Raw genomic sequence first — 72,089 nt, forward strand, 5'->3', positions numbered from 1 at the left:
ACAATTCCAAATAGAATATTATTGGAGATGAAGAAAAGCATGGTACTTCACAGAGTATGTATTATAAGAAACAAAGTTAAATGGATTCTTAGTTCTGATTCTTATAAGCAAGCAATGTAGCTGAGAAGTTATAGTTTCTTTAAGTTGACTTAGTTTCTTATGCCTCAGTTATCTGTAAAATGGAGACAACTTAATTTATAAATAACGTAGTAAATACGGTGTGTTTATCACAGTGACTGTCATGCACTCAATGTGTTTTTTTGTTTGTTTGTTTGTTTGTTTACTTTTTGGCAAATAGCTTCATAAAGCAATTGTAAATGATAGACATTTTATGAAATACTATCACAGCTCTTAAAACCCCTTCTCTGAGATTGCTTACCCTGATCACCATACTCACTCTTATTACCTCCCAGTGTCATGGTACTCTATGTTTCTCAACCACAAATTTAGTTCTTTGATAAGTATATACATGAATTAAAACTAAACAATCAAACTTCAATGGTAGAAAAAATATAAGTAGAATATTAAATTATAATAAATATTAGGACACAAATGTTTGTCATATGAATTCTGACTATATTCAGCTATTAAAATATATGCACATGAATATGTGGATGCATTCATATAATGGAAAATATACTTGAATATACAGGCTTCCTGAAACTCAGATATTTATCACTTAAAATGTAAAGATTTTTTAGACACTTAATTTCTGCATCATAATTTAACATAAATATGTTAAAGAAATTCCTAAATACTAAGTAGAATTTTTAAAAGTTTTAATTTGTTATATATGATAGCAGAATGCATTATAATTCATATTACATATATAGAGTACATTTTTTATATCTCTGACTGTATTCAAAGTGGAGTCACACCATTCATGTGTAATTTTACTAAATTATACATGTATTTAGGGTAATGATGTCCATCTCATTCGACCATCTTTCCTACCCCCATTCCCCATTCTTTCCCCTCCCTTCCCTTTTCCCCTTTGACCTATCTAGAGTTCATCTAATGCTCTCACACCCCCACCACCACATTATGAATCAGCATCCTTAAATCCGAGAAAACATTCTGCATTTGTTTGATTTTTTTTTTTTGGGGGNGACCTTACTTGCTTTGCTTTAAGTTTTTTTTTTTTTTGGGGGGGGGGGGGGTTGACTAACTTCACTTAGAATTATATTCTCCAACTCCATCCATTTACCTGCAAATGCCATGATTTTATTCTCTTTTAATGCTAAATAATATGCCATTGTGTATATATACCATATTTTCTTAATCTGTTCATCTACTGAAGGGCATCTAGATTGGTTCCGCAGTTTAGCTGTTTTGAATTACGCGGCTATAAACATTGATGTGGCTGCGTCCCTGTAGTATGCTGTTTTTAAGTCCTTTTGTAATGACTCATTCATTCTATTTCAACAATAAGAATACAGGACAAAAGTCCCCCAAGTTTCATGAATTAAAAAAAAAAAATCCACCTCAGGCAATAAATGCCATGGTTTCTGTTTACAGATAATGTGTCCATCTTTGTGTTTCTGTCCATGACTATGGGGAAAACCTAGAGTTATAACAAACTTGAATAATGAATTTTGTTGGACGAACACACTTGCCTTGGCTTTCCCAGAATTAAAGTACAGGATTGTTTGCTATCTGCAGAGAATTTCTTACATATATCATTCACAATAAAGTAAGAAGTAGTCAGAAAGTATAGTGTTGATGATTGATCTGGCAAAGACTGATTATTGTTTCATAAACAGTACCTCATGTCAAATATCTCAACCACTATACTACCCTTTTGGGCTGTAAGAGCCTAGGATTCAGTCTGTTCCCCCTACTCCAACACATTGCAAATAATGCATTCAATAAGATTTTAACTATAGCAAAATCTCCAATGAAAACTCCATATGTACCAATAAGAACAATTTGATAAGATTTTTGTAAACTTCATCTCATTCATAAGAGTGTCATAAGAGCATAAATTTAAACCTGGGGAAAATCAGAATCCTACTATTAGAAGAAAAAATATATGTTTTCTAGATCTTTTTCTGGCACTGAACATATTTATTTTTCCACTTTGAATTTATTTTTTATAATGTATTGGTACATTATAATTACACATGGCAGTGGGATTCATTGTTACATATTTGTATTTGTATTATAATAATATAATTTGGTCAATGTCATTCCCCAGTATTTCCCATTCCCCTCCCCATCCTCCTTTCTCCTGGTCCTTTTCCTCTACTGATATCCCTTCAATTTTCACCAGACCCCCACAACTTGCTTTTTCTTTTCCCCCCTCTAGCTTTGACATATGAGAGAAAACATATGACCATTGACTTTCTGAGTTTGGCTTATTTCGCTTAACATTACGTTCTAAATTTTCATCCATTTTTTCTACAAATGATATAATTTTATTTTTTTAATGGCTGAAGAAAACTGCAGTGTCTATATATACACTATATTTTCTTTATTCATTCATTCATTGAACTTAGGCTGATTCCATAGTTTGGCTATTATGAATTATGCTTCTATAGCATTGATATACATGTATTGCTATAATATGCTGATTTTAATTCTTTAATTAAATAGATAAAGCAAAACATTTATCAGAATATTCTATGTTTACCAGATATGTAGAGGAATGGTAGACTTTCTAAATCTTTCTCAAGGAATCTCAAGGAATATACATGGGTCATAAAGTGTTTCTATTCCTTGTCTTTTGAGGAATCACCACACTGATTTCCCTATTGGTTGTACTACATTACAGTTCCATCAATAGTATAAAAGTGTTCCTATTTTCTCTACATCCTCTCCAGCTTTTATTTTTACTTGTATTCTTGATGACTGCCATTCTGACTGGTATGAGATGAAATCTCAGTGTAGTTTTGATTTGCATTTCCCTAATTGCTCTTGATGTTGAACATTTTTTCATATATTTGCTGGCCATTTGTATTTATTCTCTAGAGAAGTTACCTGTTTAGTTCATTTTCCCATTTATTAATTGGGTTATTTGGGAGGGGGCTTTGGTGGTAAGTTTTCTGAGCACTTTATATATTCCAGATATTATTCTCTGTCAGAAGACTGGTTAGCAAAGATTTTCTTCTATTCTGTAGGCTCTCTTCAGAGGCTTAATTGTTTCCTTGGCTATGCAGAAGCTTTTTAATTTGATTCCATACATTCATTAATTCTTGTAGTTATTTTGCATTTTTAACATTACATCATAAGCATTTCTTCATAAAACTATTCTTCATGAATATTTTTCAATTGATTTTATGTGCCAAATCAATTCCCTGCTAAACATATACATTCTTACTCTTTTTTAAGCAGGACAAAAATCTTTGCAAATATATATGTACTTATTTATACATTTATTTCAAAATGATTCTCGTAGGGTGGATCTCTGGGTTTAGGATTACTTGAAAAAATAGTGTGAAGTGTTTTGTGACACCCAAATTATACAGCCAACACTTCTTGTAAAGTGTTGTACCCGTTTGTCAGTAGCAACTCATAAGTATACCAGATCCGAGACTTCCTTCTTCTCATTTAATTATTATATAATTTATTTTTCATATAAACTAGGATCTCAGTTGAGTATGGACTTCTGTTTGAGGTGAAACATTTAACATTTTTAGTAACTTTTCTTGCATGTATTAATTTTTCTCATTAACCTCTGTCCATTTAGCTGTTGGTATTTTGATTTTATTTTCTTACTTAAATGAGTGAGATGTTTATATAAAATGGACTTTAATAATTTAATCTTTCCTGTACCTTTTCCTGCCTTATGTTTTCTCCTGCATTAATCAACAGATTAATTTTACAAAGAAAAATAGGACAAATTCTTCCTTTATTTCTTTGAAAGTTTTAGAAATTCTACCATTCCTCTACATTTCTGGTAAACATAGTATGTTTTGACAAATGTTTTCCTTTACCTTAAAAAAAAAATTTGGAAATATGATATGAAGTGGGTATCTTCTTTTTCAAGTAAAATGCAAAACAGTTTTCCCAGCAACATTGATTTAATTACATTTTACCTAGCCATTGTTTCATGATGCTTGCTTTGTCATATATTATGGTCTTATTTGTAATTGGATCTCTTTATTGGCCTTTTAAAAGCGGGATTTGCTCTATACAAAATAAAGATGACTGGACATGGCCCTAGATGTTGATGAAATGCTTCGACATGGCATCTTCTCCATGGCAGGTTGTTAACATTTGAATGTTTTATAGAAGTGAATTCTTTAAAAAGATGCTAGTGAGTATATTGGAAACCTTTTAAAATGGCTGTAATTAGCTATTCTGGGAGAATGTTATGGGTTTTGATGGGCCCCTCAGTGGCAGTTCTAGTGGCCTAGCCTATTGACTGACAAAAGATTGTAGGGGAATATTTAATGTTGTTTTAATTAACAACTCCTAAAAGAAAATGTCAATTATCTTCCATTAGCCTGAGGCCTTATCTTTCCAAAAATTTCCCTTATCCCATTTAAAATGATACATAGAAAATTATGTCTTTAATTCCCCCATGGCTATCCATCATCTTTTGGAAGACAGACCAGTGTTTAGTTTTTATATGCAGAGTTAATGATGATTTTAAGACCTAAAAAAAAAAAAAAAAAAAAAAAAAAAAAAAAAAANTTTAATCCCCAGTACCACCACCACCAAAAAAAAAAAAAAAAAAAAAAAAGAAAGAAAGAAATTAAACTGCATTCAAAATATATCTACCTGGAAATGATAGAGACTTAATTTTGGCTGTCTGTTTCTCAGAAGGTGAAACAGGAAGGTATGGCAATCACAGAACATAATTAAACGGGTATAAATTTGTTGCATGCATAAAGAAATTATGAATTGAGTTATCATCAAGGAAAACTGACAGATACTAAATGATCTTTTAGACAGAGAATATTAGATTTAAAAGTGGGGACAGATGAGGTTCTAGATGCTATTCTACATACATGGGATTTGGGATGAAACAAACCTCTGGTGTCATAGTACCATTTACCATATGTGGCTTTAGGCAAATAAGTTAAGGGGTATTTCAGGTACAGATATTGTTACTTCTGAATTTGTCTTAAGCTAACATCTCTGCTTGTATTAAAGGGACAAGCAAGCAGAAAGTTGAAATAGTTTCTAAATCCAAGAGGTTTAAACTTTAATACAGCATTTATAAACATACTCTTCTGTTTTCTCATAGTCATATGTCAGAGGAAATAACACTGATTGAGAGAAAGATGCCACCTGAAGAGCTCTCAGGTAACTGGTATAGTGAAGTCTCCCAGATTCAATGATTACCTGTCTTGGCCCATGATATCATCATGGACCATCGTCTTCCTCATGCTTGTTGTAAACTATTGAAACTCTAGATACTTAGGACCTAGCAGAGATTCCACAAGATTTTCTGTTACTTAAAAAGTCAGAGAGAGGTAGATGCTTTGGATAAAAGACAAAAAGACACTATGCTTTAAAAGAACTCAGTAGCATAAGAAAAATAGGAGCTTTTTAAAATTTCCTCTGGGAAAATGAGCAATTAGAGAGCAGAACAGAAATTATCTGATCCATTTGTAAATATGCAAATAATCTGTATTCCTCTAATAATAGCTTATACTATGTACATATTTTATATAATCACCAATTCTATCTCAAGAACTGATGAAATAACTTTATATATTCACACACTTATATATTAGAACAAACCTACAAATAAGTAGATACTGTTTTTTTAAATTTTTCTTTACTAATGAGATATTTGAAGAATGCAGTAATTAAGTAATTTTCCCAAAGTGAGACCTGAATTAGATCTCAGCAGTCTCGTTCCAGTACCTGCTCTTAACCCAGGCCCTTCCTACCTGTCTGTATTCAAGCAGGCATAGCTCTTGAGGGAGTAGGTCTCTAGGTATAAAGGAACAAACAGGATGATATTAGGCTGTCATCCTGTCCAAACCTCTCTAAACTTTTCTCTACAGTGAATCTACCCTTAGCAAAAAGAAAAAATGACATATCTTCTTCGGCAGTTCCAAAGGAGACACCACCACTGTCCAGTTGGGTATTTCACACTTGTCATTTCACCATAGCATGGCATCTCTGGCCTTCCTGAACATTTTCTATCATGAATTTGCTCCTAGAATTTGCAGGAACTAGTCTCTTTTTTCTAAGTTTTTCATTGTATGCTTCTTATTCCTAGGTGGTTAGGGTCTACCTTCCCTGCCATTATAGCCAGTGATCCTCAACAGGACCCAAATAGCTTCTCCCTCCCTCCCTGAACCCCCTTCCCTTGTCCTATCCCTCCTTTCTTACTGCAAATAGCTTTCTGGTACCAGCACTGATAAAAGCAATGACTTCCATATCATACCTACTGCTAGAAGGCTTCACCTGGGCTATGAAGCAGAGGAGAGACCTGCAGGGCAAACAAAGAAGAGGAAAGGGGCAAGGGGCCCAGAAAAGAGTTCAGGAGAGGGGATGGAGGATGCAGCCTGCAGAGGGAAAATGTATTATCAAATCCGCTGAAGAAATGCTCTCCAGACAGTTTTCATATATAGCATATAGGATATAGTTTCCTTCTTTCTGGAAGGAAAAAAATAAATGGTAGGAACTGGAAATAAGAATTTGATGGGGGAAAAAGAAATGTGAGGAGCATTCAGCACACCAAATAGCTTTTTTATTTTGAAATTTTAATTTGCCTGATTTTACACAATTAAGTTTAAGCTCACATCTTTGTTTCTGTTTTTTTTTAATCACTTTCTTGAGGTATTAGACATATAAAGAGCTGAACATATTTGATGTATACAAGTTAATCCATGTAGAGAAAAACATAAACCTATCACCAGAATCCATGCCATATACATGTCCCCTCCCAAAGTGTCCTCCCTCCTGCATTATTATTATTATTATTATTATTATTATTATTATTATTTGAAAAGAACACTTAACGTAAGTTCATCCTCTTAGCATTTTTTTTTTTTTTTAGTTGACAATGCAGTGTTAACCAGGGTACTATGCTGCACAGTTGATCTCTGGGACTTATTCATCTTGCATCACTGAAACTATTTTTTTTTTCCTTCCCTGCATGAAGCTTATTTTGTCACAAGGCAAGATAGAAAGGTTAGTATTCTGAAAGTGTCTTTGAACCTTTTCTCCCCTGATGCAGGCTTAATGAGGTGCTGGATACAAGGGAATGACCCTAAAGTATCAGCTTCATTATGTCCTGCCTCATCCCAAGCCCTGACAGCCACCTCTCTCCTCCAGTCTTAGTGAGGTGAAAGACACTGAGCTTTTTATACAGCTCCATGATTAGGAGTTTGATAGGTTAAAGAATTTACTTCTAAAGCTTTTTGGTAAATGCCTTTAAAAAATCTGCTGTGTACAATACCATAGTGCAGATTGCTCTTCAACTGCTGCTTTCATTTTAACAGGTAAAGAAGTTTTGAGTGACAGAGAAATTATGCCCCCACCGTTATTAGGTATTTGCTGAGAAACTCAGAGACCAGTGACACTATGAGTATGTACACATGTGAACGTGGTCTCTGTGTTGTACTGGTAATCAGGTCCTCATGATATAGAAAAAACATTATGAGGAAATGGAAGTTTATATGTAGTGATGGTAAAATAATCATCATAACGATGTGTATTATAATACAATTGTGGGAGAAGTACAGTACTAGACACATTAGTAGCCACTGCTATGTTTTTAGTGCTTATTGAATGCCAGGCCCCAGAGTAGGCTTTTTTTTTTTTTTTTCAGGTATTACTTTGTTTAATTAAAACACCATGGAATTGAGAGTCAGAAAATTTAAGTAACTTGCCTTACTTCATTCTGTCTTTTAATTAGCAAGCCAAGGATTTGCATTAGATATGTCAGATACCCAAATCTACTTCCTCCTCAACTCTACATGACTCACACAAAAGGCTCATTAGCATAATAAAGAAAGGAGGAAGGACTCACCAATATTCAGAGAATGTCTTCAAATGCCCTAGCTGCTAGCTGGGTGAAATGCACTCACTCCTTGTCCAAACCTGTGAGAGCCTATTGTCCCCTCCTGACATACTGCTGTTGGAGTGTTGGAAGAAGTCCATCCTGGCATGGTCCATGGATACACTTCTAAAATAATGTGGCCAGCAAACATATTCCACCATTGAAAAACATAATGATTTTCTGTTTAGTGAAAAAAAAAAACAAAAAACACATACTACCAAAAAGAATACTTGCCTCACTTCTCCCAGCATGGATCCCAGGCCTCAGTGGGGAGCAGTGTTTAATTTCACATGGAAAAAATGAAAGGTTCAAACTCCAATGATTTAAGTTTCTCATTCTCATTCCACAAGGTGGGAGACAAGAATTAAAGGAGTACCTGCCCACAGTAGCAGCTTTCTCCTGCACTAGACTCTCCCAGGTTGTCAACAGGCACCAGTGATTAAGGGGATGCCTCAGAGTAATGATTTAATTTAGCTATTTGCAACATTTTATATCATTTAAATATAAAACTTCAGGATGATTTTTTTTCCAATAGTTTTTCAGTATTCACTTAGCACTCTAGAAAATGTGTACTCTATCAAGCATTATTCACATATCTATGTATGTAAATAGACACACACACGAGCTCTTTCTTACCAAATTCTCACCTGCAACCATATTAAAAATTAAGCTCAAGCGGATTTTTTTAACTTTATTTTGCTATATTTTATCTACTGGCTTTTCAGAGCAGGTTCCTGGAGGGTAAGGATGGGAGGAAAGCTCGTCACATTCTCGCTTGTCAGACACCTTCAAAAAGACTTGTATATAAAAAGTGGCAGCTATTCATTTGAAGAAGCTTATGACTGTGTACCAAAGTAGACACACTTTCCATATTTATTTCTTAAAGATGAACGAGACCAGCAATTTCCCTTCTCAAAGTCATCCTGTAAGAAGGCATAAATATTTGACTTACTGAGTCTTTGTGACTGTGGTCCAAGAAGGGACTATAAAATCAAGGATCTAGAATAGCATTTGTGTGAATAATTTGTGGTAGAAAATTAATTTAACCCAGGAAATCATTTAAAAGTTTTTGGATTTAAGACACACATAGTTCCACAATTTGGAGTATCATTAGTGCTTCAACTTCATCTCCCGTCCCATTACCTGGATTCCTGTTAATCTTTCCTCTAGACTAGAAGATTTCCCTCTAGTAAAGAAATTAGGAGCAACAAGAAATACAATAAAGGCTAAAATATTTAAATTACCTCTATGAATGTATCATGGGTATAGTGGTTTGGCCCCAAAGGGTACTTAGATAAATTCAACCGACAGTAAATTAGTTATACTCTGACTAGTAGAAGTCGGTATTCATCAGAACAAGTATGAGGGATAGGCTACCCTGAAAAACAATCCCTCTAGATTAATTCATTCAGTAACCAACTTAATTATGGTGGTTTATTTTTACCACTTATAAATTGTAAAACATACATTGAACCTTGATCCTGGTTGTCACCTTCTCTAAAAATGAGAAAATTAGTTACAAAACATAATTACCAATGTAATTGACTTGGGGAAGATTCAAGGAACATACTCTTGTCAATCAACATATAAAAATAAATCTTTTGACAGTCAGGACAGAAAGTCATATCATTTCAATTCCTTAAGCCCAGGTCCCAAATTATAGAGAGGTTTCTTTTAATTTTTTTCTCCAAAGGTTGACACTTGAAATAAATGATCATTAACACAGAATACTTCAATGAACAACAGTAAAACCAGCTTTGATTTAACAATTTTCTAAATGGTTGATTTAAAAAAAAATCACAAGTGCCAAATTTTTCAATTGCACATACATAATTTCATGGGAAGCCTTGTGCAGAGGTCAACAGCAGTGGGTTTTGCAGTCACCCACAGGCTGGCTCTGCATCTGCTCCATGTAAAGGGATTTATACAAGCACTTCTGAGAGAGTTCTCAGGGACCATGCTGTGGGTAAAAGGTAAGGGGTGAATAAGGTGTGTTCTAGTTTTTGAGTAAGCTACAGTAAGAAAAAAACGTTTTAAATAAATATCTTAACAACAATATCAATGTAACACTTTACAATTAATACCAGTCACTTAAAGATGGTCAGTTATATGCTATCATATAAATTTGTTTATTTTCATAGCCTATTTATGATATATATATTAAGAAGTTCTTTTTTTTTTTGTTTGTTTTTTTTTTTTTTTTGTTTTTTTGGTTCTTGGTATTGAATCCAGGGCCTTGCTCATGCTAGGCAAGCACTCTAACACCATGTTATACCTCCAGCAATTTTTATTTTTTTTTGAGACATAGGGTCTCACTATATTGCTGATATAGTCTTGTAGTTATGATGCTCCTGCCTTGGTCTCCCAAATAACTGGAATTATAAGAATGTGCCCCTGCTCCCACCTCATATATCAGTTTAAGAACTAAAGCTCTGTAGACTCTGAGTGGTAGTCTGAAGGACTACCATATAATGGATTCAAGTCTTGAGAACAGGTCATCAAACTCTGGGTCTCAGGCTTTTTCTAGTAAATTACTTGACTCTTTCTTTCTATGGTTCTAGTCATGTCATCACAGTATAGCAATCTTCTGACAATTCACTGTGTCACTGTTGGGTCCATTGGTCCTAGTGGTTCATTGTTAACCTGAAAGCTATACTGATCACATTGGTGTGTTTAAAATAATCCCAAAGTAATAGCATGAATAGTGATTGAGGAAGAGCACGGACATGGAAGCCATGTTGGTCAGCTTTCTACTACTCTTCCAAATATCTGAGATAAGTTCACTTATATAGTGAAACAGTTATTTGGGCTCATAGTTTTGGAGATGCCAGTCCATGATCTGCAGACCTACTGCTTTTTGTGGGGGACAGCAAATCATAGCTGGAGCAAATGTTGGAGGCAATGGTTCACCTCATGGCTTGAATAAATGGAGAAAGAGAGAGAGGCCAGGAGCCCACAATCCCCTTTGAGGTCACCTTCCAAATGGCAGAAGGCCTCACACTAAGCTTTACCACCTCCCAATAACCCCATAGATCAGGGACCAAGCCTTTAACACAAGGACCTTTAGAAGAAACTTATAGCAGAGACGTATTCCCCACTATCCCAGCTCTGCCACTGTTCTGAAACATCTGGTTCCCAGTGTATGATCATTCACCCCAAGGTGCCGTGAGATTGAAGAAAGGCAGGCAGATCCCAGATTGTACACTGTACAATTGACTGCAGACTTGCTGACAGATGTAATGATCCCAAGAAGCCTTAAGACTAAGTGGATCCCCACAATTTGTATCAAAACAAGGACCCTAAATGTTCAGAACTAAAGTGATTCATCTAAGATAGAATATATACATGTTTTGCCTCAAACTCATAGCAATGAGTTTAGGCATATTCCTGGCACTGAAGGTCAGATTGCCAAGCTCTTCCTATTACACTAATGACTATTGATAGTAGGTGGGTAGCTATGTAGTGAAACTGACCAGGGTTAATCAGGGGTGATCATGTTGGTTACAACTAGGAGTGGCTGCAGTTGGGGGCAAGCTGTATCCTTCCTCCTACCTGCTTACCACGGGCTGCGGGTATTTTTCTTAACCTGTTTCTCAATTTTCATATATTAGTAGCACTATAGTACTATCCAATGCCTTATGAGAATTAGATGACTTACTTAACGGAAATTCCTTAGTATAGTATATGACACACTGTAGACATTTTTTAAACACTCAATACTCTTTGGTAGCATGTAAGCAAAGTTCTTGCCTCCCCTGCCCCTAAAGTGTCTCTTTTCTTTTCATTTTAACTTTTTAATTTATTTTCAATAAAACTAAGAGAGTAAATATAATTTATAATAGTTATGCCCTCATTTCTGAGAATTCAAGGACAAATCATCCCTATTTCAACGTTGGTTCACTTGAGGAAAGAGGTTGTTTTCTGATAATTCTTTTCATCTATTGGCATCTATTTTTGGTCTTGCATGGGTTTTCAAAAGAAATTATGAAATGGAATTCAATATAACTATAGACTGTAGCACATACATGTTGTAATTCAGGTTTTAATCTAGACTATACCCATGTTTTTACTTCATTCTGTGGACAGCATCTTCAGCAATTTCCATTTCACTTTCCATATTTCAGTGCTTCAATTTTCTTGTAGTGTTTTCTCAACTAAAAAAGCACTCATTTCTCACTGCACCTAGGGCATAAAGAAACAGATTATAATTTAGGTTGGCTATAGTGTGTTCTCAGTTATAAATCCACTTATATCTTAATTTATATCTTAATAATTAAGAAACAAACTTTTCCCATCTGTCCTCACACTGCCTTCCCCTATGGAGCACAGAAACGACAGATTATACATCTTAAATGTCTTTCAATATACAACACCCTAGTTAAAAACTATCATGGCAATTTACTGTGTACAGAAGAAAGTGCAAACTCTTTGTCTCAGAGTCATTTGTGCTTTTATTTATTTATTTAGTACTGAGAATTGAACCCAGGGGTGCTTAACCACTGAACCTCATCCACAGACCTTTTTAAAATATTTTATTAGAGACAGGGTCTCCTTGAGTTGTTACATGCCTTGCTAAGTTGCTGAGGCTGGTTTTGACTTCTCGATCTTCATGCCTCAGCCACCCACGCCACTGGGATTACAGGCATGGGCCCCCACACCCCTCTTCATTTGTGCCTTTAGATTAGTTTCTTCTCAGCCTGTGGTGGCCCTTTCTTTATCTCTTTTCTTTTAAATGCTCTCCATCGTTAAAAAAAAAAATAGCACATAAATTTCCATTCTTGATATAGCTCAATGAATTGGAAGACTTTTCTGTTGCAGCACCATTTAAGAATGTACCTGCAATCAGTTGCTGAAAACATTTCTAGGACTTAGTTGCCATGTTGAAAGTTAGAATTAATATTATAAAGTATTCATAATTATAGTTAAGACCCAATAAGATAGTAATAGGTAAAAATAATGGATAGTGTCAGATGTGTGATAGTTGATTAATACTTCTGATTTCTCCATCATAAATTACTAATGCAACTAATTTGATACATATATTTCTGGCCTATTATACACTTTATGAGTTTTTTTTTTTATACATTATGTTGCACATTTTCAAAGAGACTGCAACCTCTGTGATACCTGGAATCATCTCTTATGCATGTTTGCATTCCTCAACTTTCCCAGCAAAGGACTCTACATATAATAAAGGAAGAGTTTCAAGATCAAACTTAGAGGCCATTTTCCCCAACCACCATGACTGTGAAATCTACAAAGCAGAAAATACGGTGTAGTCCCTTATAGGAGAGGTTCAGGGACTGGAAACAGTGGTCTTTTATGAGCCTATGTGTAAAAAAACGGATAAATTTTAAGCCTTAAAATTTTGGAAGCTATCCAGGACAGTGGCCTGTACAATGTCACCTTGTATAAGCTAGATTGGCATTCTGAACTGTCACATTGTCCCACCCCTCAAATAAAGACAGGTAAAATGCTTAAGAGCCATTTATTTATAACTATCTTCAGTTTTGTACATTCATTTATCATTCTACCAAAATATTGTCCTGAATACCTAGTATTTTCTAAATGTTTCCCCAATATTGTGAATACATGCATGAGTCTTGCCTAAAAGGATCTTGTTATTTTTATTTATTTTTTATAGTTATGCATGACAATAGAATCTATTTTGATATATTTATACAAGGATAGAATATATCTTATTCTAATTAGGATCCTAGTCTTGTGGATATTCATGATATTGAGATTCACTGTGGTTTATTCATATATATACACAGCAAAGTTATGTCAGAATCATTTCACTATCTTTCCTATTCCTAACCCCATTCCCTCCCTTCATTCCCCTTTATCTAATCCACTGAACTTCTATTCTTCCCCTCTTATTTTATTTACTTTTTGGTACAATTATTAATAATAGTTGGATTAATTATACCATATTCATATGTACACATAATATAATTTGCTCAAGCTCCTTCCCTGGTACTTTCTTCTCCATGTTCTACTTGCTCTCCTTTACTGTTCTATCTTTTATTATTATTATTATTGCTGCTGCTGTTGTTATATACATTAGTACATTATTATGACATATATCAGTGGGATTCATTGTGGTATATTTGTACTTAGACATAGTATAAATAACTTACATTCAATAAGAAATATGCATTATTACTGGCTACAGTAGTATCTATAATCCCAGCAGCTCTGGAGGCTGAGGCAGGGGGATGATGAGTTCAAAGCCAGCCACAGCAACTTAGGGAGGCCATAAGCAACTCAGTGAGATGTTTTCTCTAAATAAAATATTAAAAAATCTGTGGATATGGCTCAGTGGTTAAGAGCCCCTGGTTTCAATTCCTGGTACCAAAAAAATAAGAAAAAAAGAAGGAAATTATTAAAATTATAGGTTACCATGGTGATGATAAGGGGAAAAATATTAATCCTAAAGCACTAGTTAACTAATACTGAACATGTTGATGACCATTTTGCATGATTTAAGAACATACACCATTGTTCTCTTTGAAAGTTTTCTATATGCACATGCAAGTGTGCATGCATATAAATGAACAATTTTATCTGTTTCATGCTTTGAATTTACTGGCCTTAACTGGAAGTAAATATAATGGATTAAGCAGGTAAGATAGATATTTAAAATATCATTTACTACTAAAGAAAAGGAAAGATATATATATATATATATATATATATATATAGCAGAAATAAAATTAATAAAGAGAAAAAGAGATGGAAATGTGAAAGCAGAGGAAGAGAAGCTACAGGCTGTTGTTAAGTATGCACACCCAAGAGCAGTTACCCTCCTCCCTAGACAGTTCTCAGAGCTCAGCTTCTCCCTGATGCTCCAGCTTCTTCTCTGGTCTTGGATTCCATGCTTTGTTTGGGCTTCCAAAGAACTGAGCTTATTGGCTTCATGTGCAGATCTGGCTCCCTGCCCCACCAGACTTCTTAGTAAGTACTTTACAACTAGAGATACGTTTCAGAGTTACATGAAGGCAGTAAGGATGGAGAGTCAAGAACACAGAACAAAAATACAAAGCCAAAAGCTACCAATTCCTCTCTGCCCTTTACATTACATTTTAAGATTTACCTCATTTTAATTAAATAACACACTTTGAATAACCAGAGATTTCTCTGAGGACAAGTCGAAGCCAGAATTCTATCTTCTAGTTAGCCTTTTTTTCTAAGCTGTTCTGAGCAGAAAATTCACTTGAAGTTCTTGTTCACTAGGGTCCTAATGGATCATGTTTTTCTGGTGGAAAGTCTTAAGAACCTATATTTTAATAAGTGTCCCTGTTACTGTTTCTAATCAAGCACATTTGGGCCACAGACTAGAAAGCCTCATACTTCACCTTACTTTCCTTCCAGTTTTAATATAATACCAATGTCAGAAATGATCAGAATTCTCCATGAATGACCTAGATGGGAGCAATTCTGAATATCTTGTGAGCAGTGTTACATACCTCAAAAGTTGCAGGAGCCTTTAGTATATATTACTTTAAGAACATGTGAAGTCAAAAAATGTTGAAGGTCAGGGACCTGTGAAGGTAACTAGTCTTGACTGTTAGCTTTGTAAACAGGACAGCCAGAGGGACAAAATGTGCTGTCCTGGCTCATGAAGTTGGCAGGGCCAGCACTAGAAGTGAGCTTTATTGACTGCAGTCTTTTACTTTTCCACATGATTGTCTTACACAGACCTCCATATTTTTTGGTCAGGGTCAATTCGCTTCCTCCTTTGCTCTGAAATGCTATTATGATTCAACCGCATGCCAAACAGCAGCTGCTTTTTCTAAACAGCATTTGAATGCAACACTGAATCCTAAGGAGGAAATCTTTTCACTGTGGTTTGAAGTCTTTTCTACACTCTCTCCACCTACATATATTTACATCTCCAGCATTCTTAACTGAATTACAGTCAAATGCTTCATTACAGAGGCTCAGCCAGGAGGACATGCCCTAGGGAGTTTATTCACAGATGAATGTATTATTCACAAGCTTGATCTGATCATACAAAATTTGCACTATAACCACACGCCCTGAGGACATTCTTTCATAAACCTAAATGATTATACTTAAAAGAATACTGTAGGATTTAAAAAAAATGTACATGACTTGGAAGGGGGTGGAACTATTGGCACTTCACAGGTAGAAAGCTCACATAGAGACCTATTCTGAGCTCCACCTCAACACACACACAAACATATACCTTGCTTCTTTTAGGAAACTCTTTCCTTTTCTTTAAGGATTCCTCTTTGACAATCTTGAAGGGAGGAAGAAATGATGAATTAAGTAGAGTTGATGAATTATTTTAATGATGGTTTCTATGACAAGGAGACAAATACTTTGTGTTTTAAGCAAGGAAGCATTGAGCAAATAATTTATCTACATGGTAAGTGTGGTTTAAAAATATGAAGAAAATCCTATAGATCTTTGATTACCATCAGGTAGAGGAAACATTTGTATATTAGTATTCCACCTGCAGATTAAAGTTGTTCTGCTTCCAATGAGGGTTAACATTTTCATAGCATGAAATACTCTAGCATTCCTGGACCCAAAGAACTAAACCTAAACTTGTAGTTTTGCATTCTGTACATGTAGGACTCCCTAGGTTCCTTCTGGAGTAGGTTATATGTAACCTCTCCTAAAATATGTAAATAGAATCCTTGATTTATTTTTCTTGCTGTTCTTGCCTATGAAGTGTTCCCTGTACTCATCCTGTAAGTCCTACCCTGGCTCTAACTGAACAGCTTAAACTGACAGACCCACTGCACTAATGTAACATTTTTTCATTGAGTATTGGTCAGCAGAATGCTGTGCAATTGATACTTCTGCTGCTTCCAACTCCAGCTTTGCAGAGAGAAACCCATCTATTATTAAAAACCCTATTAGTAGTGGTAAGATTGCACAGCTCTCTCTCTCACTATAGCTGCTGAGTGTTATCTAATTGGTTTTTATTACTTTGAAAACCCTGGGAGTGTGGAGCTCAAATGCACATTTGCTAACAGTTGTGTTCTTTCCTGTTGTACTCATTGGAGATGCTTTTAGATCATTTAGATTTTGTAAGCAGGAAAGAGGGGAAAATATTAGCGAGCATTCTGGAGTACCTGGAAAAAGAGTACAAACACAGTCCAACTCCGTTGGGACTCAATTACATGAATACTCATCATATGTGTAGCTTTTCCCATTATTATCTGAGTACAGTGTAGCAGACCATAGGCTTACTTCCAGAATGGTGTGGCAAACCAATGGCTCATGTGAATGCTATTATTAATTTCTATAAGTTTGATTTTACTTGCATTTTTTAAATAAGTCATAAACCGAGTTTTCTAATACTTTTTTTTTCATCTAAATGGAGCAATATTATGATGGGCTCTCCTGCCATGTGGCATATTTTTCTATGTATTTACATGTGTGATATTAGAAAAGAGGCTTCCTTTTCCCAGTCTCAGTGATTATTGTCACCTTCCTATTCACTTCCCTGTTAGATATGCTACAGTTTTTGCTTGAAAACATCAGTAGGATTAGTTAAGTTGTTATTTGAGGTGGGAGTAGCAACAGCATCAGGAGCGTTTATATTTCTTCTGGTGATTTTATATTTAAAGGGCTTTTTTTTTGTTATTGTTCCTTAAATACTTTGTGCCAGAGTAACATTCCAAACCACCTATTTTCCTGTAGCCTTCTACTTTAGGTCCTTCTTCCTTGACTTCAGAAACTATACTTCCATTTTATGCTTCCTCCTCATTGAAATGGCTTTCTCTAAAATATCCAATGCCTCATATTCAGCACTCAGTTTTTTTTTAAATCTCTACCTTGCTTTTAAAGATGTGCTCCTTAGTAAGCAATAATAATAACACTCTTGAATTCCTACTGTGCACCAGTTGCTGCTCTAATTATTTTGAAACTATACTTAAATCATTGAAGTAATTCATCAACTCAATGAATTCTTGTAATATCCCATAAAGAGAAGACTTTGATATTCTCCAATTTACAAACAAGGATATTGAGCCAGAAAGAGGTGAAGTCACTTGTCCTAAATTTTGCACTTACTGGGAAAGCAGGAACCCTGTCCTGGATGAACTCAACGGTCCTTGCTCTCAGCTTTCGGTAGTACTCAGGGTTGCCTCTCAGAATTCCCTGTCTCTCATCCTTGCCCCCAGTACCTCTCAGTCCAGACTCAACTGAGCAAAATCAATAGAGTGTCAGTAGGTGCCAGCTCATGGTCTCCTTCACAGTCTTCTCTTGTCCCCTTGCCCAGGAATTGTACTCAGGAGAGACCAATGAAAGGTAAAATTATGCTGTGGCTCCTGAGATCTAGGAGCTCTTTCCTAGGTGGGGGGAAAGCTGTGATGGGAATACTGGGGAGCAGCCCTGTCAGTCCTGCCCCATTTTCTAATTATTATTAAATTCACTAGGATCCTCTCAATGCACCAGTCTCATCACCATAAATTTATTCAATTGCTCCCTTTTCTTTGACCTCCAAATCTAATCAGTTACTAAATGTTACTGATCTCCCCCTTTAAAATTCATCTTCACAGCCGTAACTCTACTGAGCCTCTAATCACTTCACCTCTGAATGGGAGTGCCTGGGCTTCAGCAGCCTTTGTTCCCACAGGATTTGTCCATTCCTAACTAGTTGTCCCTGATCCTAATCATCTTCTCTGATCATCTAATCATTTTCTGTGATCCGGGTCAAATGGTAACTCCTCACTAAAGCACTTTTGGATCATTCCACAGTTGGATCTCCTTATCCCTGATCCTTTTGGGACCAGTCAAATATTATCACATGATTGTCATTTCACAACACTTCAAATTCCTCATGGCCTAAGTCATTACTTTTTTTTCTTTTTTGTTATATAAAACATTGAGTAAGGTCTGGTAGACAGTAATCACTCAGTCTCCCCAAGAATAAGTGTATGCTTGGACATTAGAATAAATGAATGGATGAATAAATAAATGAAAGAATAATGACACTGCAGGGCCATTCAATTACCTACCTCACCAAGGCCAAATTCCTCAGTAGGTCACAGAAACCCACTGTGCCTCCTTCCATTAAGTTTGTCTGCAACACCTGCTGGTTTGGCCCTGATTTACCTAAGCAGATGAACTGGACTATTCTCTTCACATAACATCCCTCCCTTCCCCCGACTCCTTACAAGGAGTTCAAGTCATTCTCTTGTCTTGGAGCATCGTTTTCCACATTTCTTCATCAGTTCTTTCTGTACAAAATCTTCCCAATTATCCCCACTTCCACAACTCACTTTTCCCTTATTCACATAAATAATGAGAGACAGATGAGGATCTTTCAATTTCATGAAAGTTTTTTTTTTTTTTTTTTTTTTAAAGTGGACATATTCACCAGAGTTGATGTGACCTATGTAGCACATTGGATGTCAGTTTTCCAATGTCAAAGATCACAGTCTTGACTCTAATAGGTGGCCTTGGTCAAAGCATTTTCTATCATGAGCCTCAGTGCTTTTATTTGATAAAGGAAGAGTGAAACTATTAGCCACTTCACAAATTTGTTGTTATAATTAAATGAATCTCACCAAATAAAAGGCAATACAGTCAAATATCTTGAAACTATTTTTTCCACCATAAATTATTACCAAAATGTGTCATCATAAATGCTAATAACTACCTTCTCAAGACCACAAAACAAAGGGCAAATCAAAGAAACAACCAGCACATCATCACTACACTACTTAAGTCTGTACTTTTCATGTTTCTGAAACCTTTCTTTCATTCAGATTTAGGTCTTAGCTCTATTAACCTTCACATCAAGTATCCCTTAGTTTGTCACTAAATACGTATCTATGGAGAATCTTCATGATCTGTACAACATTACAATAAACCTAGATGGGCTAAACCATCATCCTCCATTCATGGTTGAATAAATTGAGGCTCAAATAAGTCAACTAACTTTTAAATGGCAATAGGCTAGTGAACTTGAAACTTGGACTAGGAAAGTCATTTCACATAGAAGTTCACACTAATTTATGGCACCAGGGTGCCTCTGTGACAAGGTCATGATTTGTTTTTACTGGAAATCCCATTTTACAGTGAAGGAATCAACCTCACAGGTGGCTCCTATGATATGAAAGGAGACAAAGGATACATGCCAATCTGGGTTTCTCATGTGATGCACTGTCCTGTTGGGGTCAGCAGGTTGGCTTCTTGCCACCCTGGGATGATGCCTTTTATAATGAGAAAGTTAAAGAGATAATTATGGAAATTAATTCCTGAACTGCTGTGGCCTGTGCACTCTACCAAGCAGAACTTTGAATATCAAGGGCAGTGCTGCAATGCAGAACAGAAGCAGGAAAACCTTACCTTTGCGGTCACTTAGAGATATATTGAAATATCTTCATACAACCCTATATAGTCTAATTTAGTGTGTGCATGCGTGTGTGTGTGTGTGTGTGTGCATGTGTGTGCATGTGTGTGTGTGTATGTGTGTTTGTGTGTCAATGTCAGGATATGATTGCATGTGTCTGATCATTTCTGGTTTTCTGTCACCTGATGCATACAGATGGCCCATTAGCCAATTAACTTATTGGACTAAATAAGATAAATCAAACTAAATGACATCAACTTGCTCTATAAGGATTGAAATAAATTAAGATAAGTGTGTTTTGAATGCCAGTCAAATTGACTGGATTAAAGAAGAGGAAGAAATGAACAGAGAATACAGAATCTAATCCCTAATCTGCTCATTTTTTCTCATTCCCAGAAAATGCCTAATCTACTTTTGCAGATAGATTAGAAAATACCCCAGCTTGCAAAATTTAGCACCACCCCCACTCAAAATCAATGACAAGCTCAAGGAATGAAGAAATTCAAGATCAGTACTGAGAAATGCATTTCCTGGGTTTTTAAATATTCTTTGGTCATAATCTGATTCCTTTTCAACCGGTTCAGATGTATTCTAGCCTTGTGCTACAGTTGATGTGAAGAGCAATAAGTATATTCCAAACGGATTCTGAGAAATCACTTCAGAAATAGTCTTCCTGGAATTCTGTGGTGGTTTAGAGGAAAATGTCCACAATATCCATGTATCACTAAACATGGAAAGAGAATGGACCACATATTTCTATTTTCTAATACTGCCAAGGTGCATACCTCCTATAATTTTCAGAGACCCACACTATAATTCATTCTCTGTCCTATGATCTGCCTCTTTTCTCTCTCTCATTAGATTTAATTCAGTAATAACACCCTACAAGCCGTTCAAGCAGAAATACCCTGGCTGATTGCAACTTTCATCAGCTAGTCCATGAATAGTGCTGTAATATGTATGCATGTGTGTATATATATGTGTCTACCTGCAAGAGAAAAGGAATGCTGCCCTCGTCAGTAGCCACATTTTTCTTTGTCTGCCTATTCCCCTCTCCCTACTTTGTGTCCATGGAAGTTCAAATCTCATCCCTCTATATAGTGATCAGTAGATGAATACTCCTTCCTTAACACTTTACAATATGACATTCTATTTCTGCCTCTTATTTTTTGTATTTTTTTTTAACTAACCACTGTACTAAACAGGAACTATAACCCATTCTTCTGAAACACTGAATGTTTCTTGTCCATGCTGTGATTTTACAACTGAGATTTTATACTATTTTTTTTCTCTGCATTTCAAAATTGATCTTGCTTTTTGTCCATGTTACTTTTTGAGTTTCCCACTTACCCCTCAATTTGTTTCCTGTATATGATTATCTCTTACTTACCCCCAAGTGAATTTCTGAACATGGTTCCATTTTGCTTCCCTTGTCTCTTGTGTGGCAGGTATATGTCAATTTCCATTTCCTCTGGGAGAGATATGAGGAGTAGCAGTTGCTGAATGGTATGTGCATTTTAGTTTAGAAGATGTATCTTTATCCCTCCACTGCCTTGTTTCATATCTTTATGCATGAGCAGCATCACACAAGATGAGCTAAAGCTGAGCAGACTGAAACTGCACAATGCACATTCCATAAAAAAAAAAAAAACAAAAAAACATGGTTTGTGTTCCCAAATGAATATGCAGCATTGATTTGCATGGTAGCAAAGTTAAAGGGTCTAAGAAGGCTGAGAGTTTGTAATTTTAATAATTTTCTCTTATGCAAGCGCCTAAAGAACTGTAGGTTTATTTTCCAAAGAATGAAATGGAAGCCATAGTGTTTTCTGACTTCATATGGAGGGACATGACTAAGATTCCACATGCACATTTTGAAGAAAGAGCAAAGCAAGTCACTGAATCTGGAAGATGGTGGCAAAGTCACATGGGACAAAGTCACATGGGACAGTGCCACCCATGAGACACCAGTTTCACTTGTTTCAATCTAAGTCTTGTGTATTGCCCCTGGCTATGCTTATAACTCTTCCCATTTTCTCTTTTCCAATATTAAATTAATTTGTTTTCTTTTTGTAGTTAGAAATGATTTTACAAACTTGGTGAAAGAAGAGAAGGATAAATAGAAGAAGGACAATTTATAAGAAGCAAAGTTATAGGGGTGAGGTTGTAGCTTAATGGTAGAGCACTTGCCCAGAATATGTGAGGTGCTGGGTTTGATTCTCAGTACCGCATAAAAATAAATAAATCCATAACTCAAAATGTGTATATTAAAAAAAGGCAAGGTTATAGGATATACTACCTGTATATTTACTAATGTTTATTCATTGTATAAATATAGGACATCATATACTTTTACACTAAATTTACATATATATGAACTGCATACATATATGTACATATTATATAAGCATATAATATATATACAGATATATATATATATGTATATATAATATATATACATATATATATATATACACACACACACACACACACACACACACAAACTGTTTTTGTTAACTTTTCATCACTGTTACACAATACCTGAGAAAAACAGAAAACAAGGCCAGGATTTTCAAAGACAGGCAACCAGCATAAGAGACAGACACCAGCATAAGATATGATCCCCAAGGGCACACCCAAAAGGATCTACTCTCTTAAATTAGGTTTCATCATTTATAGTTTCTACCAGTCCATCACCTCCCCATACTCTGTTCCCCTATAAATAGATTAATCCACTTACAATCGCAGAGCCCTCATGATCTAGTCACTTCCCAAAGAGCTCACTTCTGAACACTGATGCATTGGTGACCAAGGCGTTAACTTGTCAGCCTTTAGGGGACATTACAGATCAAAACCATTACAACACATATATAGATATATAAGGAGGGATAAAGAAAAGAATATGACAATAATCATGGATTGTTTTTCCTTAATGGGAGAAAGTAATTACATGGATACAAAATATATAATATTTAATAATCTTAATAAAGAATATTAGAATGAAAAATATATACTTAACTTAAAATATATACTTAAAATATATACTCAAAGCATACTTATTAGTGTGCTTTTTAGAAAATGTAAACAAAGAAAATAAGGGTGAAAGGAAGGGAAAGAGAAACTAATATTTATTAAGCATCTAGTATGTAGTGAAATACAGAGTTGGCTGCATTCATGTAGAACGGTTAATTTAATCCTCTCAAAAGCCCTAATGATAAGTGGTGCTAGTTCCATTTTTATAGCTGTAAAAAATGGCCCTTAGATAAATTGTATCCTTTACACTGTAAAGGTCGATCACTCTGGAGAATAGTGAAGAGCAGCTTTGACTTCAGATGACTTCAAAAATAGAGGTAATTTTTCCAATATTTATTTGAAGAAGATTTTTTTTTTTATTCAGGATTAAGTGTTTCCTATATTGGTTAGGTTACTCTTGTGGGTAAGAATAATGCCATGTAGGATATGGGATCCTCTCTTCTCAACCTAAGAAATTAATGTAAATTTCTGCTTGTCCACAACAGTGCTTGAGTGACTTAGTGATTTTATTTTTCTTGGCTGAGTAGTTTCGACTATGGCCCTGCCTGGTCACCCAAGGTACTTGTTTTAGTGATCCTTTTCATTGCTGTGACCAAAAGATCTGACAATAACAACTTCAGAGGAGAAAAAGTTTATGTGGATGCTCACAGTTTCAGTCTGTAGATGGCTGGCTCCATTGCTCTGGGACCGAGGTGTGGTAGAGTATGATGGCAGAAGATTATGGCAGAGGACAGCAGCTCAGGACATGGCCACCAGGAAGCAGAGAGAAAGAAACTAAGCTCGGTTCACAAAATATATATTCCAAAGGCATGCCCCCCAAAACCCACCTACTCCAGCCACACCTTACCTGCCTATAGTCACCAATCCGTTAATTCCTATCAGAGTATTAACAGTCTAATAAGGTTAAGGTTCTCATAACCCAAATATTTCACCTCTAAACTTTCTTGCAGTCTCATACATAAGCATTTAGGGGGCATATAATATTAAAACCATGAGGGTTAATAAATAATATTATAAACTCTCAGCTGAACCCAGGGAGAAGGAGCCCAGACCTGGATCCCAAACCTCAAACTACTCTGTCTGGTTCTTCCACAGGTCCATTACTTCTTCTAGAGTTTAGAGTCAATGACCTCTCTAGACTGTGGCCTGTGCATCCTAAGATTCCTTGCTCAGAGTCCCAGACACATTCCCTAGGTCTACATTGGCCTCTTCTTGCCTTTCCTTGAAAATCCTGGCCTAGGGAAGTTTGCAGGGGCAGTCACTGAGTGTGAACATGAGGATAAGGTCCCTCACAAATGTTCGCATAGAACTGAGCCAGGGTGGGATAGGGAGAGAGGCATGAGCAAGTTCCTGAAATTCAGAACTCTAAGGTGTTGAGGATGTTAAATGGATGTGCAGTATTCTAAGAGAGTATGCTGGTATTATTTTGATAAGTAGTTCACAGGCTTCCACCTACAGTATTGCCCTAGGCCTCACATGTAATAGAAACTAGCCTAGATACCACACTACTCTGATGATATTTTACTAAGGGGAAAAGGCACATCCTGTTACTCTCAACTTTAATTATAGATTGAAACATAATCTGAGGATACTTGTTTCTCTAATTCCCTCTAACCCAAAGTACAAGTAGCTATTTGATTCTGACCTCTCAGAACCAGGGTTCTGTGAACACCAGCACCCGCATATATTCCCTCCCACACACAGATATCGCAAGCAGCTTATATTTTCTCCCTGGATTCCATAAAAATGAACCTTTTATCGGTGACAGTTTAGAATCATGAAAATTAAATACAATAGTTGACACAAGAGCATACTGACTTATATGGTAGTTTCATAATAAATGGTAATTTTCTTTCTGCCACCTCCTTCCTGCCTGACCAATCCTTTAATATCAGCTAGGAAAGATGAACTTCCCATACTATGGTGAATTGCTGGTTTTCCTCCCCACTGTGTTCAAGTCGTGCAGCATATGTATATACCATATTCTACCATGCAATAAATTGAAGGTGCTAATAAGCATTCTGTTTTTTTTTTTTTTTTTGTTTTTTTTTTAAATCAAGTTCCCCACACCAATTAAGCTAAAACTCAAGCTCAACTCAAGAGCTGCTGTTAGGCCCACCATGCCTTTCCTTATCCTTATCCATGGTGTCATTGTTTAGTCCCCACTCCCATGTGCTCACTTTCCCTGAAGTGTCGTCACTTCGTCACTTCATCTCTGTCACTGGGCTTTTAGTCAGATGAATGTAAAACACTTAGCCAAGAAACCTGGCCTGAGTTGGTAGAAAATGTCAGTGCCCATTTGCTTAAAAAATACAAATAAAGTCATTTTCCTGTTTATCTCTAGCTTTCCACTGACAATGGCAGTTGCTGATTTCCATATACTGTCATTAAGTGTTGCTTCACTTCAAACCCATGGCTTTTCTCACAGGTGAACACAGAACTGAGACCTGGGAGAACAGCTTTCTTTTCCTGCCTATGGCTCAACTAGAGGTGCACTGACTTGTCCTACCACAGAAAATTTTCTATTTTTTATTCACTGCTTCTTTCATGCTCTTAGCATATTGAGAAGACTTAGATTTGGAATTGAAGCTCTTCTTTCTTTTTTTTTCTCTCCATTATATCAGTATGCAGGGTGCGTGTGATACACACTTTGGTACATTTCAGATTTACATATGCTGCAGCTTTGTACAGGGTAGTGTGGGAAGAAAAGTATGCCCTGTAGTCCTGGCTGTGCTTGGAAACTAAGAATGATGGAAGCAGAGTATATCCAGAAGCAACTATTCCGGAAATACTATTATTAGGGACGATTCTCTGTTTATTTCTTAAGCAGCCTGTGCATTAACAAGTTTGAGTGTTAGGATAGCTTAATGAGGTGCTAATGAGCAAAGAAGAACTGAGCCCTGTGCTAAGTCGCCCATACTGCATTGTTTACAAGGGGTCAGATGCTTTTTGCATGTTTCTATATGAGCAAAATAATTACAGTGTTTTCTAATCTCATTTCAAATGTCATCCAGGCAACCTGTTTTCAGCTTTCACACATGTGCGCCTGCGTACATGTACGTGTCTGCCCGTGATTTAAGTTTGTACAGGCAGAATGGACTCGAAATGGATTATATAAAATGGAAGGAAGCTGATCCCCTCATCTCTATTCATTTCTCCTAGAGTTAACTGCTGACTTATTGACAATGAGTTTGTGCGCAGCTTGAGTCAGTCATATATTTCATTTGGAGCCGACAGGTAACAATCTACCTATTGGCATCCTGCTGGTATCACATGTGACACACTTGTGATAGCTGCTGCATGCTAGACATGTTCAAGATGAACATCTGTGGGAGGGTTTTTCCCAAAAAAAACGATTAAATGACTTTATATACAGGAACCAGGCCTTGCTTGAAACCCAGGAGAAGAAAGAATCTTGGGTGATTTAAACAGCATCAAGAGAGCAGCTTTGCACACAAAGAACAAGGCAGTGACACAGAATTAATTCCTATCCCACTTACAAAACCAAAAATGTTCATAAAGAATGGACTTTGCACAATTAGGAAAATGCTTCAATGCAAATACCCCCGAAAGATATGTTGATTCATCCCAGTCATTGCAATTCATTTCCTAGGTGAATTTAATAAAGATTCTACAACATATTTATTGCCTACTGTGCTTTATGAGGACTTATTTTGTACTTGGATCTGTGTGATAATACTTCCAGATGCACTAAAGTAACATTTTAGGTAAGCTGAGAATTATTTTTTTAAAACTATGGTAGTTCCTTGGGTTGATATGTTTACAGTTTTTTTTTACAACACATTCAGTTCTGTTCTTTCAATAAAACTGTCATAAGATATCATACAAATACTGCAGTGGCTCGGAGGGAGTAATCCTATCTAATTTGGAATAGAGAAACACTGTTAGGAAGAAGTTATCGTGAAAGTTTGCCTAGAAAGATAAAAATCATTTCCTCAGGTAGAATTGAAAGCTGTGTTTTATTGGTATCAATAACAACGGAGAAGTCATCAAGACTAAGAAAATTCTGGGTCATTTTCTAAAAGGAGCGTGTAGTTTTATTTAGCTGGAATTTTGGACATGCTGTTTCAATTCTATGTCATGTTGGGTCTTAAGTGTCAGGTAGAGTAATTAGGATGTAATTGAAAGTAGTGAGTGGCTAATGATGGTTTTTAAGCATAGAATAATAAGATGATAGCCGTATTCTAGAAGATTAATATGTCAGCAGTGTATAAGAAGTAAGAAAAGCAAGTCTTTCATTCAGGTGAGGCAACATGTGTCTCATTATACTGATACTACGGTGAGAAGAAATCTCTTTAACAGATAAATTCCCCAGGCTGTTGTGGCATCCTGAATGTGGCGATGTAGGGAGAGGGGAGCATCCCAGAAGATTAGCAGCTGAACAGTTGCAATCGAAGCCTGAAATAATGATAGCAAATTGAACAGCAAGAGACATTCAGAGGAGATCATGCACCAGAGGAAGGAGCAATAGCTTAGGGTGTTTGAGGAAAGAATGCTGCACCAAGCTTCATTTTTGCCAAGGGCATAAATCACCTGGATGGGAGCATGTGGATGTGTTGGGTTATAAATAAAGATTTCATGCCTATTTTCAAAGAAATAATATTTAAATGGAGAAAATAATCACATCACTAAGGAAGACTTGGGAAGAATGGGGGTGTATGACAGGCTTTGGGGGGGACACACATGTGGGAAATATAGAAAATTGGGCCTGAAGCTGCCATAGAGGAAGGATTCTAGTATGAAAACAAATCATGTCAAGGATCTGGCTTAGAGCCCCAGGCCTGTCAAAATGAGCCAAACACCCCACACAGACAGACAAACAGAATTCTTCAAAGGCAAAGGAAGTAACAAATTGTAAAGAGAGATTAGGGAGAATGGAAGCACACCACCTCACCACCGAAACAATTAGATGAACTCCTCAGAGGATCTTGGGAACTTTGGAGAAGTGGATATTGAAGTAGAGATGGATGTTAAGTGATAAGGAATGAACAATGGAAGCACAGTGGGCAAATGTTTGTGGGTGTGGGATGTGATCTTCAGAGTGGACAGGAGATTGGAGGAGGCTGAGGTTATGGGGCTGGGGAAAGGAGGAGGTGTGTGTGTGTGTGTGTGTGTGTGTGTGTCTTGGTTGCTTCATCTTTATCTATTTTAGTACCTCCTTAGTTTGTTGGGATAAGGAAGAATTGAATGTGTGTGTGAAAATAGACATAGCAAATGGAGAGGGGGAGATTGAAAATGGGCGGGAGAGGTTGTGGGAGAGGGAGGCAGAGAGAAAGAGGCTTTGATGGATCAAGATTCCTCAAAAAACTGAAAGGGTTAATCAGATCTAAAAAGAAAACTTATTTTTCATTTATGAGTAAAGAGGGGCTGTAAATAAAGAAGAGGGTCCAGGTGGAGAGGGAATTTACTGCTCCTTTCCTCAGAACAGCTTTTGACCTACAACAGAGAACATGAAGACAAGAGGTCCCCAAGAAAAAGGGGAGGGGAAGGAAGAAAAGGAGAAGAGAGAGAGAGACTGGAGTACCAAGCACACCTCTCCTGTCCGTTGATTTTGCCTGGGACCAGATGTGCTCAGAAATCTCTCAGACTGTGTTCTTAATTCAGCCAGGGAAATCAATGTGCCATATCATATTGACAGCCCTGAACAGAACAGGATTATTCCTGTCACTTCAGCTGCCATAGTGTTAGAACCACAGAGGGCCTCCCCTCAGTCCAACCACAGAAAACATAATTACAACTCAAAGTGAACGAACTTCAGTGTTTCATTTCAAAAAGAGAACAAACGTATCTGCTCCAGTGAAACAGCATAAGACATACAAACATTTATTCAGAAAGCATTAAGAGGAGGATGTGAAGCACAAGGGTAGTCGGAGGGAGACCACTCCTTCAATCCTCCTTCACTCTTTACAGAAACAATCTTTTATGACACAGAGGCCATGGCTTTACTGCTGTTGAGTTTTGAGCTAATTGAAATGGGAATTTTCTCCATTTCTGCCTTAGGTAAAAATGGAAACTGTTAAGGGCAGGAATGTCTATGTCTTAATTCATAGATTTTAGTTGCAAATGTATGCCATCAAAATAAAACTGGTTTTGACATTTCTGAGGAAAACTGGTATATTATTTAGTTTCTCTGGAGAAACAGAAAGAAAGGAAATAGATAGACATGAAAGGAGGGATTTATTATGGAAATTGACTCACACAGTTCTGGAGGCTGAAGAGTCCCACAAGAGGCTCTCTGCAAGATGGCAAGCTAAGGAAACTGGGGTGTGACTAGGTCTAAGGCCAAAGGCCTGAAAATCTTGGGTCATCTTGTATAAGTCTTAGAGTCTGAAGGTCAGAGAACTTGAAGTTCTTGAATCTGAGGGTGGGAGAAGATAAATGATCCTGCTCCAAAAGAGGGACTATATTCTCTTTTTCAATCTATCTGCTCCATTAATTGATCCGATGATGACCACCCACATTGAGTAAATCTTCTTTATTCATCCTATTGATTCAAATTTTAAACTCTTTTGGAAAAATCATGAAAAATAAATCCAGAAGTAATACTTTATTAGCTCTCTGGAGATCCCTTAGCTTGGTAAGTTGGCATACATGTAACTATCACAACTGCAGAGAGCACCATTGACTTCTCACAGCTAGCATGGTCTCAAGAAGTATGGCCTGCTCTGTAGTTAGTACAGGAAATCTTCATAAACATTATTTACCTCAACAGTGCTTGACCCAGGCCTGTGCAAACAGCCTTTTGCTGAACACATGCTTCAAAAGCAGCATTTTCAGAGATACAAGAATACCATTTACTGTTGGGCTAAATGGACAGAATGTCATTAACAGTACAGTAGTGAGACCAATACAAGAAAACACAAAGCAACCAATTCTGCTGAAGTCACGGGGTAAGTTTGACCATTACGACCCAGAGATAATTAGTTGCCACTTGCCTAATGAATATGATAACACTATTACAATCAGCCAAGTTTTAAGCAATAAAGTATTTGCTCTTTGATTCAGACCTTTAAAATATTTGTATGTGCATCCCTCAACTCCACTAATACTTTATCTAAAACAGTAAGTTTGTTAAAGACAGTTCATTCCAGGGCCATCTATATTATCATAGTCTCATAGTTATTTACCAGTAACTTGGCAGGTGGATTTGTTTTTCCTTTCAACTTTGTAGGATATGTGAAAATCTCTCAAATAGCTAATGTCTTCAATGACCCTCCACATTCTGGCTTGGACTCATGGTGACAGGAGAGGCCCAGTAGGATGGGCCTGTGACTATGGAGGGTGTTTTTATTCTATCATTCATCCTAGGAAATTCTTAGAATGAGAACTTGTGTGTTGATTAACATGCACCTTTTGAAGTCTTTGATTAGCAGAGGCTCATAGGATGAATGGTTTCTTCTTGGCACCATCACCTCCCATTCCCAATATTGATCACTTATTTGAAAAAAAATATTTTAAAACTACCTGGTAGCTTAATTGGTAGGACCTTTCATGGCGCCATTGCCTTAGGAACTCAGGATTGGCTCAAATAATCAACTACTTGTGAGGCCATGAGAACAGCTAAGATTGCCCAAGGATCAGTCTTTTTACACAACTCTGGCCAAGTCCTTTGAAGGTCAAGCAGCCCCAAAGGAGAATTTAATAAATATTTTAAGTGAATGACAACATGTTTGGCAAAGGGAACATACTGAGTCAGGGGTGATCATTATAGCATTCTATTTTGTTTAGAATCTTGGAGTCTTCAACAAAATTTTTCTTCATTTTGGCTGAGTAGAGACAACGTATTGAGCCAGACTCGTTATGGACAGCTGCCTGTGTACTGCTTTTGACAGAGAGCTGAGCTGGGACTCTGCCTCCAAAGTAACAATATCTGTCTCAGCACCCTGGCAACATCTTTCTATTGGGTTCTGGTTCATATACTTAGATTTAAAACACAGCTTCACAGGCAGAACAGAGCACACAGGCTCAAGGTCCCCTAAAGGCAGAAAACCTCGTAATGTAAGATATGTGTTTGACAGAAAGATTGTTGGTAGATTTCTAAGTCCCTAATGCTATACATTGTATTTTATGAATATAATATCAAATGTTATATTTGTGTCATAGGTTGCATAAAGCCTTGAACCTGCAGTTGAATATAACCAGCTCAAAGTAGAAATAGATAATAAAAGGGTTTCATCCATTCAAGGAGTAATTTAACTAAGAAATTGTACCTTGATAAAGGCGGATGAAGAAGCATTTTATATTTTTTCAAATGATACAGGAAGTATTATCTTTTTAAAGATGGCTTTCATAGAAAACATACTCAAATACACTTGCACAACCAAAGGAATTGATTTTCATTAATGTTAATAAAACTAAGATTTCCATTTTAAGTGTTTTACGCATAAATCCCTTTAATAATAACCTTTCTTTGTTGAAAGACAAAGAATTAGAAAAATAACTAGACCAAATTTTAAGTTGGGATATCTCTTAAATAATTAAGTTTACATTTTGAGTAACCAACGTAAATGGGATTTTGTCTTGTTTCATAATGGAAAAACATCCTTGAATTAGGAATTTATTCATTTTTTGGGTTCCATATAAACTATTATTAAAGCCATAATGTCTTTTGAATATTAAACTTATACATTATATTGCCTTATGACAAATTTAGTTAATTAATTTTAATAAAACTAGAGTACTAAGATATGGAGATTTAATTTTGTGTATTTGTGGTTCATTCCAACACTTTGAATCAAAATTATGGTCAATATTTTAAGCGGAATAATCATTCAAAAGTAATCATTATTGTAAGTGATGTCACAAAGTTTGAAATATAGGTATAATATTACAACTATGAGAACATGCTTTATCACACACAGACAACTTGTGAGTCCACTCACTGGAAAATTTAGGTTAGGATTTTGCAAGTATAAATGAAGAAAGACTGAGTTCTGTATTAGTGCTCCTACATGTCATCTATGAAGGAGATACGTAAACTTAATAATTGTAAACAGTTCCTTAAAATCAGAGTAAGTGAATGTCATTGTATCCAAAATTTTAGCTCTGTAACCACTAGTCATCAGCTATAGGAAAGGGTATAGCTCAAAACAAGATTTCAAAGACCTTTGACAGAATAGAAATTATATAACTGCTTTACATGTCGCTATCCATCTTTTTTCTACATAAAAATGCTGCAGTACCTGGCCCAGGGTCTTTAACTCCATAACTTGTGGGAGGCAGGCAATAAACTGCTAAATTCTAACACCATCTGTATGACTTAAATCCTAAGAGATATATTGTCTTTGCTGCCAAGGCCAGAATCAACCTCAGCTGCCAAATGAGAGACTGAAAGAGTAATGTAAACAGCTTGATAGAGGGGTGGTTCCTGGCGCACCTGTGGTTTTGACAGCTTCTGCTGCTGCTTGAGGAGGAAACAGGTTGCCTGTTTGTTCTTCAAGAGCACTTCTGGCATCCAGGTATTATGCAGGCATGCACTGCCAGCTGTGAGAGATGCTGCTTCCTTGTCACTTCAGAGAAAGATGCTCTTCCAGGAGGATCCCTCTTGCTATTTTATTCAGGGAACCTAGGAAGCAAGACAGAAAGGATCAAATGCAAAGCACAGATCACTTGAGGGCAAGGTCTGACGTGAAATAACTCACTTCAAAGTCTTTCTTTCAAACTTGAGAGTGGTATGAAATATATGAATAACATAATTGTAGTAATTTTTGAAGATGAGCCCACTAATGGAAAGGTTAAAGAAAAGAACAGCAAGAAAGTTCACATACGATAATTTTGACTGCCCATTTCTTTAAACATCCAATGTGTCATCCTGGTCAAGAAAACTGAGTAAGATAACTAGTATCTGTCAAGATATCAAAAATATGAAACTTAAAATATTAAGATATTGAGTCAACATATTGACTGAAAGTTTTTAATTGAAGAAATGTGGATCACAGAAAGTCTACCACTATTGCATATGTCATTTATCTTATGATTAAATTGAAATATATATATATATATATATATATATATACCTTTAAAACATACTTTCAATATTTCAATTGTAAATATTTGAAAAATGTATTTCCAATCAACTATTAAACCTACATCAGAACTTCAATAGTTCAAGTAATAGGATTTAATTGATATGATGGATCAATAAAATGAAGACTCAAGAACATACAAGAATGTCATGTTTGGTTAAAAGAGAATTTAAAATCAGAAGAAGTAGGTGGATTATTAAATAAATTGTATAAGGCAGTGGGATGTGAATAGGAAGAAAAATGGCTAGATTGACTACCTCACTTAAATTAAAGACTAGATATTAAGGATGGATGAATGCCTGAAATGTAAAAATTAAATAGAATCACAAAATATTTAAAAGAGAATATAAGAAACTATTTTAAAGCCTTGAGTAAGAATGTTCATTTCAGTAAAATTATAAAAATCAGAAACAATAAAGGATATACATGTGTAATCACAGAAACTCAATAAAGACAAAAACATTAGGGTGACTATAGATGAAGACAATATACTATATATTTCAGAAACATTGAAGAAAATATTTGGAATGTTTTCATCATGAAGCACTGACAAATGTTTGAAGTGATTGACTTATGATGATTTGAACATGATACAATATTACCCCATAAATTTGTATAATTTTATACATCAGTTTTAAAAACTGAATTTAAAAAGCATGGTAAATTTAAAAGAAAAATGAAAATTAATGGAAATATGAGCAATAGCATAATGGATAAAGCATTTATATCCTCAATACATAAAAGCTGCTATCAAATTAATAAACATAAACAATGGTAACCCTGATAGAAAAATTGACAAAGAATCTAAATAGACAGTAGGCCAGAGGAAATATGAGCGACTAGTAAACATACATGGTAGATAGATACATAGATAGGGCATCTGCATGCATGAAAAGTGGAATGAGAGGGAGAGAGAGAAAGGGAAGTGAAGTGAGCTGAAGGAAAGGGGGAAAGGAAAGAAAATTAAACCACTGTTCACATAATAAATTGAACAAAGATTTGAAGATTGCACCATGCTTGTTCACCAGCACACAATATAGTCTACCATGTTAATTGTATGTATATTTAATATAGCAATATTAGTTCTACAGTTACACTGGCTAATATAATAGCTATAAAAATATTTGCAGCAATTTCTTTGTAATAAGAATGATAAGAAATAAAACAACCTAATTATTCATCAAGATATTATTTAATAGAATAATGGCTTGTAATATAATTGACATTTAAAGTTCCATTGAAATGCTGATGTGGACTTAAACACATCTAGAATGTATAGAGTGGGAAAAAAAAAGAGATTGCTGAACAGTATGTAGGATATTTTCCTAGTTCCAGATTCTCATGCATTTAGATTAATATATATATCTAATATCTAAAAGTACAGTTTACAAAGAACATTAATAGTGGTAATTTCTAGGTGGTAGTATTTGAAGCATTCTATCATTTTACATTTGTTTATTTTTGGTGTTATTTATGTTTTCTAAGAGTGCATGTCATTGTTACAAAATGAATACAAGCCTTTTTCAAAATATAAAAAGCATTTTATCAATTTTAAGTTTGATAGGCTCCTTTGGATTATTTCATTCATTGCACACTTGAGCTTGAGTAAATGAGACGATTGTCTATGCATTTCTATTCTAGCAACATTTTATCTAGAATTATGTATCCAGAAGGGAAATCTTCATGCCCTTATCTTTCTGTATTTACTGGTTGTTCATTCTTGGTACAATTGGCATTTTGTTTAATCTGTAATTCAAATATGCTCAGCATATCTCATAAGATTTGATGATCTAGTTTATAATTGCGTTTATTATTATAAAATCTTGAAATTTGTTAGGTCAATAAATAGGGTTATAAATAAATGATTTTCAACTTCTCCTTTACAACAACACCAAATGCCTCCATTTAGTTTTGAACACATCATGATATCCACAAAAAGCCTCTAAACAAAATTAAGTTTAATTCACTCGAAAGGAAAGTACTTCTACAGACCATTTTAAGGAAGGGGGGAGCCAATTTAAATAAATTATCAGATACTCATTTTATACAGATGAGTGCTGCTAATTACAATCAGTTTTATCTATTCATTAAAAGTAGTCCAGCAAGCGTGGATTGACTTTGTCAGCAGAGTCACTGCAGTTATTTGAAAGCCTTATAGCATTTCTTTAAATATATTACATATTTCAGAATTCTTATTAATTTAGGTCATTTTCTAGGCATCTGTAATAGTAAAACTTTATGGAAGATTTGATTTTTGCATGTTTCTTGTTCTTCATATGCATACCCTTTAAACATTTTCACTGTCCCCTCAATATCCCCAAACTCTGTCTAACCTTTAAATTCTTGGTTGTTTCATGCTATCAAATAGTTGTCTAGCCCAGGCAATGTGTCCTTGGAGAATCATCCCACTACCATTGCTTACAGCTTGTTTTATTGTGGTGTATTTCTTATTTGAATGTCCCAGGATGGTATCATCTAAATTGTCATATTATCCATTCCCTTACTTTCAAAGCTTGTGATGAAAAAAATCTAAAACCTTGAGAGCCTACCACATGTTCTTCTCTAGATTATTCATGGAAAATTATGTATTGATTCTGTTTTGTTTTGTTGTATAAGTGTGGTTGTTGCTTTTTAAAAACCGTGTAAACAATTCCAGAGTAAATAGTCCCTTTGTTTACCTCTTTATCCAAACACTCTTTTGATTGGAGTGCCATTTTTGGACTTGTTATAACAAGCCCACTGCACCAAAAACCTAAGAAATTTCCAACCAGACAGCCATGTCTTTGTAGCCTGAAATAATAGCCTCACCTGTGCCCCCACATCACCCTTCTTTATAAACTGTAGCAGCTATCATTTTGTTAGATTAGCTAAATGTATATGATTGTACAATAATTTTCTAAATTAAATGGGGCAGAGGGCATTTCTGTCCATTTGTATTTGTCTTCAGTATTTCAGTATCTGGCACATTTCTGTCACATTATAAATACTCCTCAAATATTTGTTGACCAAATTTATGTGTTCTATTTGTCAAATTTAAAATAGCCTAAAAGTGAGTTATTGTTTATGTAATCAGGACAAAAATCACAGGAGAGGACCTTTCTAGAGCCCTGGCTATCTGATGTTTACCAATAGCAAGAATATAAGTTTTAAAACCTGAGCATTCCTTGGGAATTATTTTTATCAACTTAGCAATTAATTTAAATCTACTATAATTAATTTCTGAGAAACCTACAAAAGCCTATTAGCTGATATTTATAAACCAGCTGATACTAACTTGTGAGAGCTGGTTGGAATAAATCAACCTATATCAGCTAGATATGTTACCTTGGCATCTATCCAAATAGAAAGAGACTATTTCCAAGTTTTAGAAAAGGTAATTAAATTCAGCTTAAAATGCATGTAAAAGTCATTGTCTGATGTACTGGCCCATGGAAATAAATAATTACATATTGTATTAATGGAGTATCTATTTACCAGGAGTCCACAGTGCTGTTCTAAAAAATGGATATTTATAATATTCTCATAAACTAGAAAGGAGATGCACATCTTCTGCATATGTTATTTACTGAAAAGTAATACTTCATGGAAGGCCATTGGCAGATGAATGGATATTCATTTTCTCTTAACATAGAGTCAAAAATTGTCTTTGGTGGAATGTATCCCTCAGCACCTCACCATCAGTAGCATTCTTATTATTTTTTTTTTGGTGGGGAGGGGTACCAGGGATTGAATTCAGGGGCACATGACCACTGAGCCACATCCCCAGCCCTATATTGTATTTTATTTAGAGACAAGATCTCACTGAGTTGCTTAGCACCTCACTTTTGCTGAGGCTGGCTTTGAACTCACGATCCTCCTGCCTCAGCCTCCTGAGCCACTGGGATTATAGGTGTGCACCATCACACCCAGTAGCTTTCTCCTTAAAAAGCAAACATATGATCCCAGCCTGCTTTCCAGCACTTTCTGTAACATGGCTGTTCTCAGACTATGTGTATGCCTGGGAAATCATCACAGCTTGTGTCTTCTATCTAATTTCAAGGCTCCAGGACTTCTAATGTGAAAGTACGTATTGTAAATTTATCTCCTTCCCTTCCCCACACCATTCTCCTTAAGCCTCTGCTCCCTCCATCACCACACACACACACCACACACACACACAAGGAAGACATTTATGCATTCCGTCTCTTACCTGTGTGTGGGTCCTTCCCTAGATCAAAGATTACAACTAAGATTTCCTTTTTTTTCATGTAAGCTACTTGTTATCTGGTTGGTCTTCTCTTTCTTCATCTTTCAATCCACTTGACTATGTGGATTCTTAACATGTCTCATATCTCATCTCTCTACACTGGAAAATTTGGGTGTCTCAGAATTTTATTGCTTATTTGCTTATTCCTTCCTATGTTAGATGACCTAATAGCTAACCTGTATATTTGTCCTCTCTATTAGGACATGGCCTGCTGGAGAGAATGAGCTCCTTGAAGGTTTTGCACGATTATGGCATCCTGATCCATCTCTCTGCTTGCAGATGGCTTGTCCCATTGTCTGCCTACTCCTGTAGTATCCATCAAAGACTCTCCTCCTTAACTAGACTCTTCTTCTATACAGAGAAATTAGGCATAATTTTATGAGGTCTTGAGTGCAGAAAGAATTATGTTCAAGGTTACCAAAATAAATAAAACTTTAACATAATTCAGGGAAAGGGGAAACCATGCTAAATGTAATATTATATTTTTATGTGACCTTGGGTTCAGTTGAAAACAGTATATCTTATATTTTAGGAAGCATAATCATAACTGTAAATGAGTTTATTTTTAAAATTCCATTAAATGTGGCATCTACTTTTCTGTACATTTTGAATTCCAATAGTGTATATGTGTGATTTTATAATATTAAACTTAATTTTTAAATTATGCAATGAAAATAGAAGAAATTAGACATTATTAGATAAATTTATTCTTCATTAGAGCTCTTTCATTTAAACAAGTCAGACTATAAAAACATTCTTAATGTATCTAGTAGCTTAACAAGGATAAACTTCTTAATTTCTTTTAAAAAATGGGAATCTAAGAGAAAGGGTGAGGATAAATTAACATCTGGAAAAATTTCTACTAATGTCTATGCATATATATCGATATATTGGTGTGAAATTTAATGCTTATGTGTTTTCCCTCCCTTTTCATTTACAGGGAAGGAAAAAAAATGAAATGAATTTGGTTTGATGTTTCCAGTTTTGATTTGCTGAAACCCAAAGGGTTCAGAAAAAGGACAAATCCTTGTAAATTCTAGGTGTTGCAATCACTGTGGAAAATGGTGATTTGATTCTGTTAACTCACTAATTCAATTAAAAGGAGACTTGCAAGAATCATCTTAGGAGAGCTTCTGAGCTCTTTACTTAAAAACTGCAGTATAACCTCAGGGTTTTACTGAAGTGGGTACTGTAGGTTTAGAAGCCTCTGATAATTTTCTGCAATTATACTTTGCTAAATGAGCAGAACTGCAGTTCAGGTAGAAAATGTCTATGAATTCTTGGTGTCTTGGAAGAAAGATTTTGGCCATTGGGGTATTTTATGTAAATGTATTTCTTCCTAGAGTTTGTGGAACTGATATGTTTAGGAGCAATCCTAGAAAGAGAGAAGGGATGCTGTACTTTGTCGAATGCTTTTTCCGCATCTATCGAGATGATCATATGGTTCTTATTTTTAAGTCTATTGATGTGGTGAATAACATTTATTGATTTCCATATATTGAACCAGCCTTGCATCCCAGGGATGAATNGAGAGAGGGAGAGAGAGAGAGAGAGAGTGGTGTGTGTGTGTTTTGGGGAGGGGGGAGGGTGGAGATGGGAAAGGCAGGGGAGCACAACAGACACTAGTATGGCAATTTGTAAATCAATAGATGTGTAACTGATGTGATTCTGCAATCTGTGTATGGGGTGAAGGTGGGAGTTCATAACCCACTTGAATCAAAGTGTCGAGTATGATATGTCAAGAAATTTGTAATGTTTTGAACAACCCACAATAAAAAATTAAAAAATAAAAAAAAAGAAAAAAAAAAAGAAAGAAGGGAATTCCCAGGTTCCTTGAAACCATCCTGACGTGTCTCAAAGCCAAGTTCTAAGCACCACAGCTTTTTACTTCCTACACTCAAAATACTTGACCCTAAAATATTTCCCTTATAAACAGTTATTAGAATCTTAATATGTACTGGGAACTGTTCAGAGGCTCAGTATGGCTGTATGGACTCATTCCACCTTCACAACAAAATGAAGCAAAGACATATTTAGTAGCCTGCCCAAGGATGAACAGTGAGTAATAGGCAGAATGAAGAGTTGAAATGCACAGCCTACGATTCTCCACTATTTGTTGGTTTTCATCCAGCCATGAAAACTATACACTTCTCACTGAGGGCAGTCTCATTGGATTAGATTAGTGATATTGAATTCTTTGCCATGCTTTTTCAAAATATATATTATATAATTCACTTTGCATTTTGTTTATCAAACCAAATTAGAAAGCAATTGTATTATCCAGTGTAATTGCAAAGTTTCATTCTGCTGGACAACAGGTTTGCGATTTGTGAACTATGCCCACTCATTGATCATGATGAGAATAGGCATTTCAGAGCCATCTTGGCATCTTTCAGGCCTCTCAGCATTTAAATGGCAATTGGGTGTCTTGCTGAAGCTTATCCAGCTGGCAAGCTAAAATCTTGGTTATTATTCAGGAATTTTGCCTGTCTAACTGTATAATTCAAATACAGGGCCAGATATCCTCTTCAAAAGCCAAGTTATGATTAATATTAGAAGTATCTGCTATAGAAAGATAACTGAGATGGGATGTATGAAGTTTGGGTTCTGGGGCTGGATCTACTTCCCATAGTTCTATGATATTGGGTTAGTAATTTTCTTCGTTGTGTCTCAGTTCTCTCATGTGTAAGGACATTTTGGAGTAAATGACCTATAAGAATACATCTATCACAAGACTCCATGATCTACTAAAATGGCAAAAAAGAAAACATATCTATGGTAAAAAGGCCATTATAACATTTTCAAAGAATTTTATATTTAGATGAGTAGGAACAAAGGGGATAAATTAATTTCTAATATTTTACAAAATTTTCCAGGAATGTTAAGTTCACTTTTTATTTTTTAGCCTTTGTGATAAAAGAAGGAGAAAAAAAAATCTCTCCCTTGAGGGAAAGAGAGAAGAAAAAGGTTAAGTATCCTTATTTATTAAGGCTCAAGAATACTGTTAATACTGCTTTGGGGGACTTGAATAAAATGATTTTTTTTTTTGCACTAAAGATAAAATCCTCTGTGTTGTATCTCTTGGCTCAACTGAGAGAAAACACTGTCATTCCCTGTGCCTCAGGAAGGTCCTGGGCTGCTCACTGGGGCTGAGTTTCCCAGTGTATGCCCAAGTGTGAAGGGCTCTCCTGAGCCATTGAAAACCATGCTGCACAGTCCTGCAATGTCAGGTTCCCTACTGATTTTGAGGAAGTGGGCTGCTATTTCTGTAGTCAACACCCACAATTGTTAAGACATTTATGTAAGAGAATAAAATCATATATTAATATTGAAGAAACATGGATTCAAACATATTCCTATTCCTACAATTAAAACTTCAGCTGACTACAATAAGCCCCCAAACAGGTGCTTTCTCTCCTCTGTTTCCAGGACACTTTGAAGGAAATATCTGAGAAGCAGTGATTGTGAGTATATAAAATGTTTATTGATGTGGTTTGCAATATAAATAAAATTTGAAGCTTCTTTTTTATCCTCAGATGCAGCTTTGTATAGTGAAACCATTTTCCTTAGAGTCAACCAGATCAAACTGAGAGAACTGTTACTAGATTTGTAGACTAGCTTTGCCTAACCTCAGTTTCCTTATATAGAAAACAGTGATGGTGATAAGTTGTCATGAGGAATTAATTCGATAACAGGGGTAAAGTACAGTTCCTCATATAGTAAGATTCCATAGTAACCATCTGTTTCTTTCTCTTTTCCTCTTCTTATTTAGAACTTTTATCAGTTTTCAATTATTGAATTTTGACAAGTAAATATCTTCAAAATTTATATACTTACAAGTTCTCAGAGGAAAAATATGGAACTTGATTAATTGCCAGAAGATTTTGAGAGAGTTTTTGTTAATATAGCCTTCTATTTTTGTGGATTTATTGATTTTCACTGATAAAGCAACGCTGTTCATATACACTATACTCATAGGCATACACTGCATTGCTAGAAAAATTTCAAGATTAATCCATCAATTTTGAGTAGATACCTGTGATCCATAAATGTTGCCCAGGTTATCAAAGTATTGATGCAGATCCCCTACCTCTTGCTTACAATTGAGGTTGCTTTTGCTTTTCTTTCCCTTACTTCCACTGTTTCCTGCACAAATATGTATTGAGCATCTTATTGTGAACTGACCTCGATACAATTATAAGATATACAAAGAGACTGGAAACCATTTTCATGGCAAAGAGCTTAGGAGTCAGTGAAGGAGAAAGGAGCCAAGTAAGGTAAACTTGATGTCACCATAGAGTGCAGGCCAAGGGAAGCATGTACACAGCACTAGGAGGTGAATATGAATAGCTCATCTTCATTCCTAAAATAAAGACCTGGTGTCCCATTCCTCTCAGAGATTGTCTACCCTGTACTTTTCTCAAGGTCCAGAATTTCATCATTAACATTCAGTTCATCTCCATAATGCCATTTATTCAAGAATGTGTTAAATTGAGAGTTGTAATAGGAGTTGCCATTCATTGGCATTCATGTAGAAAGCCTATATGTATGTGTATTGGATGGACATGCTCTATTAAGAAGAAGAGAGATTGAAGACACAGAGCGGCTTGGATAAGAAAAGTTTGGGCATGCATGATTTCAAAATCAATACCAAAATTGCAGTCATTTCTCAAAGGACTGGAAAGTAGAATAACCCATGGAAAATGGAGATAAAGGAACATACAAGCAAGGGAAGAAAACATATAATCAGCTATTTTATAAGAGAAAAATGCCTTTTGAATAAAATCAGCAACATTAAAGCAAGATTTTAAATGAAAGATAGTGGTTTTAATTTTGACTTATTTAAATTGGAAACATATTTAGAACTTATTCAGTTTTATCAATTTTGATTTTTATTTACTGATTAAGTATATTCTTGCTGAATACTTGGATACAAAAGTCAGAGGTCAAAGCAAATCACCCTAATTATCTCACTGGACGTGTCTTCCATGCTACTAAGAATGTATCTGCCCTTAGTGGATATAAAAATAGAATAAGTAAAAAATTTTAAAAAATAAGAATTTCAGTGACTATGAAATATCCAATATGCCTGAACATTCAGGATCATTTAATATCAGGTTGGGTATGGGCAGTAACAAGGGGCCTGAGATTCATGCCAGCTATCATATAAACACATGAAAAAACATTTGTCACAATAGACTTGGTGATATCCTTTGAGCAGTCCTTAGGTGAAAGCCAGCAAAATACCTGTCATAACACTTAGATGAGTGAAAAGTGACCAAAAAAGCAATGGCCCAATTTAACAATGCTACACTGATATACTTCTGTTTCTCTTGCTGGCTGACAGATGTCTCGGGTTGAGGGTGCTCCAGAATGGTTCAAGAGTAGTCAGTCCTCATAGTTGGAAGCCACTATTCCCCATAGCTGCACTATCATCTTTAGTGACATGGAATCAGCCTTTATTCATGCCTGAGTCTTAGCAGGAATAGGATCATGCCTGTTTTTGCTGCCAAGTCTAGAGGATTGGAAAGGGTACATGTTGTATTTTAAGCTTTTAAAGACAGGTCTCAGGATATGTTTCCCTCTGAAATGTTGTTACAAATGACTATTGGTTTATAGATTGCTTAAAATCCCATTACAACCAATTACAGTTTAAAAAGTCATTTGTAATAGGCACATCTATAGATGTAATTCATATCATTTCTTACATAAGAAAATTATTATTTCAAGTCTATCTTAACTTTTCAGACTTGGTTAAGTTCTCTTTATTTATGCTTTCAATATTCTTCTTAAGGACATTTGACAATTTTAAGTTATATAGTGTTACAAATAATTGCTATCATTAGAGCCCATTAGATTATAACCTCCAAAGAGAAGAGTCCAAATTCTCTTTACCTTATATTAACACCTGTCTCAATGATTAGCATGTAGTAGGCATGCTACAAATTGTACAATAAATGAAAGGAAGAATGGTTGTACACTGTGAGCAAAGAGGTAGGTTAAATAACAAGGTTGTACATTAAGATGAAGAAGAAAGAAAAATGATCTGCCTTCAGAAAACCTACAGTCTACCTGGGGTGGTAAATGAAAGAAGGGGAATACATATAAATAACTATAATATATGGCATAAATATTGTATGATAAATTATAGGTAAAAATAATCCAATAGAGAAAGAAAAGGCATTAGTTATTTATAATACAATTTTAATAGAAAATATGCATTCCACATTTGGAATAACTGACTTACATATTGATTTTGTTCAATTATTTTTAGGTATAATGCTACTATAACATTCAATCATTTCAAAACGTATATAAAATATACTGTTGAACAGCATTTTATTAATCTCTAAATTAACAGTGAAATGAATATTTCAGGAAAGCCACAGAACAAAATAATTATTGTAATTAGCCCAACAGTTAGACACTGTAAGATCTTTGTGTGTCTATTTTTAGGAAAAGAATAAATTGAATTCAGCACAGGGCTAAAGGGACACTATTATCCGTATAACACTTGTGTCCTTAGTAAAAGGTTGATGAGTGTTGGAGCAGAATGGATTTGGTTTAGAACCCAACTCCACTAGTGTGCTCTTGGGAAATTCTCTAGTCTCTTTCAGCTTTACTTTCTTCATTTAAATATGAATATAACCTTACTTTGTAGGATTTCCATAGGATAAGTTTTAACATGTAATAATGCTTGGCACAAACTAGGTGCTCTGCAGATATTACCTTTTATTATAGAGATGATTGTCATGATTTTGGAGTCTACTATTTACAAAGAACTATAAATTGATCACTGTAAAGTGGTCTACTATAAATACAAACTGGATTTCTTCTCTTAAAAATGTCCACATTTTATTCTAGCAAGAGCTTTAGAGTACTCTGCAGGAAAAGGAGCAAGGATTATAATGAAAACTGACATGAACCTCAATGCAATTCAATATGATACAAAGTGTTGGATTAGAATAGTTTGGTGATCAAGAGGATTCCAGTAAGATGTTGTTCTTTGAGCAGGATTCTCCAACAGAGCAAGGAAGCCATCCCATCGCTTAGAGAATGTTAGGAACCATATTAGGAAAAGAACATGAGAGTCTAGGGAAACTAAACTAGTTCATTCTGCAGAGGATGAGCAGTACCGCTCTTTGCAGCTGAGTATGGAGTTTACAGTATCTCCAAGTGCCTGCTGGGAAACCATGCATGTCCTGCAAGTGTCATGAAGTCACCTATTTTCCATCTCTTCTACCTTCCAACTGTTTTCTTCCTTCAATAATCTTCATCTTAATTCAGAGTATAGCTTCTTAGCTTGAGACTAGTTTTCTTTGACATTTCCCTCTGCTTTCTATCTGGAGGTCCTCACCCAGCTAGTGTGTGCTGTAGTCAGCATTTTTCTTTGACACCCACATGTGTCTTCTACTTCATCCTCACAGTGACATCTTCAGAGAGGCCTTCTCTGCTCTCATGAGAACCATTATAATTGCTTCAAGTTCCTCGTCCCTACCACCCACACTTAGAAAGGCTGCTAAAATTCTCATGTGTTCATGCCAACTCCCTGTTTGAGCAAATTCTGTAGATTTCATATGGCAGACAGCAAAGACAACACAACTACACTTCTATGTTTGCCTATAAAAGTTCTTCAAAGGTTAGTTCTAATTAATCTTTTCTTTGTTATTTCTTGCTGTAAATGTCTCTCAAATTTCTTCTCTGCCCACAAATGGAGTAAAAAGCATTAACTCTATTTGGAAGGCATTGGCATCTACTTTAATGGCAAAAGCCTTAAAATGATCTGTAAGAAGGCTTGAGAAAAACATGGATCCCACAGCCTCTGGCTTTCAGAAGGGGCTAGATGCTGAGACTGCCAAGAATGTCCTGGTGGGAGGCAAGATCTTCAGTGCAGAATGGCTTTGCAGAATGATACCACAGCTGATGGCTTCATTGATGTGATCAAAGGAAATGGCATTTTCCTTTGTCTTTGGGCTAAATAAGATTGAGCATATCTCCTCTGAGGAGCTGGATAACATCTATTAAATGACTCACCACTGACTCATCTCTACCCACCACCTCTGGAATTTTCCCAACATACTGAAGAAGATTCAGGATGAGTTAGTATTTAAATCAGTCCCAAAGGCCAGTTACTGTACTGCACATCTCCAAAACAGTTTTCTTACTCAAAGCCAAAGTGGAGGAAATATTAATGAAAGAACAAAAACAAAACAAAGTTAAAAAACAATGACCTTCCCACAGTTAGCAAGCTTCCTCCTCCAAGTTCTGTCTTGGCTTTGTTATCTGCTTGCCCAAAATTTAGGGAAAGGAGAAATGGCACATAGCTTCGTTTTTCTTGTCTTGACAAAACCTTGAGTATCAAATTACATAAAGGAGGCAGAATATACTCATAAAATATAATTGATTTTTGGTGTTTCTTTCCTCCTTTACTCTACTTCAGCTTTGAGCTGGACATCATCAGTAACTTATGAAACAATACTTTATACCTATTTGATATCAGCAGCATGGAATGGCTCTTTGATTGATTAACCCACAGAAAATTCTAAGAGTAAGTTTGAATGGAAAAACAATATCATAGCATTCTGGTACTTAATGTACAGCCAACAGAGATCTGTATTTTACCACCTAATGTTTATAAATGGCTAATATAGTTCAGTCTCAATAAGAAAGACAGAGTTAAAGTGTTCCTGAGTAGTTTAGTGCATGAACTAGTGACATTTCATAGTGACAGCCCAAAATGGGGGTGTGAAGTTCGCCTTTTTCCTGCTATTGGCTCAAGGGGAAACAAAAATAACAACACTCTTCTAGTGTTACGGCTCTAGTGGGGTATTGTCAGAGCCAAGCACTTGTAACCTTATTACCCCAAAGGGGGTTTTTAAAGTAGCAACCAAACTGTTCCATTTTTACAGTGTCAGGGGGCTCTTTCTAACCACTGACCGTTTCAGTGAACATAATTCAAGAGCTGATTGAAAAAACAAAAGCACTCGTTAATTTTCCCTACCTAGTGAAGAAAGATGTCTTTGTAGAATTTATACCAAATATGTCTATTATCATAAACAGCCAGTACATGATGCTGACAAAGTCAATCATCATTAGAGCCAAATAATATATAGTGCTTTATAATTAAAAACTAATAACATGTTATCACACTTTGGGCCTTTATGAGAACTCTGAGAAATAGCTATATCAAGTGGTAACATTTAAAGATAAGACAAATCTGTAAAATAATCTTACAAATAATTTTTTTAAAAAAACCAAAACAACAGCAGCTGAGACTCAGAGAAATTTATAAACTTTCAAGGAATGATCAAACAGTACTGGAGTGGAAATGGAATTAATATGTGTGACTTTTAACATTTTACTGATAAATTATTTCATGGCAGTCATTGTCACTTAATATTTATTTACTGATCTCAGTGTAATCCTCTTTTGGAAATGCCAGTACATGCCATGGCTAGATCAAAATAAATGGTACACTACCTCAGGATAAGCAATGAAAAAATGTAGCCCATTAGTAAGGACTAAAACTTTTTTTAATCTAAAATATACAGGAAAGGATAGAAACCTTGTGGACTATTTATTCTCTTGGGAGACAATCTCAGAATTAACAAAGAAAATCATAACACTAAATGCTATTGTGATATCATTAGTAAAATACAAATTCACACCATGTTTAATGCAATAGTGTCTCACAACTGAGCACTACCTTCCAGGGTCCCTCTAAATTCTGCTAACTTTCCTGATAACCAGTGCATCATATTCTGAAGTTAAAAGAGACAGACAGATGTCTCACAGAAACCTCTACAGTCACCCTTTGCTTAAAATCTCCAAGTCGAAAAGAATTATCCTGTTGTTGAACAAGGCTTTATAAAATGTTAAGACAAATGGAGAACTGCCTAGATACTAAATCAACCATTACTTCTCCTGGGTTTTATGAAAATGTTATTTAGATGAAGCCCAATAATGGGCCATAGTTTTAAACTGTTGTCTTGGCAATGGGTAAATTGAGAAGAATATAGATAGTGCAGCCTACATATATTCTCTAAGAACCTAGGATACTGAAGTTCACTACAGTGTAAGGTCTGAAAATAAGTAACTTGATTTTGATATACATAAGCAACTAAAAAGGATCATTTAAAAAATAAGTTTGTGTGTGCATGTTATGTGTGTGCACACTTTTTTTTTTTTTTTTGCTATTATAGAAATAATTTTATTCCCCTGGTCCCCAGAAGGAGGAGTACGTTCCACCCACAGATGGCTTGGAGTGGGCTCAGAGGTTTTATATGTTAAATAATGACTTGGGGTGAGTGAGGAGGGGCAGCTGTCAAGGGAACAGATCAATTGGCCAATTGAAATGTCATTTCTCCACTCACTGTAGGATGTTGCCATGTCTCTTTGCTGTCTCTCTCAGTCCCTTTTTTTTTCTTTTGTATTTTGATTTAGATATAAAAGCCGAGACATAATTTAAACTGACAGTAGAATCAAACAGTGTGACCTTGCCAGGATTGTTTCAGGCCTTCCACACAATCCACTGGGGGTAAAGCGTGGGCAGAGGGAGGGCTGAGTGAGAGCAAATGAGAAAGGAGTGAGCTCCTCTCTCCAGATGGCCTTGCTGCTATGCCCCCATGCTCCTGGAGGGCTGGTCTTGGGTCTGGATATTTCCAAACCTGCCTGACAGGGGAGTAGTAGCTGGAATGAAAAGAGAAGCAAATTAAATATAGGGTCCAAGCAAATGACATAGATTGGAGCAATAGAGTGGTGATGATAGTGGAAGTCTCTGTACCCAACTATGTCAGAAGTCGAATGATTGATAATTCACATTTCAGAGCTTAGTCTTGCTCAGGTAGAGAGAAATACTTGGTGTCCCTTTTGTAACAGGATAATAAGATAAACACTACTTTGCCAGAGGACAAATAGCAAAAGGGTGGTTGGCAGGAGGGCACTTAAGACCTCTGCTCACAATGAACCCCCCAAAAGATTTTGAGTAATAACTGCAATTCATAAACCCAGAGGTGGCCTAATAGGCATGCATGATATAACTACCAATAAGTGCAGGATTGCTTCTGGCTATTTTTATAGCTCAGAAATCTGGTATGCTAATTGTCAGTGTTGGTAACCTTTTCGACTGTCCAGCATCCAGTGTCCAATTGCAGGGTGCCTATCTCCAAATATCAGGTGGCTTGGGAACTCAAATCAGAAGGTGGATGAGTTGAAATATCTTCTCTCTAGACAGGCCTGGGAAAGCCCAGCTATACCTCCAGGGCCTACACTGAAGAGCCCCTTTCCTGGCGAGTTCTTCTTTGCCTTAGATAATGATGGCTAAATAAAAGCTATTTTTATTTATTTATTTTTCTAACATAAGAGTGGGAAAAGTTAGGACACTATGGCAACTATGGGGAGATGTTACTCTGAAACAGCAATGGGAAGCTGTGGTATGTGAAAGATGTCTGAGACTGAAGAGAGGTCAGAAACTCATCCATGGCCTGACCAAATTTGTGACTGGACATGAGAGTGATGGAGATAATAATAACAATATAAACAGCTACTGCTTAACAAGTGCTTGCTTTGTGACTGAAGTGCTTGATGGGACATTTTATGTAATACTCACAGCAAATTATTGAGGTAAGGGCTTGGAAAGTATGAGAGGCAAGTTTATGCCCATGTATGTTGACTCGTTCTAAGCGGAATGCTGTGTGTTCTCCACTAGTTATGCTCTTCTTGAACCCTGATTTTGGGCCTAGGATTTTAAAGGTAATAACAAAATGCAGACTTAGTTTGTATCCTTCAAGAAACTTACCATTTAGCTGCTGAAGACAGACCAAGATATGAAACTACCTCAATTTTCTTTAAATTCAGATAACTTCACAAATAAAGAATAAAGATCCCTCAAGTTGGGCATGGTGGTGCATGCCAGTAATCCAAGTGACTCAGGAGGCTGCAGCAGGAGAATGGCTAGTTCATGGGCAGCCTCAGCAATTTAACAAGGCTGTAAGCTATTTAGCAAGCCCCTGTCTCAAAATTATTATTATTATTATTATTATTATTATTATTATTATTATTATTATTTAAAGCTGGGGATGTGGCTAAGTCGTGAAGCTCCCCTGGCTTCGGTTCCCAGTGCCAAAAAAAAAAAAAAAAAAAAAAAAAAGAATAAAGATCCTTTAGAAAATAATTGGAAATGATATATAATGGTAACCTAACTGATACTTGGTACAACTCATGACAACAAATGAGAATCGTGAAGCTGAGCAGAGCCTGGGAGAGCATGTGAAACTTGAGAAGCAGAGGTGGAGAATGGTGTTCCACTCTGCAGAAGCAGGGTGAATGCTGGGTGGGGTGGTGGCACTGAGCATGTCATGGAACTGTAAACTGACTGGAGAGATCAGGATAGTGGCCTTGGTGGGTAGGCAAGGAGCATCAGAATGAGCTTCCTCTATAAAAGTAGAAGAGACATGATGGGGAAGAAAGCTCCTGTAGATTGCTGAGCAAAGGAGTCATACAGATTCACATGGAGTTATGGGAGACCATTACTAGAGCCAAGCAGAGGGAATGGAGACATTTCTACCTTGTCTATCTTTGGGGAAAAAAAAAACACGCTCTCTAAGCAGAATAGCATAACTTCTGCGAGGTGCAGCCTTGACATCTGAAGGCCTGGCTTTTTCAATAAACCCCAGATGCTAAGAGAGTTTGTGTTCCACGCAGGAGGAATACATCAGCTCTGCCTTTTTCTCAGTCAGCTCACATGCCTGAGACATAATATATGGGTTTCTCCTACTCATAGCTCCCCAAGTGGGAGTGGGAGGAGGCCCAGGGTTGAAGGTGATAGTTTCAGGCTTGTAAATACACCTTTTAGTTGAAAAGAGCTATCATGTGTACAGCTCACTCCTCCCCCACTCTGCCAGCACCGCCTCATCCTTCAGCTAACTGGAATTACCACATCATTTCACTCCATCAAGTTTCCTTGACTTGGCAGTTTTTCTGATTGCCTGGTGGTCACAGACTATACTCTGTCTTTTGCTGATAACACAGACCTGAGAAATGAGAGAATTGAAATTGTACATGTCTTTTCTGGGGACCCCAGCATAGAGCTGTCCCTAAGCTGGGATTTTTGTTGTTGTTGTTGTTGCTGCCAATGCAGAAAATCAAACTCTTTCCCTATTCCTCAGCTGACTCATTTCCTTTTGCATTCTCCAGTTTCCCTATTTCTCTCTTTTAATCCTGCCCACCTCTGTCAGACAATCCCATTGTACATTTGTGAACAGAAATTGTCCACGGATAGCCTGGGGACCTTACTGAGTGTGGCAGTGCTCCATCATTCCTGTTTATGGAAAATATAATAATATCTCTGCAGTCAGTGACAGTAAACTGTGTCTGAGGCACAAGATACTTAGCAAAACACAAATCTCCTCATTTTCAGCTCCTTGGAAACCTTTCTTAACCCCACTATGTTATCACAGGCATCTCAGGCTCAGGGTCAAAGAGACCCTTCTTTAGACTGAGGTTCCTTAACATAATTCTGTTAGAGAATCTGGGAAGTGAAAAGAAAGTTTAAGTCAGTAATGAAGTCCACTTTAAATGCACAGCTACCTTCACTGCCTAAATTCAGCACCACTACATTAACTATTAACCATCAATTGTTATAAAAGAATAGAATGTACCCATCACTTAAAAGTACTTTTAAACTTGAAGTCCTTGTTTTAGAACAGTTTTAGAAGTGCATAAAATTGCAGAGACAGTACATAAACTTCTCCATATTCATTCCACCCATTTCCCTCTATTATTAATGTTACAATACTAGAATGCATTTGTTTCAATTTGTGATCCAGTGTTGAAACATGATTATTAACTAATGTCTATACCTTATTCCATTTTTTTTAAATTGTTTTTGCCTGGTATCCTTTTTCTCTTCTGAGATCCCATCCAGATACAACTGTACATTTAATCACACTTCTTCAGGCTCCTTGAGACTGTGACAATTGCTCAGACTTTTGCTGTTTCAGGTGACCTTGGCAGTTTTGAGGAGTCTTGGTCAGGTATTTTGTAGAATGTCCCTCAATTGTAATTGGTTTGTTATTTTCTCATAGAGTAAGGTTATGGATTTTTTTAGGAAGAAAGTCACAGAGTTAAATTACCATTTTCATCACATCATTTCAAGGGTGCATACTATCAATATGACTTCTCACTGTTGATGTTGACCTTGAGAACCTGGCTGAGGAAGTTTATCACGTTTCTCTACTTTAAAGTTCCATATTGTTCTTTATGGAAAGAAGTCATTGAAGGCAACCTACACTTAAAGTGTAGAAATTTCTGCTTCATCTTCTAGAAGGTGGAGCACCAACATAAATTATTTATAATTTTTATGAACATTAAATTTATTTTCTCTTTATATTCAGTCATTTATTTAAAATATTTTGGATTCAAGTTTAGATTGAAAAACCTATTCACAGATCACAGGTTTCACAGTTTGGTTTATTTTCCAAAGCTACTTTGTTTTTTAAACTATGCAGCTTTGGCTGTGGGACCTCTATTGAAGTCCATTGTGTCCTTTGACATATTTCCATCATTGTGTTTATTGGTAAGCATTTTTTTGTTTTCTGGCACTATAATGTGTTCCAGGCTCATGTTGAATATGTCCTGCCCCAATCCTAGGATGTGTCATTTCTTCAAGAGACCCTGGTTTGTGTTATTGGAGAATAGTGTTCAAAATAAAGATCTGGATGCTACATAGAGACCAAAATTTTTGAACACCTAATCCTGAAAGGTTGTCAAGACCTATTAGGGGATGATAATAAACTTCACAAGCTTTCAAGACAAATATTAATCATTTTTTTCTAAGATGAAAACAAAAATAAATAAGTCAAAGCATACAATGTAGCAAATATATTGGATGAATGGAATGTACAACGTGAATAATAATACTGCACTGTATTCAGGAATTTTACTAAATGAGTAGATTATAGCCACTCTTACTATAGGAGTAACTTTAAAAGATAGGTGAGTATGTGAGATGGTGAATGTGTTAATTGATTCCATTCTATTCCCTAATTGTGGTCTTATAGAAGTAGTTAATAAACAAGGCAAATTATTCCCCTTGGTTGCCCAGTGCCATCACACAGTGTATTTTGTTTGGGATTTAGTTCTCCTAATGGAGTAAAAAGAAACAAATGTTGGTAGAGGCAGAAGAAAGGAATATTGAAGGTAAAGTGCTAGACTTAGCTCAACCAAGTCAACAAGATATCTTGGTTTGCAAGCTTTGCAAGATAGCGCCAAACTCCTTTACCTAGGGTCTAACTTCCCCCAAACTCCTTTACCTAGGGTCTAATTTCTCTCTATAGTCTTCATCACAGTCTGCTGTCCTACCTGAGGGCAGGTGTGAGTGTGCAGGTAGGACATATATACCTCACTTTATCTTCTCTGAATCACAGAACAACTTCATGCTGGGTGAGGGAGGGCATGTGAGAAATCATTGGCAGTCACAGGGCCATAACAGTTATCAACCTGCATTCAGTCTGGAATATTATCCTAATTTCCTAAATACTAAATCTAAATTATGTACAACCATCATTAACAAAGTGACAAAATATAAATCTGTGATCATTTCTGCTTTATCCTGAAAAGACTTTTCACAGAGCACATACTTTAAACAAGTAGACTGATGGATCAAACATGATGAGAAAGGGAGAGAAAGGGCAATGTTTCATTAATGAGCTGAGGTTAGGATTTTCTTTTCTTTCAAGTATCATGTTTAGGGCTTAAGCACCTCTGATCTAAAGAAAGAGATCAGAGAACCCATGGATGCAAGAGTTACATGAGGTCACTGATCTTCTTTTGACTACTTCTAATGCAGGAAAGATGACCAGGAGCCACCGCACAAGCAGCACAGGCCAGGATGACTGCTGTGTTATTTTCCTGATAAACTAAAGGCATTTTAGCTACAGGTTAGTCCTGGATAAATTCAGTGGCAGGTGATGGCAGAATAATAACATGGGACAGTAAGTGATATGAAAACAGCTGGGTACAGACTGGGGAGTGAACCCTGATTCACTGTTTCCTTCTCCTGTCACTCCATACTCTAGTCAGTGCCAAGTTCATGACTTGTCCCTTAGATGCTACCTCTATTCTGCTTTGACAAGGAGGAGATATGCCAAACAGGGTTTGTTTCCATAGACCCTTTGGTGTACTATGATGGCAGCTAAGGCTGCTTTTGGAAATAAACAGAACCAAAGAAAGAAGAAAGAAAAGGGGAAGGAAGGCACAAAAAAGTAAGAAAAAAGAGTGGGAAATTCATACAATTCTTTTTTTTTTTGGTTTTGATTTTGCAGCAATAGGGACCAAACTCAGGGCTTCACACTTGATAGGCAAGTGCTCTAAAACTCAGCTACTATATCCCCAGCCCTGTATAATTGTTCTTGATTAATTTCTTAATATATTCAAGAAATAGACCAGGAGTAGAAAAGTACTGCATGTTCTTTCTTGTATGTGAAAATTGAAAACTTTGATCTCATAGAAGTGAAAAATGAAATAGTGGTTACCAGAGTCTGGAAGGGTAAGTGGGAGGGAAAGACAGGGGAGGTTAGAGAGAAGGAATAAGTTCTATTGTTCTGTAGCATGGTAGGGTGATTGTAGTTGTGTTTAAAAAAAAATATACCCCATGTTTCAGAATAGCTAGAAGAGAATATTTTGAAGATTCCCAGCACAAAGAAAGGATCAGTGTTTGAGGTAATGGGTATGCTAATAATCCCAATTTTTCTCATGATACATTTTAAACTATCTATCAAATATCACATTGTATCCCATAAATGTGTAAAATTTCTATGTGTCAATTAGAAATAATATATATGGGAGTAAATAAATGAGCAAATCCAACTGGTTCCAGTCAAAAGTGCACCTGCACTCCCTCCACTTCTTTTTTCAGATACTTTCCTTTCTACAGTCATAGAACTATGAGTTGAGAATAAACCAGAGGATCATATAAAGCAATTCTCTTTTCTTAACAGATGAAAGTTTATTCCTGAGAAATGGAACTCATCTATGGAATGACTGCAACGCTAACAGTTCAAACCATGTTGTCTGTTTTCTGCTTTCTATAATCCATAGGGCTATCCTCCCCATCATCTGCTATGTCCTTTTTTTTGTCTTTCTCTTTTTCATCCTACAACCGTGCCCAACCACACACAGAGTTAGTCCTATATTTGTTCCTGTTTTTTTTGCTATATTTGCATCTTAACTTATGGATGAAAACATGGAGCCTTGCTGATTTTTGGCAAAGCCCTGCTTCATATGCTGACGAGTACTCCCTGGTCCTGGGCACAGGTCCAACAGCAGGTGCCTTGCTCAGCAAAGGGCTCTGTAGTTGCATCTCAAAGGAGGCAGGTGGAGGTCCAACCCCATCTTCCTGCTGCTTAGAGGTTATGATCTACCACCAGCATTTGTCTCACCAGGTAAAAGGAAGGGAGACTATTGCTGCCAAGACAAGCAACACTAGACATGGGAGGCAGCCATAGGGAGCATCTGCAGCAGCTTAGGGATTCTTAGCTTGATGGATGGGTAAGAAGATCCAATGAGACATTTGAGTTTGTTTACATAGGACTATTGTCCATGAACCTGAGTAGATTGACCTTCAGGTCACAATGAAATATCTATGTATTTTGTTGAGAGTGAACAAAAAGTTAAGACCCAGAAGACCTGAATTTACATCATTATAGAGCTCTTGGGGGAAAAAATTATTCTTATTTAATAATGTGCATTTTCTTTTGTAGATTACACATTAATTTAGACACATATAGAGTATGTGTGACAGTTATAGTTATAGATGAGCAAATGGAAGGTAATAAAAATGAGCTTAAAGTTTATAAGAGGCATGATGTCTTAATATTAATAAAAGGTTATGGGCACACAAAAGGAAGGGCAGAGCACATACCATGGGATGAGTGGCACAAAGGCAGCAAAGAACAAGGCATGTGTGAAAGCATTGAAAAAGAATTTCAGAGAATAAAAAGGGTTTCAGTGGGGATATAATAAAAGAAAATGTTGAAAAGAATGACATGCAGACTTAAAATGTGTCAGGGAAGTTTGTCCTCTTAAATTGGCAAATCAATGAAAATATTATCTGTTGGGAGGCTGATTTAATTTTAAAACCATTTAGAAATAAGTGCAGCATGCAACTGATGCATTCAAATGCTAAAATGTCTGAGACCTTGGTTTAATTAGCTAAGTCTCCAGTTATAAAAATGTGAGTTATAGTACCTAAGTTATGGTGGTAGCAATGAGAAATGAAGGTAAGGATGGGTAGAAAGATGGACATTTTAAATACTGGACAGAAACAATGGAATTCCTCTTTCAATTAATATACTTTATTAATTAACCCAGGGAGAAGGGTTTAATAATGATGTACATGTTACATGGAAAGTGAACTGAATGCAACATAATTCTCCCAATTGTCTTAAAAGAGCTGATCAACTCGGGATTTGACCTTAGTTCATTACAAAAAAGGTAGCATAACTGAAAATATGAAGAAATGTCAAATAGAAGATGAGAAATGATTTTCTAACACATAGTTTAGGCAAGAGCAGTAAATGGACTAGAAAGGCACAGGAAAGGCCACCCTGATGCTCAAAACAGACATCAAAGTTGTTACAGAGATAACACATTGAAAGTGGAATGTTTGCATGACAGAGAGCAGAGGACACACAAGTGAGCCTATATCACTCCTCTAAGACCAGGAGAGTTGAAAAAAATGAGAAGAAAAGCCTGATTCTATTCTGCAGGAGACAGAATCTCAATTACTAATAGCATCATCCATTTTTTATCACTATAACTGAATACCATAGATTAAAAAGAAAAGGAATTTATTCATCATAGTTCTGGAGGCTGGGAAGTCCAAGAGGCTGGCAGCTGGTGATGACCTTCTTGCTGTACCATCCCATGAATCAAGGTGAAAGCACAAGAAGTCACAATTTTGAGAGACAGTGGAAGGGGCCTGAACTCACTTTGATATCAAACTCACTCTTGAAATAAGGAACTCACAATGATAAGAAGGACATGATCCACTTAAGCACCTAATCACCTTTTAAAGACCTTACCTCTTAACACTTTTGCATTGGATATTAAATTTCCAACCCATGATGTTTGGGGAAAGCATACTATTCAAACCAACGGTAGCACAAAGGGTAAAGGGGAGAGTAGGTGTAAACATGGAGATAATAACTGTATACTAATGTTCCAGAATAGAAAGTTAATTGCCTCCACATTGATGCACATTAAACCTTCCTATTTGAGAATGAGATTTGGGCTGCCCTCTTATTTCAAATCCCATCCTGTATTTAGTTCACGTGTTCATTTGTATACAACACTTATTTTTATGTGAGATTTTGAAAGTCACTCACATCCATGTTTTTCTGTATCCTAAGAAACAGGTCCACTGAGTCCAGAGGGTCTCAAATCATTTCCTGCCCTAGCCTACAGAAGTCTGACTCCTGCAAATCTGTTGTATAGACTCCACCTCTGTGCTGTGTTTGTTTTCTCTGAGCTCCATCTGCCATGTGGACCCCTCAAGGTTTCTCTGAGATTTTCTTTCCAGTAAGCCTGGATTATCTCACTATCTTATCTCCTTTTATTTTCTTTTCTTCCCCTGCAGGATTCTGTTCAACTCATAATTGTATACTTATCCATCACTTAAAAAGCTAGTTGTTTGTACAAGTCCTTATAACATTGAAATTATAATTTTCATATTTGTATAGCTACGTGTTAGTCAGCTTTTTGTTAATATAATATCATAATTGAGATATTGACTTAAAAATAGGCAAGGCTTATTTTGCCTTCTGGTTTCAGTCTATAGTCTGCTGGCCCTGTTGCTTTGGGGCTCACATTAAGGTAGTACATCTTGATTGGAGCCCTTGGTAGAAGAAACTACTCACCCATAGGTAACAAGGAAGTAAAGAGAGACAAGAAGGAGTCAGGATCCCACTATCCCCTTCAAAGGCACAACAACAATGATTTAACTTCCTCCCACTTGGCCCTATCTCCTAAAGCATCCACTACCTCCAGTAGCCCCCAAAGTTGGGTACCAAGCCTTTAGCATATGACTTTTTGAGAAGTTAAGTATTCAAACTACAGCAAGCTATTACATTGTATTAATAGCTAATGGGCTTTTATCTTACTGGACATAACAACAGCCCAGGAGTTAGATATGCTGAACAATGATACTCATTTCACATGGAGGGAAACTACAGACCTAATGAAGTTTGCATAAGGAGTATACATTGGAACTCAGCCTCAGAATTGTTTTCTGATTTCTCACCCAGTTAGCATCTTATGACCACACATTGCACAAATAACCTCCCACAGGAAAGTTCACAGTGCTGTCTTCCACAATGTTATATAGTCCTTGACAGCACTGGCTTCTGAGTCACATAGGCTGAGCAGTTCCAACTCTGCTGTGTGTCTTCTCAAAGGCTACATAAATTCTGAAACTGTTTCATCACCTGGAGAATTTTGAGACTAAGAGTATGGCAGCATAGGGTTACAATAAAAATCAAATAAAATTATGTTACAGAGAATGCATAGGAACCACCTGACAAAGGTTAATAGCAATAAAATTATTTAGTCTATATCAATATTTGATCATGAGCTATATCACAAATGATTCTTTCAACTTCATATAGCATGTCCTTGGATGTCTTTCTATAGTAAGGGAAATTTGTATGTGAAGGAAATAAAATATATTATCAGAGAAAAGTAATTCTTATAGACCTATTGGAGCAGAAGTAAATTCCTATAAGTAAATAAACATTAGTGTTATCGATTAAGTAATCCTTAGTTAAAACAAGTTATTTTTTGTACCAAAGCTTGATCGTTTATATTTATTTTGATTTTTTCCTTGTGCTTATTTGTCTTTCCCTTTCTTTTTAAGCCTGGCATCTTGTGGTATGGTTCTGTCTCTTCACAGGAATACTGTCAGCTCTCAAAGCCCATGCCAGCAATGAAAGGGAGGAACAGAAATCTCACTCAAATACAAATACTTTCATTAACTACTGGCCTTAACAGTAAGAAGGAAAGTAGGAAATTATAGGCCAGGGAAGCAAGGTCTGGTTTTGTGTGCTTCAGTTATTTCTGCATGATCACAGCTTGAAGTTCCTTTCTTCCAGGGGCAGGACGAAGGGCTTAGAAGACTCAGTGGGGTTTAGTGTGTGAAGAAATGTCAAGCTCACAACATTCAACTGGTTACTGGGTATAACCAGAATGTCCACCTACTCTCCTGTGCTCCTTCCTATGCTACACAGATAGAAGGTAGGAGTGGGATCTCTGCAATCAGATACTACTGAGATTTAATCCTGAGATCTAACCTGGGAAGCACTGTTATATAAGTTCTTCCTGGGGGAAAAAAATCTATGGCTTCTGAATGGAGCCAGTGAGACATTCATTAACGTAAGTATAGGAAATCCCTCTCACCTGTGTTGGCCATTGGATACTATAAGGATGAATTAATAGATGCATATACACTTAGAATTTTAGGTTTTTGGTATTTGCCTTCCCTGATGAAAGCCAAATTATGGGATATAGTTAGAGCCCTCATGTTCTATGATGAAAACTTATATCAGCAATACCAGATAATCAAGACCTCCTGGATGATACAGAAATGTATTTGATGTCTACTCTTGTTCTTCTATTCACAAACAGTGTCAAAGTCTTAGAATCTGCTCTCTAGGTCACCAACTTTTCACCTACAAAGTGGCCTCAGGACCGCCTGAGAAGCATAGAAGCTAAACAGGTTCACGGGAGCATTGCTAAGATGCTTTTGTACTTAGGCACTGGACTTTTATTCTAAATAATGAGAAAGAAAATCTCTTGATTTAGGAAATGCATGTCTCTATACAGGAAAAGATGAGGGATGTGAACCTTATAAAAGTTAAAGGGGTAAAATTATCTTCATATTTAGGGAGAAAAAAAACAATGAAGTGGTGTCTCACACTTAGAAATATCCTATGGTATGGCTTTGTAGAAGGTTTGAGTCTTGTTCATTTATTTGACAGTTCCCAATGAAGGAGGAATTGTGGACCCTGTCAGGGATGGAAAGACCAAAGATAATAACTGTTCTAAGGATGCCCTGGAACTTTCATTTTAGAATCAAAGAATGCTGAAACCAAAGGTGGCCTTAGATTAAAAGAGCTCAAATCTTTTCACCTCTTAGATGAGACAACTGAGGCATAGGAAGGTGATGTGATTTTCATGTTTCTAAGCAAATTTACTAGTGGCTAAATCAATGGTAAAGACCTGATAATTCTTAATTGCTTGCTCTTTTCTCTCTACCATTCTCTTTACCTGTCTGAGCTGTGTATAAGTTTTTTTGTTCTAAATTTCTTGCAGAAATTATTCTTTATTTTCTTTGGGGGCATGGGATGCAGCACTGATGAGAAAACTTTCTACCCAGCCTTTGCTGATGCTCATTCAATTTTTTTTCATCACCTCTGTCTTCCATACAAATTTTTACAATGATCATAAGATGGTACTTCTGTGAAACTAAACTTGAAGTTGAATCGTCTGTTTGAAGAAACTCTGGCTGCTCTGTGGATTGGGAGAGGGCTCTGAGGAGATCCTTCTTACTTATGTCAGAGGGTCATTCTGTGTAATCAGAGGGTCTTTGGCTCAGTGAAACCCATGAGAACCAGTGTGCATTTGCAGAATATTCTATCAATGCCACCTACAGGAGCAGTTCCAGGTTATATCTATCCATTGTAAACATTTTCTGTAGCAGTTGTGCAAGTCTTAGACCTGATACTAAATATGGAAACAGATAGCTTTTTAAGTAATGATTTTTGTGTCAAATGTAATGATTGCCATTCCTTTTTTATTTGTTTTTAGTATTTTAGTTCCTGATTAGAATATGAATTATTTTTTAAAGGACATGTATATTTTCTTTTATTAACTATCTAAGGAAAAAGATGTCATAAATATAAACAAATACCCTTATATAGTAGTTTAATCATGAAATTTCTAAATCTATAATTGAATATATTCTCTGAAGTTGGAGGAACATGAGCTTTTTTCCCTCATGAGCTCACCATCAAATGATTTGATACTGATTATATTATGTAAGAAAGCAATAAATTTGAAAAAATCCATTTTATTTCTATCTGTCCCATTATAAGTTCACTAAGACATTTGGAATCTAGTTGGTCAAGTGAACAAAAATTTATGATAAAAATCAAAATGTCCCTAAGTATCATATTCCATAATATCAAGAAATGTGGTTAATTCTTATTTCTGAAGTATGCTGGGAAATGAGGTAAACTTAGTCAGCTTTTACATCACTATGACCAAAATACCTGACAAGAACAATTTAGAGGAGGAAAATGTATTTAGGGTTCATGGTTTCATAGGTCTCGATCCATAGGGCTGACTCCATTGTTATGGGCCCAACATGAGGCCATACATCACGGGGAAGAGTCCAGTAGAGGAAAGGTACTCAGCTTGTGGTGGGGTCAGGAAACAGAGAAAGATAGAGGGGGATAAAGGAGAAAGAGTCACAGGAAGAGCCCTTCCAATACATTATCCCCCACCCCAGTGATCCTCCTCTTTTAGCCACACTCCACCTGTCTACAGTTACTACCCAGTTCATTCAAATAGGATAAACTGATTATGTTACAGCTCTCACAATTCAATCACTCTACCTTTGAATGTTTCTATAGAAACACTGAAACTTTGTGGGGGATACCTCATATCAAAATAATCGCAACACTCATATTCATTGTTTAACGTAATTTTTGCAAAATAATAGAACACCATTTAATGTTTAGAACCATGGCACATATTTTGTAGTGGGCAAAAAGCTGCAACTTTGACACTCATGTGTGTTCTTCCCTATCATCAGATGCTGAGATAAACTGAATGTCAGATTCATGTTTGTTTGTTTATCTTATTACCTGTGAATTCAAGCTACCCATGCCAGCCTTTGATATTCTTTGCAATATGAGAAGGATGTTATTCCCTATGATAAATGCATCCAGGATTGAGTGGTTTAACCACAATGTAGCTAAAAGGGAAAAACAATAAAGTTGCAAGGACTTAGGTAAAGCTTGTACAGATCATATAACAAATTGTAGATAAGTAAGTGGAAGAAGCAAACATTGATTTAAGCCAGAGTACTGAAAAATGATCTGCTAGAGACTGCTACATATTATCGTGTCTGGGGAAACATTTGAGTAGCCTCAGATGTGGGCCAGAGCCCTTACATGCTTTAATTAGGGCTGTATTATTGTACACCATTCATACAACTTGAGAGGAAAACAATCAATGGTCCCTGTTCCCTTTATCCGCTCCATATCTTGTTACCGTAGCAACAGGTATTACTTGGTTTTATGAATTTCCAGAATTATACTAACAGTTTACTTTCTAAGTGTGCTTTTAGGTGAATAGACTTTAATAAAAGGAAAAGGAAACCTAAAGATAACCTCAAAGCCCAGTGAATGAGAACATGATGGGTTTGCATTTCCCACTCAGAGGTCTTGTGGCAACTGCTCAACAGCTCCTTCTGCTGTCATGGAGATGCCAGGCTCCTCACAGGCCACTCCAGTGCAAAAGAGTCCTTTTCTTCTTAGCCTGGGACTAGACTATTTAGCATGGGCTTTATATAGGAGGTTCAGAGGGAAGAGAAGGAGGAGGAACAATAGCAGGAGTAGAAGCAGGGGAGGATGATAGAGGAGAATACTCTGAAGGAAATGATAGTTGAGACCATATTGATGAGAAGAGAGGGAGGAAGAGGGCTAAAGTGGTTAGAACTAGGAAAGGAAGTTCACATCAACCTGATTGACAGAAAGAGAGGAAATATTTATTTCCATAATGGTGTGAATTTCCTTCTTCAAGTCCATGAATTGATACGAACAGAGCTAAAAGTCTAACCCATTCAGTTACTGCTAGATGCACAGAAACATGCTAATTTCCAACAAGTAGGAGGTATCCTAAGCTTATTATATTAAGCTTATTATATATGACTTTACTTACCAGGAAAATGATAAATCATATGAACTGATATAGTACAAAGAATGCACACCCAAATCTCTGGCAACTATGTATGTTATCAATTTTGATAATTTAACACATAATCAAAATATTCTTTTGGTACTTAATGTTTTCCTGGTTACTCTGTTTGCTCCTATCCTTATTTTTAAATAGTAAATATGACTTCCTAAGCCAATATAGGAGGTTCAAGAGGGATCACATTGAAAGGACATTCACCAGTGATTCCCTGGTGAAAAATAATATAAAAGTACAAAAGAGAAGCATAGTTGTCCTCATCTGTGTTAATCTAAGAAATTGTACTTACCTTGTTGATTTTGAGAAACATGAATAAAAGTTATTGAGGGTAGAATATATATTTTATAGCTCCCACTGTTTCTTAGTTTTTGACTTATTAAATGTATGAAAATAACTTTTGACCTGAGATTAAACTAATTCTAGAAACAGTTTTTGACCTAAGATAAAACTAAATGCTATAATTGTGAGTCATGTTGTAATGAAGTTCTGCAATTTGTATTAACACCAAGAGTTTAATTAAAACTGAAAGCAGAGTCGTCTCTGTGCATGTAATCATCGTCACTTAAGGATGTATTCACAGGACTTGTATGACTGTTCTGGACTGGCTGCTGTATCACCCTCTGGATCTTTGCCCTGTCTTCAGACTAGAGTTTAAAATAAGAGGGAATAAGATATGTGGGAAAAAACAATTGAGAAAAGTCAGGAATTTTTATTCTATCCCTTTCTAGCCTGTTGAATTTTTCTGTAAGCTTGAGAAAGTCAATGCAGCTTTCTGGGTCTTGGTCCCCCAGGAGACTGAGGCAAGAAATTCACAAGGTCGAGGCCAACCTCAGCAACTTAGTGAGGTTCTACATAATTTAGTGATACCTGTCTCAAAATAAAATAAAAAAGGGATGAGGATGTGGCTCAGTAGTAAAGTGCCCCTGGGTTTAGGGTTTAGTCCCTAATATAAAGAGAGAGAGAGAGAGAGAGAGAGAGAGAGAGAGAGAGAGAGAGAGAGACTTTTGCACATCACCCATGATGTGATACAGTAGATTCTCCAGCCTTTGTGAGAATACACCTCCTTACCAAGCTGCAGTAGTGGATGCCTGCCTAATTTTCTCCACCATTCTGTGATTTACCTTTAATAAAGTAACTACCATAATCAAGACTGTTTTTAATTAACAAATTCCTTGAGCTGGTTTTGAAGGTTCTGTCATGCAAAAACATATGCTGAATATCATTTGCTAAGTCCTAAGTAATATTTGAAAAATAATTTTTTGTAGATGTATCCAGTATCTTTGTTTAATATACTCCACAGTTTTTACAGTTTCTTTGCTGCCTTTTAGTTGTGGACAATTTTTCTTGCAATCTAACAACACCTAGGCTTCAGAAGCTTTGCTGTGATAGCCAGTTGGATTCTACCCTTTTTGCTATTTTAGTGCAATGTTGATGGATAGGTCAAGTCAGTAGTAAAAATACTTAAATAAATACAATGTTTAAAAATCAGGTATCAAGGTTAACATCACCAGTGCTAAATCTGGTTGAAATCATGTAGCCCTGATATGAGATGATGAGGGGGCCATCCTACCTCTCTGGTATTCTTCCCCTAACCCTATAACCTCAGTATAGTCACACGGAAATGTATCAAGCAAACTAATTTTTGAAAATATTCACAGAATACCTCAGTAATACTCTTCAAAACTCCCAGAGTCATGAAAATCAAGGAAATTCTGAGAAACTATCACAAATAGGAAGAGACTAAGGAAACATGAGAACTAAATGCAATGTGGAACCCTGAACAGAATTCTGAAAGAGATAAAAAGATACTAGAAGAAAAAGCTGGTGCAATCAGAACAAAGACTGCATTTTAGTCAGTTATGTTGCATCAATGCTTGTCTCTTAGTTTTTGACTTATGTGCCTGGGTTTTGTAAGATGTTAGCATTAAGGAATCCGGATGGCAGGAACTCTTTGTGCATGACCTCCTAAGCTTGTGTCTATTGAAAGGAAAAATCACTCGCTTGGGCTCTATGCCCCTGTGTGAGTTTCCCAGGGTTAGCATAACAAATTGCCACAGACTGGTGAGCTTCAACAACAAAAATTTATTATCTTGTAATTTGTGAGGTTTGAAGTCTGAAATCAAGTTGTCATCAGGGTTTTTCTTTCTGAGGATTATGAGGGAAGGGTCTGTCCCAGGCTTCTCTACTTGGCTTATAAATGATGATTTTCTTCCTGTCTTCACATGGCCTCAATTCTGCACCAGTGTATTACTCTATCCAGTCAGTTGTGTTGATTAGAGCTTTTGCTAATGATTTCAGTTTAACTTGATTATCTCTGTATGGACCTGCCTCCAAATAAAGTCATATTCTGAGATACTGGGATTTAGGAAGACAACATGTTTAAGGAGGGGTATGGGGGGAATACAAGTCAACTCATTGCAATATTTTAGAGTTCTTCAGCCTTTTTCATTCTGTAGATACATTTGGCTCCTTCTTCTTATGTCCTCACATCTAATATGTGACTAAATCTACCATTATGATTTAACAAGTATTGCCTAAATCCTATACTTCTTTTCCTCTGTACCATCATCTTTATCAATCCAGTCCAAACTACACTCCCAATTTATCTGTGTTAGGGAAAAGATCTCCTTATTTATTTCCCAACTTCTAATTTTGCTCTGCTCCAACTCATAGCCCATGTAGCCAGCAGAGATGTTTGTTCACAATGCAAATCACTGATGCTTAAAAATCTTCCAAGTCTTCCTGTAGTTCTGAGAATAAAGACTCACATCTCTATTATGGCTTCAGGGCCCTGTGTGCTCTGCCAACCTCTTAGCCACACCATAAAGTGTTTTCTGCATCATTCTCTCTACTTGGGCTGCACTTAACAACTCCAGCTGCTCATGAAGACCAGGACCATCCTTCTACCACAGGCTTTTGCTTATGCTGTTGCTGTGCTCTCCCTACCCTACTTGTCCTTGATACCTCCTTCCCCCTCACCCTTCAGGTCTCACTCAGATCAGGTCCCACTGCCTCTGAAATATGACCTTGCATCCTGCAGACCAGATCAGCTTGCTTGCTATGTGTTATCTGAGCAAACTATACTCTTTTTTTTCAGAGCATTTGCCATATTTTTAAATTTTATATTCATGCAATTACTTTATTGACTTCTGTCTCCTCCACTGGGCTGGAAGATTCATGAGGTAGGAGCACCATCACTTTTGCTGTCTAGCTTATGTGTAGAACCATCATAATGCCTGACTCATGGTTGTTTCTCAGTTTTTTAAATCAATCAATAAACCCCCATAGATTTATTTTTAATTTCTATTATTCATTTTGAACTTTTATTCCTTCTTCTGATCTCTTATATTGTTTCTTGATGAATTTGCTAATAATATCTAGGTCACCTTATAGCTAATACTCTTAGATCAGTCATATCACTTTGAGACAGTAAAAGGAATAATCTTTCATGACTTCCCAACCTAGTGATAAGAGGACAAATTTGATATGTAAATATAAATAGAAACTTAAACTTAGAAAAATTTATATTTATAAACTGTTAAATATCTACAAAATATTTTATTATGCCTTTTAAACATTAAAGAAATGGGTCTAAGTCTTTATATCTAGCTACATGGAGAATGTTTTAAGTTGTATGCTACTGTGTAGACTTTCTATCAAGTACTGACTCTAAGATAAATATATGTGTTAAAAATGTTCTTTGATCCTTTCCCCCACATAATGGAGAGGGCTTCACACATGTTGGGAACACTCATTAATGTCTGTAGCACCAACAGATTGCTTATAGCAGATGTGTCCTAGAGAATCAGGTGACCTATGCTGAAGCACAGTTGCCCCCTGCTGAGTGGTTTATCAATTGCAACACTCTTTAGATACTAAGACCTACTTCTTCAGACAACAAAGAAGGCAAAAAATGCTCAAGAAATTTTAGTTTATATAACATGCTAGAGTTTGATTACAGCAATTATGTAAAATGATGCTATTTTGTATAAGAAGGAGGGAGAGAGAAGCCTAGATGCTTGCGGAAGAAAAATGCACTAAAATTAAAATTTAATGTGCCAAAATGAGAACTTTCTTTTAAATGAATACCCTGAACATTTAATGTATTAATACAGTAACAATGTAATGAGCGCTTACAGTATGCTGGCTCTGTGCTCAATCCAGGATATCCAGCAAGTGTGCAAATGGACTCCTGCACTGCTCTCATGGAGCTGCGATTCCTGTATGGCAACTCCTTTTGTGTCAGATAAGCACACCAGGAGTTACTTTGGTTCAAGCACAGTTGTAGAGGTACCAATTCAGTTCCATTCTCTTGCTTGAAGTTCTAAGTCTGTAGGTATATGGCTGAAATCCATCCCTCTCCCTACATACATAAGGGTCCAACAAGGGGCAGACCTTGCAGATTGAAACCAGGACAGTCAAGCCTGAGTTGGCCAGGATGATCTCTTTGGAAGCCTCTGTGAGAACAGACACCCAAAGTTGGATTACTCACCCCTCAGTTGCTCTTTCAGGATTTGTGTAGAATTGCTCCCACTTTGTCAGAATCTGTGAAAGCATGTACATGTGTTTCCTTGGAATGTCATGGAATTAGGAAAGTCACTCTCTTACTGGGGACTCAATAAGAATTTGTCCTGATGCTTACATTAATGACCTATGAAAGAATCAGAGAGGGAAGAGAGATAAAAGAGCTGTGAGCTTGTGTGGAAAAAATAAATGGTCTTATGTTCTAACCCTTTTATTTCTCAAATTAGTACTTTTTTAAAAAAAAAAATATCCTATCAGCTTTTACTTTTCTACATAATTTGATTTTTCATTATAAAGTAGACTGGATTATCCCAGATAAGGAAGATACACTTTGTAACAAAAATAGGTACAAGGAAGTTCTGCTTCCTTGCTGCTTTCCATTTCTTTCTGGGGAAGGCTTTTCCCCTTCCTTTCTGTCTCATATGAGTCCAGATAGCTGGGGTGATGTACCACTGCATGCCCGGTACTCAGTGCTCTGGGTGCCTGTGGTCTCCTCTCCCCTACCATAACCTTACTTCCTGTCTGCACCAAATCCTTCACCCAGGTGAAGCCACCCAAAAAAATTCACATTTGGAAATGTCAAGCATACAAATATTAGTAATCTTTTCTTGTGTATTCTTGTCAAAATATTTTCTCTCTTTTTGTAGTTGGTTTTTCAAAGACTACTTTTATCGTGGTATTGGGTTCCCAAACAAATTGAGAAAAGGTACAGACATTTCCCTATACCCTGTGCTTCCACATCCTACTCCACTAATCAGCATAGATCACCAGAGTGGCATATTAATTACAATGGATGAACATAAATCCATGCATCATTGTCGTCAAAGCTCATAGTTTATGTAAGAGGTCACTATGGTGCTGGACATTCTGTAGGTTTGGACACATGTATAATGACATGTATCTACCACTGTGGTGTCATATAGAATACTTTCTTTCACTGCTCTAAAAGTCTTCTCTGCTCCATCTACTCGTTTATCATTGTCCCCAGCAACAAATGATCTTTTTTACTGTCCCTGAAGTTTTGTCTTCTCCAGAATATCATATGGTTGGAATCATAAAGTAATTAGCCTTTTCAGATTGGCTTCTTCCACTTAGTAATGTACATTTAGTATTTCTCTGTGTCTTTTCATGACTTGACAGATAATTTCTTTTTAGTGCTGAAAAATACTCTCTCAATGCATCAGCTTCTTTACTCATTCACCTACTGAAAGACATCTTGGTTGATTCCATTTTTTGGCAATCATTAGCATAGCTGACTTAAATGTACCCACAGGTTTTTGTGTGAGTACAACTCTTCAGCTTATTTAGGTAAACACCAAGGAAGAAGATTGCCGCATGGTATGGTAAGAGTACTTTTGGTTCTGTAAGAAAGGGTCAAACTGCTTAAATACAGCTGTACCATTTTGCATTTCCATAGCCATGAATGAGAGTTCCTCTTATTCTGCATCCTTACCAGCATTTTGTGTTGCAAGTGTTCTGAATTTTTAGCCATTACTATTTTTTTTTTAACACCTGAAAGTGGCAGGTAACCTTACACTGCTTTTGGTCCTTTTTACCTACCATACCCTAGACATGTCCTTGCTCAGTGTCTTCCTGGAGGAATCCAGATGAGTAAAAAGCATGTTTTGGATGGTTAAAGTCCAGTTGAACCACTTATGTTAACTGCATATCACATGAGCAATTAGAAGGATAACTTTATAGATTTCTTCAGATACTACTTTCTTTTTTAATTCACCTAAGTGTAGGCATAAGTTCCCTATTGATGTCATCCCAGTAAGAATTAATACAATGCTCCATCCTGTTTGTCAACCGGTGTGTTTTCCATTTGCAAGAGGAACTTGCTGCAGAACTCTGCCATCCACATTGACAAGCTATAATGCCACTGAGCTGGCAAGATATGACAAGGTTACTTCTTGAGGTTATGCTAAGTGGCAAGACACTCATTTACCTAGAAATGAGATAGAGAAAGGAGCTTGCCTAATTTTTATTAGACACTATTTGGAGATTGCAATGTTTGCATGAGTTATTTCTCAGGAATAATTTACTCTAACCCTAACCCTATTCTTGAGGATGGCGTGCTCATGCATAACAGCTGCAGAATATAGGCTTTTATTCTGATGACACTTAGCAGATTCCCTCCATCTGACATGTACAGTGCTGCTTCCTTGCTTCTTCCCTCTTGACAGAAATGAATGCCAGCCAAAAAGTGGAAACCAAAATAGCAAAATAAAAATATTTTTTAAGTGGAACAATTTCAAAAACTGGGCACATGGATAAGAAATGAAAAATGAACGTCTTTTGAATATATTCTGACCTAAACATTTAAAATAACTTGCAGCTCTTTCATTGGGAGGAAGGGCATGAGTGTTCTGGAATTTTGTATAGGAGCAGGAGTTGGCAGGGAGAAATAACCTCTTGCCCCTTAAAGCCTTGATGAATTAGTCCTGGCCCAGGCAGAATGCTGACATCATAGCCATCAAGAGATGGGGAATAAGCAGGGCATAGAAAGGGTGAAAGTGGTGGCTGTTTGTGATAGGGCCACCACTGAGCTGCTCAAAATGTTAAGCTGAGACAAAGGAGCCAGTCTTCACAACTGGCAATCAGTTAAGCCTCCAACAATTGAGGGAGAGCATGAGAAATGCAACCAAGGGAAATTTTTCTCCCTTTATACTCTCCAAGATGCCGGTTGTTTGTGTAAGGATTAGAAAAGCTGAAAGCTAAGCTGTGAATGGCCACTCAGGAGGCCCTGTGTACCACTGACCACTCTGGACTCAGTTTCCTCAAGAGCAAACCCTGGGAGCATCAGCATCCATGATGACATGTCATATTCATGTTGAATTTGGTCTTTATACTTTTGTTTTTGTTGTATTTATTGAATCATGTGCTAAAATGAAAACCAAAAGATTTGTATTTAACTTTTCTTGACAAATGTAGGCACTGGCAACCTCATCTCTGAATGTTTACACTATAGTTGACCCAATGAAAGCTGTCCATTTTAGACTGTAACTGTTTACACTTGCCATAATCAACCTGCTCAGTCATCTTCCACTCGTTCCCTTCTCAGAATTTGGTTATTTTCCTGACCTTTTATAGGCATTTGGGTTTATAATACATCTTTTGATTGCCACTACTTCTGATGATAGAATCTGCTATCCTCTGATTTTTTATTTCTTTCCTCTGATATAGTTATTATAATCCCATTAATAATTACCCTCTGAAATACAGTCTGTTCTGTTGGTAGACTTCTGGGTTGCAAGGACAGTGTATATTTAATTTGCTTTGCACAGCATGTATCATAACATCTGTGTAGAAGCTCATCCATGAATGTGTTTGCTTTCCTTTTATTTCGTTTTTTACAACATCATCTTTATCAGTGTTTTTCATAACCCCATTAGCAATGCATTTCCTGTGGCTCAGGGAATCTGAACCCTTGTAGGATGGTGAATTCTCACACATCACAATGAATGCTTAGCCTGAATATATAGTGATAGGATTTATTAAAATTTAAATTGACCAACAGATTTCATTTAGTTCTAGATCCTGATTTATTTTAATCTATAGGCATATCTACATGGCCTAATTTGCATGGCCAACACACAGGTGCACATCCATGCATATTTATTTTAAGTAATTTAGGATGTTAATTTGGTAGATATGATAATGCAATTTTAAGCTTAGAAAAACACAACATGAAAATGTGGAAGTGTTGAGAGTGTGCAGTTTTCAGTGATACACATACACTACAAAGCTGTGACCAAAAAAAGAACTTCTCAATTATGCAAAATATATGACTTATAAACTTATTGTTTTGAAGTATACATTTTACATATGATTTTTCACATTATGATATTTCATTTAGTCTTTCCCACAAAGGCAAGGTTCTGGAGATGAACCTAGAGGTACTCAACCACTAAACTATACCCTCATTTCTTTTTACATTTTATCTTGAGATAGTCTCACTAATTTGCCCAGGCTGGCCTGCAACTTGTGATCCTCCTGCCTCAACTCCTGAGTAGCTGGATTACAGGCATGTGGCATCAAACCCAGTGTAGATGATATTTTCTAAAAATAGAGAGGGATGCTTTCAATGAATATGTGTCTAACTTTCTTTTTAAATGTCAGACTATAATATAGTATAAAGAAGATAAAACTAAAGTCTCTCAGGCTGCAGTAAACTAAAGCATTCAAAGCTGTGTTTATTGTCCATTTACCTCTTCCCTGCCTCCGTCCCAGGAGGGACCACAGTGATGCTCCAGGGCTCTGAAAAATCTGTTTCAAACCTGTGTTTTAGATGGTGCCTACTGCACTTTTAGACCAACATTCTGTAGATCTAAATGTCATTCACATGTTTATTAGGTTACTTTTTTGTTATAATTTGATGACAATAAATATTTTTAAGAATATCTTAACTGCACTATTTTCAGTCAGATGAAATAACAATATTATATTATTAAATCAGTATTAAGAGTAGGAGTTTTTCTTATTTGGGGGGATAGTAAAACACACAAAATGACAATGTATGTGCACATTTGCAAGCTTAAAAGACTAGAGTTGCTGAAAGCCAGCATTCCAAATTTGATCTGAAAGATATTACATCTCACTTACCAGTTCTACTGTTGCTTTTATACCATCATAAAGACTTAATGATGTCGCATCAAGACACATTAACATTTCCCTTGAGGTAGGATGATATGAAACCTACCTGAGTCCCTTAACTTTTCATAATCTCTGCTCAATAGCTAGTCTTATATATTAGAACAAATGGAGAGCTTATTTTAGGGGTACAAATGAGCAATGTGAAGTCCACGTCTTGACTATACAATAGTAGAGTATGAAAAGGGAAAAAAATTCCGAGGAAGCTTTTTTATTTATTTATTTTTATTGATTTTTTAAAAAAAA

The sequence above is a fragment of the Marmota marmota genome, unplaced genomic scaffold (assembly GCF_001458135.2).
Source record: "Marmota marmota marmota unplaced genomic scaffold, marMar, whole genome shotgun sequence".
NCBI lineage: Eukaryota > Metazoa > Chordata > Mammalia > Rodentia > Sciuridae > Marmota > Marmota marmota.